Here is a 72,089-nt window from a genome sequence, read left to right as displayed (position 1 = left end):
TGACATTCTACTGTTTTTTAATAGTTTTTCTTTATGTGTAAGAATCCCCTCCATAAAGAATGATTGATTCATAATAGTTGAAGCTCTGATACATATTAACTGTTAAATTAGTGGAAGTTATCATTATTGAGGAAACATCTGCCTGATGAACTCAACATTCTCTAACATGGGATGCCGAGTAATTTTAATCTTTCCATTGTAATGAATTAATAGATTTTCCTCCACCTGAAGTCATACTGTTTTTCTTACCATTTCCTTCCAATCCTTTTTTCTTCCTTCTCTTTTATTTCTCTCTCTCATACCTTCCTGCTCAGTCTCTCTCACCTTCATCCCAACTCAAATGGCATTTGCACAATAACTGTTTCATAGGGAAAAGTATCACAGATCTGGTAGAAATTTTAACGAGTAATAAATGTTAAGCAGTAATGATGCCCTACTGAAATCGAAAGGGCTGATAATCAGCAATGCAGATTAGTAGAGACCTACAGCTTCCAGGTGTGAAAGAAATTGAGTTCAGTCTAAAATCAATCAGATGGTAAGTAAGCTGTCACTAATAATGACAGAAACACTAACTTCCAGGATTAAACCCATAACTTCTTCGACTGCTGATACTTTCTTCTGCCTAATGCTTTGGGTTTTTTTGGTGTATGTGGGCATTAATGGTGGAGTAGTTGGAGTAACTACAATTATGCAGCTTTCTCACTAGAGATATTTTTTTCATTGTTTTTAACCGTATTCTACAAATCTCAAAGTTTACCTAAGTAACATAGTAATCTGAATGCATTTTTGTAATATTTGATAATCATTCTTGTGTATCATAAATATACTAAATACCACCTTTCTTTTAGAGTCCATGCTAGAGATTCCAAATTGCTTAACTTTTTAAAATAACATCAGAAGATTATTGTCCCAATTACAAGTTTTAAAACTGTCAATTTTTTGAGACTAATTGAAATTCACATTGATAAATATCTTTGATGATAAATAGATTGCCTTCTTCTATGTATTAAAGAACAGCTTGTTTCCTTTGGATTAAATTTTTATGATAAAATGCAAATAATTTTCCATTTCTTATAATTTATGATATTATTATCATATCCTGTTACATAAAATGACAATGAGCAAAAATACTCCTGCTGTTGCAATCTGTGCTGAAAAGCTTCCCCAAAATATATTGTCTCCATTCCTATCTGTAGTTATAGCTGTAGGAAGTAGAAATTTTCTCACAGTATTTGCTGGATGATGCTAATACTTGGTTATAATGGGCACTAAAAATATAACATGTGTTTGCTCAGCTCAAATTATAAACAGCAAAAGCTCTCTGAATAAGAATCATATGCTTTTAAGATTCATTTTTGCCTGTCAGTGTTTTCTGTTTATTATTATTGGCACTTATTTCCCATTTACATACAAATAAATTCAATAGGAATTGCTATATTCTACAATCAATATGATACATAATCCAAGTCTAAGTATAAATGTATACAGCCTTCTAACAATCTCTTTATGATTTGGAGAACTATATCTAACTGGGAGAATATAAAGTTTTAAGGTACACAACCCACAAGCTCAGTGTTTCTTCAGGCTTGAGAACACTGTGACCTCTTGGTAATTTATATATAGTTTTTAGTAATTTCCATATGTTTTATAAAGCTGGGACCATAACTTGGGAATATTATAATAGAAATAATATAATGGGATAATTTCTTCTTCCTGAAAATCCATATTGTTAGACTGAGGGAGTATAACATGGTGCTTTATAATTCTAGCTCTGGCTAGATTATCTATGTTCAAGTTGGCTATTTCCAATTATATGACCACAGGTCTCAATTTCATCATGTAAAATCCGATATGGACTGTATCTTAAGACTAAGTAAGAAAATGTGATATAGTTAATACTCCTAATTTCTGATACTACATAAATGCTCAAAAACATTAGATATCACAATGTTTAATTGACTTTAAGGTGCATTTTTTCTTACATTCTAACATTACTGAAATAGAATGCATTTTAGTCTATAGTTTTCGTTTTTTGTTTTTTGTTTTTGTTTTTTTTTTACAATTTCAGTGCAGTCATAGAATAATTGAAAATACATCAACTATCAAAAGAACTAGAATTAAAACTTAAAGATTGAAGGCATATTAATGTTTAAGGTCTTTTTTAAAAGATTTATTTACCTTAGAGAAAGAGCACAAGCAGGAGGAACAGAAGGAAAGGGAGAGAGAATTCCAAGTAAATTCCACACTGAGTGCAGAATGTAACATGGAGCTCGATCTCACAATCCTGAGATTACGACTTCACCCAAAACCAAGAGTCAGACTCTTAACCAACTATACCATCCAGGCACTCTTAGCACTGCTTTTTAATGTAGAATCTTACAACAATTTTTAAATGATTATTTAAAATTATTTTGGTTTTGTATGCTATTATAAAATTTTATTTTCCAATTTTAATTGATTTATATAGTATAAAATTGATTTTCATATTGACCTTATACCTTGTAATATAATAAGATTAGCTTTAGTATTATTTTGTAGAATATGTAGGATTTTCCATGTACATATTCCTGTAGTTCACAAATAAGACAGTTTTACTTTTTCCTCTCTGATAATGTATTTTTTAACCTAATGTTACTACAATAGTAAGGACATCATATACAATGAAAACATATTATTTCTGTGTTCCTAATCTTAGAGGAAAATTCTTCAGTCTTTCACCATTGAATAAAACAGTAGTTGTAGATTTCTCATAATGTCCTTTATCATGCTGAGGGAATTTCTATTTTTAGTTAAATGAAAATTTTTCTCATGATAGGGGTTGAATTTTATCAAATTTAAGTACTTTTTTGATATCTACTGATATAATTAAAGGATTTTTCTTTTTAGTTTGTGAAATTATATCGAATGGTTATCAACTGTCAAACCAAAAGCATTATTGAGCTAAATCCCAGTCATGGTCATGGTAGTGGGTATGTGTGTGTGTGTACACACACACACACACACATATACACACATATACATATATACACACATATATACACAGACAACATATATTTATGTATGTATATAGCTATATTTAATTTGTTAATATTTGGCTATGAACTTTTTGCATTGATATTTATGAGGTATACTACTACTTATTTTACATTTTTTGTAATGTCTTTTTCTGGTTTTTGATTCATGCTAAGACAGGCTTCCTGTACTCATATGGGTAGTATCTCCATTTCCTCTTTCTGTTTTCTAAATCATTTATGTAAGATTGATGGAATATACCAATTTAGTCTCTTGGATCTAGAATTTTCTTAAACCATTTTTTTGTTTAAGAATTTAGGTTACAAACTCAATATCTTTAATAACTAGACTACTGTTCACATTTTAAAGGTCATTTTATAAGTTGTTTTCTTGTCTATTATTCATTGTTTTTCAAAGGCTTTGTCATTTTTTTCTAAGCTGTTCTAGTCAGTTTAAGCTGCAACAATGAAACACTAGACACTGGGAGACTTAAACAATAAACATTTGTCATAGTTCTAGAGGCTGAGAAGGTCAAGTTCCAGGTACCAGCCAATATGATTTCTGGTGAGATTTGCATATAGCCTCCTTCTTGCTGTATCCTCACATGGCATAGAGAAAGATTATCTCCTTTTGTTTATTCCTAAAAAGGTTCCAACTTCATGATCTTACTACCTCTTAAAGGCTCCACCAGAAACTTGCAAAATATTCCATCCCAAAGCAGCAAAATGTACATTCTTCTTAAGGACATATGAAATAAACCTAACCAAAGAGGTAAGATATCCGTACTCTAAAAACTATAGAACACTTATGAAAGAAATTGAGGAAGACGTAAAGAAGTGGAAAAATATTCCATTCTCATGGATTGGAAGAATAAATATTTCTAAAATGTCTATGCTACCTAGAGAAATCTATGAATTCAATGCAATCTTTATCAAAATACTATCAACTTTTCTCATAGAGATGGAATAAATAATTCTAAAATCTGTATAGAACTGGATAAGACCCCAAATAGCCAGAGGAATGTTGAAAAAGAAAACCAAAGCTGGTGGCATCCCAATGTCAGACTTCAAGCTCTATTACAAAGTTATAATCATCAAGAATGTATGGTACTAGCAAACAAAACAAAACAAAACAAAAACAAAAAAAAACCTGACACATAGCTCAATGGTATAAAATAGAGAACCCAGACATGGACCCTCAACTTTATGATTAATCTTTGGCAAAGCAGAAAAGAATATCCAATGTAAAAAAGACTGTCGTTTCCAGTCCACAATAAATTGTGCTGGGAAAATTGGACAGCCACATGTAGTAGAATGAAACCGGACCACTGTATTATACTATACACAAAAATAAACTCAAAATGGATGAAAGACCATGAGACAAGAATCCATCAAAATCCTAGAGGAGAACAGATGAAGCAATCTCTTTTACTTCAACTGCAGCAACTCCTTGCAAGATATGTCTCCAAAGGCAAAAGAAACAAAAGTAAAAATCTACTATTGGGACTTCATCAAGATAAAAGTCTTCTGCACAGGAAAGGAAACAGTCAACAAAACTAAAAGGCAACGTATGAAATGGTTGAAGATTTTTGCAAATGACATACCAGATAAAGGACTAGTATCAAATATCTATAAAAAAACTTCTCAGACTCAACACCCAAAAAACACAGAATCCAGTCAAGAAATAGGCAGAAGACATGAACAGACATTTCTCCAAAGAAGACATAAAAGTGGCCAACAGACACAGGAAAATATGCTCTACATCACCTGGCATCAGGGAAATAGAAATCAAAACCACAATGAAATACCACCTCACACCTGTCAGAATGGCGAAAATTAACAAGACAGGAAACAGCAAATGTTTGTGAGGATGCAGAGAAAGGGGAACCCGCTTCAACTATTGGTGGGAATGCAAGCTGGTACAGCTGCTTTGGAAAATGGTATGGAGTTTCCTCAAGAAATTAAAAATAGAGCTACCCTATGACCTGGCAATTGTACTACTAGGTATCTACCCCAATGATAAAAATGGATTGATCTGAAAGGTCATCTGCACTCCAAATTTTAAAGCAGCAATTTCCACAACAACCAAATTGTAGGAAAAGCCAAGACATCCATCAACAAGTGAATGAATAAAGATGTGAGGGGGGAAATATATATATATATGTATGTATGTGTGTGTGTGTGTGTGTGTGTATTAGCCATCAGAAAGGATGACCACTTAACATTCACAGAGATTCTTAACCTAACACTTCATTCATTTCTGTGAACTTCCCTTCAGATTAGAGGGTCAATTAACACTGTTACTCAGATATTATGGCACTGATTGAGGCACATGTGTAATCGTGTTCCAAAAAGATAGTTCATAACTATGCCTTCTGGATAACCACTGCACTGTATTCTTTTTTTTTTTTTTTCCTTTTTCATTCACTTGTACCAAATGACAGACCAAGTTATAAACCTATAGAAAAATTGGAAGAAAACAGGGAAGAAGAAGTTTTGCTTGAGCCTTGAGCTCAATTTACAAGTTGTCATGGTACATTATAAAAAGTCCTGCACTAGTATAAAAAGACAAGTCAGAGTAGTAATTTATTTATCATTTGCTTGTGTGCATAAATCCCCTAGCAACTCCACATGAGCAATGACCAGACCAAAATAAGATTATAAGCCTCTAATAGTATGATTCTCTCCACATGATAAAACTTGCCATGGTTTGTATTCTTGAATTCCTTCCATCTCCCACCTACATGAGGTCTCCATAAGATAATGCTAATTGTTGAAATATGAACCTCCTTACACAGAGTAAAAAAAAAAAATTTTTCCAGAGAAACAAGTAATAAAAATAATACAGAATCACACATAATAAGAGATGTAGAAATAGGAAAGTAAAAATCCAAGACTGGCAGAAAAACTCTGCAGTCCACACCAGACCCTAGAATGAGGCAGGAATTTCACAAAGAAAGAAGAGGGCTGTGAGGGCTAGTAAGGGAGGCACACAGTAAATGTCAAGTAGGGCTTATTCCCAGTGGGGAAATACTGAGAACATTTTCTAGTCTTGTGATTTGGAGCTCAAGTTAACAAGGATTTGAGAAAGAGAAAATTAGGAAGTGCCTGGGACCAGTGTCGGGGGAAGGTATAGTCCTTGGAGAATAACAAAACACGGTAGAAGAGAGTAGAGTAGAGTTGAGCTTTGGCAGTTAAGGGAAAAGGTATATATTGAAGGTAAGAATTCTATTGAAACAAGGCAATATCAAAGAATCATGAAGAAGTTTAAAGAAGGAATCTTTTACTCTTATTTCTAAAAGTGCTGAGATCATCAAAAGGTAAAAACATTCCTTTTTATTCTATTTTTAAAGTTTGCCTCTGTTTGTCATCTCAAGGGTTTCTGCTGTCAGCAGCAGTGGTAGTTATATGAAGGAACCTGAATACACACAGATATATTTTGAAACCTGTAAAATTTAACCTAAAGTACATTTTAGCTTTGGAGTGCCCTTGAGGTTGGAAATGATTTGCTCAGGAGATGAATAATGGGATTCATTACTAAAACCAGTTGAAATCTAACATAACCCAGGGTATTTCCTTGTTCAAGCAGTTTAGAGATTGTAGAGAGTAATACAGTCCCATTTCTAGTGATTTCTTATCTTACCCCTGAAGTCCTCAACAGATGGGTATTTTCTTCCTATAAATGAGTGTTGTATTTATGTTCATAAGTATGGGAAACATAGGCCAGCTCTTTGCATATTCATCCAACTTTCATTTATTCATTTTAGTTTTATGAAGGAAAAAAGTGTTCATTACACATGCTATAAAAAACAGACTTGATCAATATCTTATGGCTGTAAATAATTACCTATATATTTTGCTTTTGTTAATGTGTTCAAATAGTAACATGAGTGATAATGTTAGAACATCTATTAAGAGTTGATTTTCTATTTTTCATTCTGTTATATGTGCAATAAAATCTGTTTTATAAAATATAAATTCAATAAATTGAGTTCAGTGTTTTCTTTAGATTATTTAAGTGTCAGAGCCAGAATGTTTCTTCTGTAAGTTTTATCAAATAATAAATGGAAAAATTAATTATATTCATTCATAAAATTTTCCAGATAATAGGAAAAGAGAATTCAACTGTCTTTGTTTTGAGAGGTGAAAATTGATATAAACACCTAATCATTATGGTGTAAAAAAGTTGTAGGCCAATTTATCTATGAATACACGTAAAAGTGAATCTCAAGAATCTGTATTTAGGAAGCTCTAATAAGGGACAATTGCCACATTTAACCAAACCAAACCAAGCCAAACCAAGCACTACAACCTCAGAATATTAAAGTGACTTGTTCTAGTCCTACTTGTCAAAGTTTAGATCAAAACCCATGAATTGATGTCCAATAGTAGGCTTTTCAATTCTATGCGTGGATCAGTTAGGATAAGTATGTCACTTCTGCAAGTCAACTCACAAGCACTATGTTTTAACACATTTAACACTGGTTTGCAGCTTACCTAAACTGACAAATGCTGACAGACTTCCACCTGGGGGATTAAGGCCTACTGGCAGCTTCCATCATGTGTCTCTTTCATTCTCTAGGGCATTTTGTCCTATGCATCCAGTTAACAGAAAGAAATAAGAAACAGAAAAACTCATATTATTCTTAACTATCATAGCAAATGTGACATTAATCACTTAAGGTCTCATTTCATTTCTGAAAAGTAGTCAAATGATTTCAAGGGACCCAGAATGGGGTCTGGGAAGTGGAATCCCTAACAGCTCCACAAAGATTGTCATGAAATGCTATCTCTTTATGGTAACCATATAGTGTTCTATTTTATACTTGTCCTGTTTAAGTCTACTTATTATCATCCAATCCAGGGCACTTTAATAGTGTTTCTCAAAAGCATCCTAGTTTGAGTGATAGATTTTATGATCATCCTATGTTTATTACAATGCTTTTAGAAAACTGCAGATTTCTAAACTGTTGTTTGAATTTGGCTTGGTTTAATATATAAAAAGGAAGTGACTATGCCAACATTATAATTATATTATTAACATACTGTTAATACTGAAAATAGTTAACAACTCTGGTGATCCAGAATGTTGTGGCAATTTAAAAAAATACTTTCCAGACATATTTAAAAATAAAATTTTCAAAACAATTGTATCAAACTTGTATCATAAATTTATCAAAATAGCATGATGGGTTTTTTGGACGCTAGTTAATAAAGTTTTGAACAAATTCATGCATAGGTCAGTGAAACATAGCTCTTCCATGGTACAGTGAATATTTTAAGAACATGCTGGAAGAAATTTAAATCCACAATATAAGAATGCCTCAAAGAAGAAAGATTACTGAGGTAGTCTACCATCTGAGGGTGAAAGAATTGGAAGTATGTCCCTTTGTAGTTCCCTACAGTGCCATAGTACTATAATAAATTCTCCTGCAAAGCACGATTTGAATTTACAAGAATGTTTTAAAATGATATGGTAAAGCAAGTGAGGATGTAGTAATAGGACCCTCTAAGCAGTGAGATGTCTGATATCCTGAATACTAGTATTCTTTGATATCATGTAAAATCTGCTTATGAAATCTGAGAAATAGAACTTAACATGCCAAAGTGTTGAGATCTGAGGGTAAAGGCAATAATATTCTATCTTTTGAAATATAATAAAAACTATACTTCACTGAAGTCCAATTATCAACTTGGAGGAATAATACTACTTTTCTATGTTAAAATAACAAGTAAAATACAACATGAACTTTCAAAATTCCTTGGACAGGTGCATGTGTAATTTAATAATATGTCTTTATTATACATTTTTTGGAATAAAAAAGTATTCAATATGAACATGGTAGATATGATCCATTTAACTTATTTTCTTTGCAGTCTGCCCATCCTTACCCCAATGCCCCATTTGCCCTTCATCCTTATCCCAAAATAAAATAAACATAGCTGTCAGATGTCAATGTCATAATGAAGACATTAAAAATCTTTAATGTTTTGAACTCCAAAATAACAGGCTAACCAGCACATTCTTAGCTGAAACCCCTTAAATTCTTAAATGTACTCTTTAATAGCAAATGTTCCAAAAACTTCCTAATAATGACCCATACCACAGAAAAGGAAAACAAGTAGAAATGGATGTCTTCATTCTTTTAATGTCAAAAATTTTTCTTATTTTTAATATCATGGTAAGTTTTATAATCTATTACTTTTAATGCCCTAAGATTTGCACATTTCCAAAGCTTCATGACTGTCTTTTGGAATTACTGTCCATTATACCCACTCTTATTCACCAAGATATCATTAATTATCCTCTGAAATCTGAGACTCTTTAATTAGAAATAATTTTATGTGTTGCTTAGAAAAATGCTACTGGGACATATAAGGCAACATAAGCATAAAATAGAATTTTATATGTATAAGATGTTTTATGTAAGTTTCATGGTAACTACAGAGCGATGCCTATAATGGATTCACAAAATAGGAAGAGAAGAGAATCAGAGCAAACCACCATGGAAAAATACCAATTTACAAAGGAAGGTAATAGATAGGAAGAAGGGGGAAACGGCAGAGCCAAAAAAAAAAAAAAAAAAGTAATAAGATTAATAACAATTAGTAACATGGCTTTAGTAAGTCCCCTACCTATCAATAACGACTCTAAATATAAATGAATTGAATTCTTTAATAAAAAGGCCAAGAGAGGCTGGATGGTTAAAAGAAGATCCAACTATATGTTTCCTATGAGAGATTCATTTCAGCCAGCTTTAAGGACACATATTGCTCAAAGTAAAGGAATGCAAAAAAAAAAAAAAAAAAAAAAAGAAAGAAAAAGAAAAAGAAAAGATAATCCATCCAAGTGGAACCCAAAAGGATGGACACCTACATTTATAAGAGACAAGAGACTCTGAAGCAAAAATATGAACATGAGACAAAGATTTTATAATAGCAAAGGGGTTAAATTATCAGTTATAAATATTGTAAATATATGCACTCCAAGTTACAATACCTGAATATATTAAGCAAATACTAGCAGATCTAACCAATAATAATAGGAGACATCAAAACCTTATCTTCAACAATGGATATATCATCCAGGCAGAATATCAAAAGAAATAGAGACCAGAGAAACAACAAAAAAGATCAATAAAATTGAGGCTCTTTTTTAAAAAGATGACCAAAGTGACAAACTTTTTAACTAGATTAAGAAAATAAGAGAGAAGATTTGATCATAAAAGAATAATTATATAGATAATAGATTAAAAATCAGAAATGAAAAAGGAGATAGTCCAATAGATATTATAAAAGTAAACACAGAATCATAAATAATTTCCATGAACAATTATATGCCAACAAATTAGAAAACCTAGAAAAAATTGATAAATTCCTTGAAACATACATCTTATCAAGAGTTATCACAAAGATCTAGAAAATATGAACAGATCAATGTAAAGTAAACAGAAAAGACTGAGTCAGTAATAAAAACTGTCCAATAAAAAAGAGCAGATGACCAAATAGTATCATTGGTGAATTCTAGCAGAGATTGACAGAATTAGTGTCAATCCTTCCCAAACTCTTTTAAAAAATAGAAGAGAAGGTAACACACCCATACTTCTTTTGTAAGACCAGCATTACTCTGATACCAAAGCCAGATAAGGGCCCTGCAAGAAGAGAAAACTGCAGACCAATATCCTTGATGAATACAGAAATTCTCAGGAAAATATCAACAAACCAAATTCAATAATACCTTAAAGAAATAGACACTAAAACCAAGTCAGGTAATGCAAAGATAGTTCAATGCATGCAAATTACTAAATGAGCTATACCACATTAAAGCTAAAAATCATATGATCATCTCAATAAATGCAGAAAAAGCATTTGACAAAATACAGCATCCTTTTATGGTAAAAATTCTCAACAAATTGAGTATTAAAGGAACATAATTTTACTTAGTAGGGCCTGTATACACATAGCCCATAGCTAAAGCCATATTTAATGTTGAAAACTTTTCTTCTAAGATCAAGAACAAAACAAGGACAGCCAGTCCCACTACCTTTACTCAGAGTAATTCTAGAAATCTTAGCCAGAGTAATCAGGCAAGATAAAGAAATAAAAAGCAACCAAAGTAGAAAGAAAAAAGTAAAATTTTTATTGTTTGCAGATGTTATGATCTTATAGGTTAGAAAACCCTAGATTCCACCATTTTATTGTTTTATATTCCATTATTCAATGCAATTTTGTCTAAACATATACATATCTTGCTTAGAATTCTTAAATCCCTTTAATAAATCTGGCAGCAGCTACTTTAAAAAGGGGTCAACTCTATGGTCAACTAATCTTCGACAAAGCAGGAAAGAATGTCCAATGGAAAAAAGACAGCCTCTTCAATAAATGGTGTTGGGAAAATTGGACAGCCACATGCAGAAAAATGAAATTGGACCATTTCCTTACACCACACATGAAAATAGACTCAAAATGGATGAAGGACCTCAATGTGCGAAAGGAATCCATCAAAATCCTTGAGGAGAACACAGACAGCAACCTCTTTGACCTCAGCCGCAGCAACATCTTCCTAGGAACATCGCCAAAGGCAAGGGAAGCAAGGGCAAAAATGAACGATTGGGATTTCATCAAGATCAAAAGCTTTTGCACAGCAAAGGAAACAGTTAACAAAATCAAAAGACAACTGACAGAATGGGAGAAGATATTTGCAAACGACGTATCAGATAAAGGACTAGTGTCCAGAATCTATAAAGAACTTAGCAAACTCAACACCCAAAGAACAAATAATCCAATCAAGAAATGGGCAAAGGACATGAACAGACATTTCTGCAAAGAAGACATCCAGATGGCCAGCAGACACATGAAAAAGTGCTCCATATCACTCGGCATCAGGGAAATACAAATCAAAACCACAATGAGATATCACCTCACACCAGTCAGAATGGCTAAAATGAACAAATCAGGAAATGACAGATGCTGGCAAGGATGCGGAGAAAGGGGAACCCTCCTCCACTGTTGGTGGGAATGCAAGCTGGTGCAGCCACTCTGGAAAACAGCATGGAGGTTCCTCAAAATGTTGAAAATAGAACTGCCCTATGACCCAGCAATTGCACTACTGGGCATTTACCCTAAAGATACAAATGTAGTGATCCAAAGGGGCACGTGCACCCGAATATTTATAGCAGCAATGTCCACAATAGCCAAACTATGGAAAGAACCTAGATGTCCATCAACAGATAAATGGATCAAGAAGAGGTGGTATATATACACAATGGAATACTATGCAGCCATCAAAAGAAATGAAATCTTGCCATTTGCGACAACATGGATGGAACTAGAGCGTATCATGCTTAGCGAAATAAGTTAAGCAGAGAAAGACAACTATCATATGATCTCCCTGATATGAGGAAGTGGTGATGCAACATGGGGGCTTAAGTGGGTAGAAGAAGAATCAATGAAACAAGATGGAATTGGGAGGGAGACAAACCATAAGTGACTCTTAATCTCACAAAACAAACTGAGGGTTGCTGGGGGGAGGGGGGTTAGGAGAAGGGGGTGGGATTATGGACATTGGGGAGGGTATGTGCTTTGGTGAGTGCTGTGAAGTGTGTAAACCTGGTGATTCACAGACCTGTACCCCTGGGGATAAAAATATATGTTTATAAAAAATAAAAAACTAAAAAAAAAAAAAAGAAAATAACTTGGATACCAGTGCTTCACTGATGATGTCAATACAGAAGAAAGACTTTATACATGTAAATACAACTTGAATATAGTCTCCAAAGAAGGTACTGCAAGCAGAGAGATCCCTGTAATAAGATTTACATACTATAATTGAAATTGGTCACACTTAAACTTCATTCACAATTGTTCATGGGGTTGGCATTATAAAACATTATAAAAGTCCATTCCTAGAAAATGGGTATGCATCTATATCTACTTACAGTGTTTATATAATATATATTTTAGATTATATTTATATACTTATTAAATGCATTACATCTGTACACAAAATGTATATTATATTTACATTATAAAACATTTATATATTTATAAGTTCTATAATATATAGGTATATATTTTATATTATGAACTTATAAAATATATATGTATTATATACTTTATTTTATATATATTTATATATCTTATATAAGTAAGTATATAATATAGAGGATATAAGTTGTTTTGGCACAAGCTCCCCAACTATTTTTATCCTGCACCACACTGGTATTTTTATTATAATTCATGAGCCCGCATTTACACATCATTATCATCCAGATTTCATTCTCTCTCTCTCTCTCTCTCTCTCTCTGTATGTATGTGTGTGTGTGTGTGTGTGTGTGTGTATATGTGTATATATATATTTTAAAAATTTTATTTATCTATTTGACAGACAGAAATCACAAATAGGCAGAGAGGCAGGCAGAGAGAGAGGAGGAAGCAGGCTCCCTGCTAAGCAGAGAGAGACTTTAACCCACTGAGCCACACAGATGCCCCTTCACAATTTATAAAACACTACACTCTTGATGTACATTTGATAGGCTTTGATGAATGTATAATTTGATAAGCATATAATATATGGTGATATAATCATTGTGATATCATATAGAATAGTTTATCCTAAAAATCCTTTCTCCTCTGCCAGACCATCTCTCTCCAGCCCCAGTTTCTGGAAACACTGCTATTTTATTATCCCCACAGTTTTGTCTTTTCCAGAATGTTATATTGGTTGGACTCATACTACATGTAGACTTTTAGGTTGGTTTCTTTCATTTAGTAATATGTATTTACAGTTTCCCTATACCTTTCCATGGCATAAAACTAATTTCTTTTTAGTGGTGAGTAATACTCCATTTAGGAGAGTCTTCATTTCTTTATTTATATCCATATTTTTATCTAGCAGCTTTATCTTCTGCCTCAGTGATTTTATATTTATTATAATCCAGATATTCTGAAATTGTATGAACAATTTAAGAATTTATATGTATAAAATTATTTATTTTGATATAAATTTTCTTCACATATTTTACTGAAATGAATATTTTAAACTAATTCACAATAAAATAGATTTTTATTTTTACTTTTGGTGTATAGCCCTAGGAGTTTTAATAGAGGTGTGGATTTGTGTAAACATCACCACAATCCAGATACAAAATAGCTCCATCATTTCATAGCCATCATATTTTAAAAGAATTTATTTATTTATTTGACAGAGAAAGAGAGATCACAAGTAGGCAGAGAGGCAGGCAGAGAGGGAGAAGGAAACAGGCTCCCTGCTGAGCAGAGAACCCAGTGTGGGACTCAATCCCAGGACCGGAGATCATGACCTGAACCAAAGGCAGAGGCTTTAACCCACTGAGCCACCCAGGCACCTGCCATCATTTTTTAATAGTATCTTTATTGTGTATAGAATTCTAGATGGAGGACTTTTATTTTCTTTCAGCATTATCTGATAGTCTATGTGCTCTATTTTCAAATCTTCTAATCATTTTTTTTCTAATTTCTTCTTCCATATATAGGAATAGAAAGGAAATCAAACAACATATTTGCTTATAAAAGCAAATCCAGTGTTTGGGGATCAAAACCTTATAATTTATAGGAACACCTTTACAAAAGAATAATACAAAATTTTAATTACTAAATTAGGTTCAGAGCTTTCACAACATTGTCAATATACTTAATTCCACATAACTGTATACTTAATGAAGTTTAAGTGGTAAATTTTATATGTAATTCACACCTATGAAAACTGCAATGAAAAAATGGAAAAGATACTCATGTAGAAATGAATTTTACTATAATGAACATACACATTTTAAGTTGATTTCTAATATCTGAAATGCATAGTACTTTTTTCCCTATTACTGTTTATTATCACAACAACCTTCATTATTTTACCCTTCGAGTGAGTTAAGGGCATCTTTATCAGGCATGTCCCACTTTGAAATAAATGTGGGGAGGATCTCCTGTTAGACATTAAACCCTTATCATTTAAAAAAATTTTTTATTTAAATTCAATTTAGTTAATATATAGTGTATTATTAACTTTGGGGGGGTAGAATTTAGTGATTCATCAGTTGCATATAACCCCAGTCCTCATTCCGTCAAGTATCCTCCTTAATGCCCATGATGCAATTACCCCAACTCCCCACCTACTTCCCATCCAGGAATCCTCAGTTGGTTCTTATAGTTAAAAGTCTCTTATGGTTTCCATCCTTCTGTTTTTATCTTATTTTTCCTTCCTTTCCCCTATGTTAAGAGCTGTGGACCTTTGAATTCTATCCTTCTTTTCCTGATAGGTCTTCAAAATCGAATGTGAAGTTTTACACAATTAAAAATTCCCTATGGCAAAATACATACATACATGCATACATACATACATATTTTTGCTTTTTTTGTTATTTGTTATTACTTTTTAAAGATTTTATTTATTTGAGATAGAATGAGAGTGAGAGAGCACAAGAAGGGGGAGCAGCAAGCAGAGGGAGAAGTAGGCTTTCCACTGAGCAGGGAGCCCAATACCGGCTTAATCCCAGGTGTCCAGGATCATAACCTGAGCTGAAGGCAGCTGCTTAACAAACTGAGCCACTTATGTGCCCCAATATTTTTGCTTTTTTTGAATAATCCATTATTTTTCTACTTTTCATCAGATTTTTTGAAAGTATATTTAAAATTTTTTATGAGATAATTTTACAATGTGTACTAGAATTTTTTCTTATTTATTTATTTAATCTTATTTTTTTTCTTATTTAAAATAAGAAAATTTGGTCTGAATAGCCTCATTTTCTCTATTCCTCACATTGTATGTATCTTCACTTTAAAATAATACTTTTGGACAGTGATGTTTTCTAAAAAATTTCCAAAAATAAATGAAAATAAAGAAAAAATAAATCTTCTTTTCAAGTCCCCATTCCTCAAATATAGCATTATGTTGGCATTTTTCCCTCCCCGTTTCTTTTATTTATTTTTGAAAAATATTTTATTTATTTATTTGACAGAGAGAGAGACATCACAAGTTGGAAGACAGGCAGGCAGAGTGAAAGGGGAAAGCAGGCTCCCTGCTGAGCAGAGAGCGCAAAGTGGGGCTGGATCCCAAGACCTTGAGACCATGCTCTAAGCTGAAGGCAGATGGGTAACCCACTGAGCCACCCAGACGTCCCATCCCTCCCAGTTTTTTTTGTTTGTTTTTGTTTTTTGTTTTTGTTTTTGTTTTTAAAGATTTTATTTATTTATTTGAGAAAGAGACAGTGAGAGAGAACATGAGAGGTGAGAAGGTCAGAGGGAGAAGCAGACTCCCCATGGAGCTGGGAGCCCGATGCGGGACTCGATCCCGGGACTCCAGGACCGTGACCTGAGCTGAAGGCAGTTGCTCAACCAACTGAGCCACCCAGGTGCCCCTTCCCAGTGTTTTTTTTTTGAAGATATTTTTCACAGTTTTTATGTTCCATATACAATTTCTAAATTAATATTTTATTAAGGAATATTATATGTGTTACCTCCTTTTAATAAACATTTTAGATGGTTGCTTGAGGGCAGAGAGAGTATGCCCTTTGCATTTCCCCCGCTGTTAAATACAGATACCTACTCTCACTAGGCATTCAGTTATGTTTGTTAACTTGAATGAGAGCACAGATATTTTAAGTAGAAAGCTTCTGGGATAGTTGATTCTTTGGCTATATTACCTAATATAGAAATATAGTTCAAAAGCTGACATTCAATAAACAATTGCTGAATCAAATGCATGCTGGCAAGTGACTACACTACAGAAGGAGATGTGCTTTGTGTACATGTATCCGGTGACCATTCTACTTGCTTTTGTCTTAGTCTCCCTATATTCACTTTTCACTACAGCATCCAGGATTATTCTTTTCATTTTATCTATTTTTAATTTAAATTCAATTAGCCAACATATAGAACATCATTAGTTTCAGTTGTAGAATTCAGCAATTCAACAGTTGCATATCACACCCAGTGCTCTTCACATCATGTGCCCTTCTTAATGCTTGTCACCCAGTTACCCCATTCCCCCCACCTACCTTCTTTTTAATTTTTTACAGATTATATATAATTATATATTATTTTTTATACACACACACACACACACATATTTGGAAGAGTAGAGAGAATGAGCCGGGGAGGGGGGTGCTGAGAAAGAGGGAGAGGGGAGAGAAAGAATCTCAAGCAGAGGAGAGACTCTCAAGTAGACTCTATGCTAAGTGTGGAACTGAAAGCAGGGCTCAATCTCATGACTGAGATTATAATGTGAGCCAAAGCCAACAGTGAGATGCTCAACAGAATGTGCCACCTAGGCACACCAAGATTATTCTTTTCTTTTCTTTCTTTATTTTATTTTTTTAGGATTATTTTTTTAAAGTTCGAGCTGATAATTTCCCTCTTCCTATACCCTCCAATACTGTTTTATCTCAGAGTAAGAACCAAGTCTCTGAAAGTGGTTTAAAAGGCTTTATGTGGTCCAGTCATGTTGGTTCTCTGATCTCCTCTTTCACTGCATGGGCTTCCTGGTGTTCACCCCCAATGGACTCTCCACTGTTTCTTAAACACACCAGGTATGCCTGCTTTTCTCCCAAGGGTTTGGCATTTGCTATTCTGCCAGGAAACCTCCTTCACTCAAATTATCTCACTCCTTCAAATCCTTAATGTCTCTGTTGAAATATGCTGAGAAGTCTTCCCTCCCTTCAAACAGACACTCCTTGACCTCTTTGCTAAAGATATAAATTAATGAATGTTGAATGCTATATCATGCAGTCAATGCTTTTTTCTATATAGTTTTCTCTAAAATTAGAACATTGTGATATTATTATTATTAGCTCAATGTTAAAGAAAATTAAATTGAGAAGTTTAGAACTGAAGGACTGTGCTCAAGGCTCCTATATATATATATATATATATATATATATATATATATGATATAAGATATATAAGATATAAGAGAAGAGAGAAGCAACACATCATTCTCTCAATTGATGCAGAAAAAGCATTTGACAAGATACAGATTCTGTTACTGATTAAAAAGATTCAAAGTATAGGGACAGAGGGAACATTCCTCAATGTCATAAAATCTATCTATGAAAAACCCACAGCAAATATCATCCTCAATGGGAAAAAGCTAACAGCCTTCCCTTTGAGATCAGGAACATGACAAGGATGTCCACTCTTGCCACTATTGTTCAACATAGTACTAGAGGTCCTAGCAACAGTAATCAGACAACAAAAAGAAATAAAATGTATTCAAATTGACAATGAAGAAGTCAAACTCTCTTTCTTTACAGATGACATGATACTTTATATGGAAAACCCAAGAGACCCCACCCCCAAAATACTAAAACGCATACAGCAATTCAGTAATGTGGAAGGATACAAAATAAATGTACAGAAATCAGTTGCTTTCTTATACACTAACAATGAAAATACAGAAAGGGAAATTAGAGAATTGATACCATTTACTGTATCACCAAGAACCAGAAGATACCTGGGAATAAACCTAACCAAAAAGGTAAAATATCTGTACTTGAGGAACTACAGAAAACTCATGAAAGAAACCGAAGAAGACACAAAAAGATGGAAAAGCATCTCATGCTAAAGGATCAGAAGAATAAACATTGCCAAAATGTCTATATTGCCTAGAGCAATCTATATTTTCAATGCCATCCTGATCAAAATTCCACTGGCAGTTTTCAAAGAGCTGGAACATACAATCCTAAAATTTGTATGGAACAAGAAGAGATCCTGAATTGCTGTGGAAATATTGAAAAAGAAAAACAAAACTGGGGGCTTCACATTGCCTGATTTCAAGATTGACTACAAAGTTGTAATAACCAAGACAGCATGGTACTGTCACAACAGCAGACACATCGACCAGTGGAACAGAGTAGAGAGCCCAGATACGGACCCCTAACTCTATGGTTAAATAATATTCAACAAAGCAGGAAAGAACATACAGTGGAAAAAAGACAGTCTCTTCAATAAATGGTGCTGGGAAAATTTGACAGCCACGTGTATAAGAGTGAAACTCAAACATTCTCTTACACCATACACAAAGATAAACTCAAAATTGATAAAAGATCTCACTGTGAGGCAGGAATCTATCAAAATCCTAGAGGAGAACATAGGCAGTAGCCTCTTCGACATCAGCCACAGCAGCTTCTTTCAAAATATGTCTTCAAAGGCAAAGGAAACAAAAGCAAAAATGAACTTTTGGGACCTCATCAAGATCAGAAGCTTCTGCACAGTAAAGGAAACAGTCAACAAAACAAAGAGGCAAACCAAGGAATGGGAGAAGATATTCTCAAATGACACTACAGACAAAGGGCTGATATCCAAGATCTGTAAAGAACTCCTCAAACTCAACACACACAAAACTGATAATCACATCAAAAAATGGGCAGAAGACATGAACAGACATTTCTCCAGTGAAGACATACAAATGGCTAACAGACACATGAAAAAATGTTCATCATCACCAGTCATCAGGGAGATTCAAATCAAAACCACACTGAGATACCACCTTACACCAGTTAGAATGGCTAAAATCAACAAGACAGTAAACAACGTGTGGTGGAGAGGATGTGGAGAAAGGGGAACCCTCTTCCACTGTTGGTGGGAATGCAAGTTGGTGCAGCCGCTTTGGAAAACAGTGTGGAGATTCTTTAAGAAATTAAAAATAGAGCTACCTTATGACCCTGCAATTGCACTGCTGGGTATTTACCCCAAAGATACAGATGTAGTGAGAAGGGTCACCTGTACCCCAATGTTCATAGCAGCAATGGCCACAGTCATCAAACTGTGGAAAGAACCAAGGTGTCCTTCAATAGACAAATGAATAAAGAAGATATGGTCCATATATACAATAAAGTATTATGCTTCCATCAGAAAGGATGAATACCCAACTTTTATATCAATATGGAGGAAACTGGAAGAGGTTATGCTGAGTGAAATAAGTCAAGCAGAGAGAGTCAATTATCATATGGTTTCACTTACTTGTGGAGCATAAGGAATAACATGGAAGATATTGAGAGATGGAGAAGGGAAGTGAGTTGGGTGAATTTGGATGGGGAGACAAACCATGAAAGACTGCGGACTCTGAGAAACAAACTTGGGTTTTGGAGGGCATGGGGGTTAGTGGTTGGGTGAGCCTGGTGGTGGGTATTATGGAGGGCACGTATTGTATGGAGCACTGGATATGGTGCACAAACAATGGATTTTGGAGCACTGAAAAAAAAACTTGAAAAAGATATTTCAAATTTTATTATATATATAATATCTATATCTTATATATAGAGAGAGAGAGGGAGAGTCTCACTCTCACTCTCTTTCTAGAGAGGGAGCAAATGTGATGGAATGCTCATGTACCCATGTGAGAGAACCCAAGTTCGGGCTTCACACTAAAATCTTTTTTTGGTCAAACTCTAAACCCTTTTCTTTTTATCATGCTTAGATATGGATTGAATTCAAATAGTTTAATAATTTTCTGGTAATTTTACAGCATAATTTAATGTTAGCTTCAGGACTATATCATTGACATAAAAGGTAAATACTATGGTTGGATCTTAAAATTCTCATAATACACCAGAGTATAAGATAAAACTTTGAAATTTAAAGGAAAAGAACTCTGATTTCTTTGTAACATTGAGATAGTAAAACTTTGTGAATTTGAAAACATTGTTCTCTGGGTTTTCAGGTCTTAACCTCAACATCTGCTCTTATAGTAATACAGTAGATTCATATTCTGAGATGTGTGCCTTGAGCCTTATTTGTAAGGTCTTCCCTTCCATAAACATTCCCTTTGAATGGCTTAACACCTGTTATTGGATTTGTAGTAGGAAATATCTCATAAATAAAATTACTATAGGACCAGAATAATTCTAAAATGTATTCTAAATTTGTGTCACATGCTTAGTAGATTATCACTTTTTTCTCTATAGATTTATATTTCTCTCTATAGATTTATAAATATAAATAAGTTTATATTAAATATATTTATATTTATATTTCTCTCTGTGATTTATATTTTAGGTATATTGATTTTTTATAAGAAAATTAATAAACCTGAGCTTAAGGCTAGATCTAGTTTCCAAACTCTTTATTCTTATAATTGTGGTTGACTGAAAAATGGTTATAAAATTTTAAAAAATATACTTCCCTTTAGATGATGATATTATGTGTACCTTGGCCATATATATGACAAGGACTTTAAATTTATTTGATAGCACAACTATGTTTTTTATGATCCTGTTATAGAGTGGGTTGAATATATATAAGGTCACCAATTGGGTTAAACTTAATTTAAATATACTTATTATTTTTCTAATGTGTATCATATATTTTTCTAGATAATTTTAGGATCATGTAGTAATAGGATAAAACAGAGAAAAGTTGACTGATCCACCAAAGTCTCAGTCCCATTTACACCCATACTCTTTCTAATGAGGACTAAAAAGCATCATATTGTAAGAGTCTTGATAAATCTTAGATGCCCCCAATTCTGCCAACACCAAGACTATTTGACTCCAAACAATTACTGTAGAATTATTAACACACATCAATAGGCACATGAACTTATCACTAACCTATAAGAATATTTAAAGTTTGGGATAAATAGCAGAGAGTTTAGTTCATCTGCCCAAATAAAAATCTTAAAAATGTGAGTGTGAAGTACGAAATGTCTTGTTTTGAAATCCATTATTAAGACCATGATCCAAATTGTTTATGTATCTTTCCACTTAATTTGACTTCTTTTGATTTGGATTAGCTTCTTGACTGATTCTGCATCCTCTGGGAGAAACTCTGAGCACTTGACAAGCAGAATGAGAAATTCAATTATTGCTATGTTAAATCCATCTTCAATTTGACATTTACCCTCAATTGAATATTTTCATTGAGTCTGAGCTCCATTAACCATTCCCTTACTTTTTTTGTCACTACTCACATCTCTCAGATTTATCTCTTACACTTCACAAGAAATCCTTCCATTTTAACAAGCTTAAACAACCAGCATAGAAATTCTTTCTAGGAAATTAGCCTATCTGACTCTATCTTCATATATAATGGATACAATATTTAGCTTATAATATTTTAAAGGTTAAGTAAGATTATATAGAAGAAATTACTTTAGAAAAATATATATTACAAAGTTAAATGTATTCTTCCTTGGCAGATGATAATATATGAATATTCACACAACCTTAATTAGATGATGTGATTATATGATTTAGAAAGTAGTTTTGTTGATACGGGGTTAAAAGAATTAATTAATGGTTAAAATATAAAGTGTTAAAGAATGAACCACAAGTAAGAAAATGATTTACAGAAGTTAACAAATTACAATAAAATGAAAACACAAGTTGCTCAAGGTGATACGCTATTTGTTAATTCATTCATCTACCCATCAAGAATTTACTAAATACAAGCAATATGATGATGAACAAAATAAAATCCATGTTTTCATAGAGGTTATAGAGTCCAAGAAAGAGCTGTTCCCAGAAAATAGTAATGCCCCTTGAAATACAACTATCTAATGTTAAGAAAACAACTGAGATCCTGAAACACAGAGAAATGAAATAACACATATAAGAAGTCCTCAATCTCGTGAGAAGTATAGGTTAAATCTAGTCATTCTAGCTAGCTAATTTCAGTTTCCTCTACCATTAAGATAATATGATTACATAGTTTTCTGCATCCCTTAGGAAACCATTTTCTTTAATGAAAAGTATACCTTTCCTTCAAAGAATTAAGAAAACTTCAAGAGGCACCTGTTTATGAATCATTTTTCTTTTAACCTCCCTTTCTTGAAAGATGTTATACTTCTATACAAAGATTAAAAACACGTAATTCTTGTCCCAGATGATCTGAAATCTAATAAGGAAGATAAATTTAATACATAATTGTAAGCAAATGTGATATATGCAATCTCATAAACAGGAAGAATGAATTCTATTGAAAAATGCAAGAAAGACATTGCATAGCATAAGGCCTCCTCTAGAATAAGGTTTCAAATAAATAGACTTTTCTGTTCATTCTTTTATACTGCTAATTTGAAATTAATTTTACCAGGTAAGTTATGTTGTGGCATTTATTCAATAAAAATTAATTTAATATCCACCATTTCACAGATTCTGTGATAATGACTAGGGGTATAAGAAAGAAAAAGACAACCTATGGCTTGAAAAACCCAGCCTAACAAGGAGGTCAAACAAGAATCAAATTCATTTAGCAAGTACTAGATGGTCTCTTACTACATGTTCCAGGCTTGGAGTAGAGCAACATTTTAATACATGAGTTTCTTATAATAAGAAAGCTAATTTAGAGAGAATATGGGAGGAAAGAAGTAGGACTGTAAAGTGACTAAGTAGTTAGCAACAAAAAGAGACTGGATCATCTGAAATTTATTCCTACTAAGTGAAATAAAGCACTATTTTTATAATTTTTCAAAATTTTATTTAAATTCTAATTAGTTAACATATACTGTAATATTGGTTTCAGGACTAGAATTCAGTGATTCATCACTTACATATAACACCCAGTGCTCAATCACAACTGTCCTCCTTATCCTTCACCCACCTCCCTCCATCAACCCTCAATTTATTCTCAATCTAAAAGAGTCTCTTAGTTTGCTTCTCTCTCTTTGTCTTTTATTCCCTTCCCTTGTATCATCTGTTTTATTCCTTAAATTCGATATATGAGTGATATCATAAAGCATTTCTTTTTCTGACGTATTTTGCTTCACGTAATATACTCTAGCTCCATTCCATCCTTGCAAATGATAAGATTTCTCTTTTTTGATAGCTGAGTAATATTCCAGTTTTTGAGTGTGTGTGTGTGTGTGTGTGTGTGTGTGTACCATATTGTCTTTATCCATTAATAGTCCATCTACAATTGGGCTCTTTCCAGAGTATGGCTATTATTGAAAATAAAGCATACTTTTAAATAGAAGATATATGAGATAATAAACACATTAGAAATTTGAGATTTTTTTCTTTGTGTGATTATTAAATGTAAAGGTCTGGATAAAATGAATGTTGTTGTAAGAAAATGTATTAATGAAATCTGCAGAATAAAGAAACCATGTAAAAAATAAGAAATACTAACACACAACTAGCAGTAAACCTAGGCACTCTTACAGGTGAGCTATTTTAAAACTTTTAGTAAACAGGGCCTTCATAGACTACTAAACTACACTAAGGAAACTTCCAAAGTATTAAAAGGAAAATAAAACTTTAACATATGAGGTTAATTTCAGGAAAGTAAAGATATGAAATGGTCAGCATAGGATCATTTTTAACTTATAAAAACCATTTCCTATGTTGACATATTATATTAGAATATCAAAGAGAAAAAAATAATATAAACATTTTGTTAGGTGACAAAACATTTGAAAAACTCAGCATTTACTTAATCAGTGTTATAGTTAGTAGTTTACTTTTTTCTGATTAATAAATACACAGTTGTATAAATATGCCCCAATTTATCTACTCTTCTGTTAAAGACATTGCCTGTAATTTGTTTTTGTTCATTATTAATAACAGTGCTATAAGCAATAGAGTACAAGTCATTTTGCAGATTTTTTTTTTCTCTCTCTTCAGTAGACAACTATTCAAAGAATTGCTGAGTCATAGGTTAATCCATTTTTAAGGTCATAAGAAATTATCAGGCTTGTAAAGTACATTTACCATTTGACCTTTTTAACTAAGACCAGTGATGTATGCAAGCCTATTGCTCTACAACCTTGCCAACAATTGATATAATCAATCTTTATATTTATCCATTACTGTGAGTCTGTAGTGGTATTATTGTGATTTTAGTTAGTAGTTCCTTGATAGTTAAATGGACTTCATCACTTTTCCATGTGCTTATTTGTCATGCCTATCCTTTTTTAAACTGTCTTTAATCTTTTGCACATATTTATTTATTTATTTTAATGGAGTTATATATTCTAGATACAAGTTCTTAGCGAGATATATGCATTGTCAATATTTTCTCTTAATTTATGGTTTGCCTTTTTCATTTTCTGTGATAAATAAAACAATTTAATGTAAAAGTTACCATTAAGTTTAGCTCTTTCTTAGATGCCTTGAAAATAGGACTTTGTTTCTTTTTAATGATTGAACTTACATCTGAAACTAATGATGTGCTATATGTTGGCTATTTGACTTTAAATCATAAATAAATAAATAAATAAATAAATAGATAAAAATATTTACCATCTGATTTTTGCTTTAATATTGTTGTTACTGCTGCTCCTGCTATTTCCAATGTAAGCTTCTCTCAGCTACATCAAAATTTTGTCCTGTTTCCTTTGTTCTCTTTTCAGTTACAAAAGATACTGCTTTTAAAAAGTTCTTGGCTGCTCCACACCAGGACTTAAAATTCACCACTTAATAATGAAAAGCAAGCTTGTTCCTTAAATCAATGAGCAGTCTCTCTAACTACAAATGAAGTATCCTCTTGCTGTTTTTTTATTTATGTGTTTGACTTTTTCCGGTATTACCATCTGATTAAGAAGTATGTATGTTGCATTTGATCTGAATTTAAATCTTAAAGAGGAGATAGATGCCATAACCTAGGAGCAAGTAAATATTATTAAAATCATACAGTTCACATATTTATTTTTTGTAATAGAATTCACTGTAGAAACCCAAAGTCAAGTTTATGTGAAATCTTTGCCCATGCCACACATATTTTAAAACTAATTTCTGATCCAGGTCAATAGTTCTCTCATGTATCTTTGTTTTTCCTACAGCTTTTTTCTTATTAAAAAAAAATTATTCCATGAAGTTATTATAATGAACTATGCACAAAACAGAGTTCAGAACTGTTTTAATAGCATGAGATCTAATGAAGAAAATAAATTTGTCAGGGGTTGTATTATGCTACATGTTCACATAAGATAAAAGTAGCTGTGCACAAATTACATTACTGTCTAAATTAAATATTTATATCTCATATTCTCATAATTTTTTAACATCTTATGTGCAAGTATGAATATCAGTCCTCCAAATATCCATGTCATCCTCTTTGGTTTTTATTTTATACATACTACTCTCTATATTGAATGATATCACCGTTACCATATTGTATTTGAATGATGTGTTCGCTCTTAAGATTTGTATTTTCATTTCTTAGAGTAGTGGCTACAGAAAGATGATCAGCCTACAGCTGTGTGAGGTAGATATTACCCATTGCAGAAGAAGATAAGATTCAGAAAGATCAATTTCTTGTCCCAAGTCATACAACTAGTTCAGAATTTAAACCATCTGTCTATGAATTCCATGACATTTACACTATGTGAGTGTGTCATTAATATAATGCATTAATTGAAGTTATATTTCATTACCAATGGAATCTAAAAATTAGCTATTAAGCTTATTAAAGCATTATAATTAAATATATAGAGAAATCAGTTACAAATTTTGGAGTGCCATTTCAATTGGAGCATGGTCCTTCCATAGTCCATGATTTCCCCCCAGTCGAGGCTATAATCTATGGGGGGAAAAAACAAAACAAAACAAAACAAAAAACCCACTTTTCTCTTTTAAGTTGCAGAATTCTCTACTCTAGGGTAATATATTGTCATTTTTTTCCTTAAAATTATTTTGTATACATTAAGCAAATGCATTTTGACCTTGTTTATGCTTGGTTAAAAATGAAAGGTCAAGATAGTGAAGGTACTTCACTTTGTAGGTGAAGCATATTCAGTATATATTGTTTGTTATGAAAAGAAGGTTGGAGGAAGAACAAACAATGACAATTTCTGAGGCTCTCAGAGTTAACAACAGCACCTTTTCAAACATCCTCATGATAAATGAACGGAGTGTAAGAATCAAAGAGAAACAGTGAGTAAACAGGGGAGGACTACACTAAATGTTTTCCTTTGCCTCATCAGATGTACTGTCCACATTTCTCCTTTCTTTCCTCATCCTTGCTCTGTGCCCCAAGAGGCTCTCCATGCCTACCACTCTGTGGGCAGATTTATGCCACAGGACTGTATAAATGGGTTTTCTCAATCCCTGACCTCCATCTGAGTGTGTCCAAAGAGAGTCACTGTAGGAAACAGGGTGTCTGGATAAACACTATCCTTACTATTTCTGCTAGATCTCCATAGGTTGACTACAGAGATTCTCTTGATTTTCACCTTCCTTCTAGATCATTAGCTGCTTACTCCCCAATCACTAATATCATTACCAACCTACTTTGTAAGGGCCTGTGGAATTTTGTCACATGAATGTAACTGGTCAAAAGTCCCAGCTCTGAGTCCTTCACAACATCTGCTATCAGAAGAATCCCATACCAAGTACTTTAGGGTCTGACTTATGGAGCAGCTACTAATGGGACCAGGTGAGTAAACCTGCACTCACAGAAGTTAACTTGCCTAGGGGAAAATTGGAGAGACAGTTAAGGGAGGATAAACATCCTCTCCCTTTACAGCTTGGATAGACTGTTCCAAAGTATGGTTTCTAGTATCAGTAAGCACAGAGAATTCCTCCAAGACCAAGAAATTTTACTTCCTAAGCAAATGCTCTTATTTCTCTGATCATTGTAAAACAAAGTAGGAAGCAAAGTATTACATAACTTTCTGTTTTAGAACTCCACAGCCATTTTTCTCTATCTCTGCTGTTATGAGATTGCACACCCCACTAAAGAAATAGCACTTGGGCGCCTGGGTGGCTCAGTGGGTTAAGCCGCTGCCTTCGGCTCAGGTCATGATCTCAGGGTCCTGGGATCGAGTCCCACATCGGGCTCTCTGCTCAGCAGGGAGCCTGCTTCCCTCTCTCTCTCTCTCTGCCTGCCTCTCCATCTACTTGTGATTTCTCTCTGTCAAATAAATAAATAAAATCTTTAAAAAAAAAAAAAAGAAATAGCACTTAATCTTTATATGAGGTTCTACTTAATAAGGAATGTAAACAAATTATGTAGAAAGATATATCACCCCTAATCAAGTCTTTCAAATATCATTTCTGCTATTGCTAGTCTTTGTAGCTTTGTAAGAGGTAGAGAGACATTGGTTTTTTTTTTTAACTGTTTTAACAACCATAGTCAATATTTCTTACCTTTCCTACTTTGTAAGATGACCTTCCCTTCAGCTCACCTATCTAAACTCCCCTCCCAATCTCTGTTCAACCACACTTTCATTTTCTGCACTGTGAAGACTATTAAATTTTTCCTAAACCATAATTTTTAATTTAAATTTAATGTGTTTTCTGTATATCATCTATGAAATTTAATACAGTAAATATTGCTTTATATCATGATATGCAAACACCGTTCACTGTAGAGGTAGTAACGTTATTTTTTTTCTTTTACCACTTATTTACCTGGGTTTATAATTGCTATACACACACACACCCACACACACACACACACAATACACACATACATACACAGATATATGTATGTAACTTCTCCCATATAAAAATATTTTCCACATAACTCTATTTTAGGGTCTTTCATTCTCTTACACCATATTAATAGATTATTCCCTAGGTCTGTTGCCCAGTGCCATCCTAGGATTTTAATCCTAGGATTTCAATCCTAGGATTTCACTCCTTGTGCTGTTACTTCTCTTGTTTTTTGGAAACAAATTTCACTATTCATTCTTGGCATACACTTTCAGGAAAGTAGAACTAATTGATAATTTCATCAACCTAATATTTTGGGAAACAATCTGGCAATTTATTAAAAATTTAAACATGTACAATATGATCCAGCCATCTACTTCTAGGTATTTTCCCAAAAGAAATGAAAAGTAGGTCCTTACAAATACTTGAGTATCAATGTACGTACCAACTCTCCAATAATAGCCCCAAACTGAAATCAATCCAAAAGTCCATCAAAATAGAATATATTATTAATATGTGCTAAAACCTGGAGGAAACTCAAAATAGTTATGCCAAGTAAAAGAAGTCAGAAAAGCAAAGTATTCACTGTATGCTTCCATTTACATAAATTTCAGAAACTTATGCCAATTCATACCATTTAAAATACTCAGAAATAATAACTAATATAGAGTGACCAAAAAAAAAAAAAAACCTGTTTGTGTAACAATAGAAACAAGAATGGAGAAGTATGGGAAGGAGGGGCAAAAGAGGGTTTTCCAAGAGGTGAGAGGAAATTTTAGATTCTATTCTTCCTGGTATGAAGTATTCAACATGGAAAATGTAATATGTTCTGAGATACTGGAAGCCACATTTCATTCCCCCTGAAACAGCTTTAGGACAGAACTAGTCTGAGTATCCATTGACTGAAAAATGAATAAAGAAGATGTGACATAAACACATCTACACACACACACATGCACATATTCACACAATGGAATATTACTCAGCCATAAAAATAATGAACTGTTGTCATTTGCAATGATATGGTTGGAGCTAGATAGTATTTTGCTAAATAAGTCAGTCAGAAAAAGACAAATACCATATGATTTCACTCATATGTGTAATTTAAGAAACAAAACAAATGAGCAATGGGGAAAAAACAAAGAAAGATGAACCAAGAAACAGATTCTTACCTATAGAGAACTGATGGTTACAAGGGGAGGTGGGTGTGGGGAATGGGTAAAATAGTAGTTATGAGAATTAGGATTGCACTTTTGATGAGCACCAGGTGTTGTATGGAAGTGTTGAATCACTATTTTGTATACCTGAAACTAATATTGCATTGTGTGTTAACTGAAACTTAAATATAAACTTAAAAAAAAAAGAACTAAAGTATCAGGAGATGATATTTAGCTCAAAAATTGAGCTAATGCATCTAGTAATGTATAAAACCAATAATAATTCTATATTCCAGGTACTGTATTAACAACTCAGTATATACTATCTCATGCAATTATTCTATAAGATAGCCCTATGAAGTAGGTATTCATTTCTCTAATTTAATGAGGATGAAAGTAATGCAAAAGTAAATCATGTACCTTGTCTGATGATATTGGTGGAGTTTATTTTTAGCTGATAAATTATGATTCTAGAGTCTGGGATCTCATACTTTAAGTATTATGTAAACTTCAGCATTACAAAAGATACTCTTTTGTGTAATTCTAATAAATGTGAATAGCTATCATGAAGCCATATTACGAAATGCATTCATTATGGTTTTTTTTTTCAGGGTTATTTTAAGGGCTTTTAAAAAATTGGATAGATTTTTAGCTGGATGAATTTTATAAAGATTTACATGCAGTGAGAATCAGTGCCAATCTCCTTTTAAGTATCAATAGGTATGTATAGCTGATTGAACAATGAAGGCACCTTTATCCAGCTCCTCATTCTTTTGATTTGATGATACTCTTCCAGCAGAGTGCTGCATGAGTTTTCACTTAATTAAATTAGGTTTTTTTAAAAAATATATGTTTGTAGGTATCTTGATCATCTTCTATCACAGCTGGAAGAACTGGAGTCTCTCCTAGAGACACTTCATTTGTATGTTATGGAATTCTAATGTATTTAAACCTATCTGATATATTTCTTTTCAATTTTCTGAGTTAATACATTTCAACTGAATTCTAGCTCAAGTGAATAAAATGGTTATTGGCTTACAAGATCTATGTATAGATACAAATAGAATAAGATAAATGACAATGTGAAAAAGAAATAAAATAGTTCACTTGCAATGCCAAATCAATAGCTTGCTGTTTTATTACAGAATATGGTAACAGAACTGTTTTGACTGAATAATTCATCTCAAAAGGAATATTCAACTTGTTTTATAGAACACACATTGAAGAACAGTTAAAAGATAAAAGGTTAATAGAATCTAGCTGCCAAGAACTAGAACATTTCTCTCCTTTAAAAAAAAAAAAAAGAAAGAAAAAACCTCTTGCCCAATTCTTGTACATTTTTAATTAATGAAGCTGTGGAAATAAGTCAGGAAACTATTTCTAGAATTCAGGAAATTAAAAATATAATTAAGAGTACATATTATCATGCTGTAGAAAGATAGTGTATCTGTCATCAAAAAGTAATTTGATCTTTCAAATCTCTACTCATGTACATACAATCAAATAAACTTGAGGAACTGAGGCATAACTTAACTCAGAAGAGGAACACATTCTGAAATTTCTATAGCCCAAGACACGCACACACACACACACACACACACACACACACACACACACACTATACCCCTTTGTGAAGTCATGGGGAAAAAATACTCGACATTTCAATTCTAAGGAATTTTTGTGTTTAAAAAAATCTGGCTATAAATTAAGAGAAATATAGCCATAAAATCAGATTTAATAGGGGATATAATGAAAATACATATTCCCTAGCCTTGTGTCACAAAATGAAATGCGGACCATTTTTATAATTAATATTTTACTTTTAAATGTTTTATTTACCAAATACTGATCCCCTTTTTCTTTAAACTACTCATTTTATCTCTAATCTGTACTTTTTTACTTATGCACTCTTTCTGACTTTTCTCCTTATAAAATTATTCATTCCTTTGTGCCTTACTCTTCTTGACAACATTATTTCTGAATATAGTGGCAGGACACATTTTTATGGAATACAGAAACATTGTTGCCACCCCGGATTTACTGAATCAAAATATGTGTTTTAATGGAATTCTCCAATGAAATTAGACACACAGAAGTCTGAGAAGTATCATTCAGTTCTACACAGTTAAATCTCTATTTCTTTTCCTTTATTTATTTGCTTAAATGTTTTTCTTCCTTTTTATGGATAAATCCCTTTAGATGTGCCAAAAATACTGAAGTCCTTAATCACCACTTCTTAATGCATTGCTGGCACACTGTACTTAATAACTACTTGATGTATCAAATGCATTCTACCAAATTATCTTTATTAAACAAGCTTAGCCTTTCAATGCTTTCAACAAAAGAAAGAAATTTAGACTCTTACTTGTCTCTTAGGAATGTAAACTCATTCCTCTGAAATGCATTCACTGACCCTGTGACTAAGATCAGAAACCAAGGCAGACTATATACCTTATATATATAGATATATAAGACCTATAAGACCTAAGAAATAAGACCTATTTCTTAGATCAATAGTTGTTGCAGTTGAAGCACCAAGGCTTCAATGACAAGCACAGAGGTAATTTATGGCAAGCTTTTAACATTATGGGATAGTAACATATAATTTCAAATTCATGTCTAATCAATGTGTGTATACACACACACACACACACATAAACTTTGAAAACATGTATCATTTGAGAACATTGAGCTCTTTTTTCCTCATGTGTAAAACAGGTATACAAAATGTAATCTCATATAATAGTGTAAAAACCACATCAAGGATAGCAAGCAAAATAGAATGGTAGTCTCAGCTATAATTTCGAAAGACAAAAGAGTAGACTCTCATTCTTCAGAGGAACTCAGTCAGAACAGAATATCTCTCATCCCTCATACGTTATGCTCAGGGTATGCAAAATGCAGTTTGGTGGAAAGTGAACTTATGAAGAACAAGAATATAGCAAGAAACATACCTAGCAACTAGATGTTGGTTTCTAAAAACAAGTCTTCTTGAAGAAAAGGATAGTTCTAAGAAGTCACAGGAAATATAAGCCTAGAACATCTTGTAAGTGCCAGAAAATAAGGGTCTGTTCGAACAAAACAAAGTAAAAACAATAAAACAACACACTACATCGATAATAGTTTACTGAAAAGACTCCAGAACCAACTGAAATTACTCCCAATGGCTCAAGTTGGATCACTTTGAGCAACAAAATAAAGTAGAATTGGATTCTACCCTAAAGTATACAATACATATTCCTGAATCCATACTGATATAAACATGTGATTGAATAAACAAATAACCAGGGAGAAGAATTCTTCTTCTATGTAGAAGAATTCCAAAGAGTTTATATACTCTCCTTTCAAGAAGGTAGAGCATAACTCCCCCTCCTTAAGTGTGACCTGTGCATAGAGACTTTCTTTCAAATGGTACAATATGAAACAGAGGGATAAAGGGAAATTTACAATGGAGAAACTTGATAAAAAATACTTGAGTCTGATGACCAAGGTCAACATCAACAGTAATATGCTATAATTATAGTATGTATCTTCTATGTGGTATGATTAAATCATATTTTACCTCCTCGGTGTCTCCCACAAAACCCATAACCTTAATCTAATTATGAAGAACACTAGAAAAATCAGTGTACATATTATCTGAATAGTACTCCTTAGCTGTCAAGTCCATCAAAAACAAGGAAAGCCCAATGAGCTGCCACAGCCAAGAAGAGCCTAAAGACTCAAGAAAATGTAGTGGCATACCTGTAATGGGATTCCTAAACAAAAAGGGACATTTGGTAAAAACCAAAACCTGAATATAAACTTTGATTAGTAATGGTGTTTCTGTATTATTTATTTGTTGTCATAAATGTAACATATTAATATAGGATATTGATAATAAGGGAAATTAGATGTAGGGTATATGGGAACTCTCCATACTATCTTTACAATTTTTCTACAAATCTGAACTTGTCCAAAAATAACAATTTTTATTTTAAAATGTAAAAAATAAAGCCCAGTTTTCTTAGCCATTTCATAATTTCAGCATTTGTCCATCCACTATGCTTCATTTATTTCACATATATTTAAGAAAATAGCAAATGGTTTCATTAATGAAAAAGAAAAATGACCAAATGTTCAGCAGAATAAAGGGTCTTCGAGAAGTAAACCTAATACTTATTTTTGAGGAGTTTGGGGAAGATAGTAGGGAATAATGCATGTGAAGCCAATAGCTTAAAACTGTATCTAGAGTGTTCACTAGGGATACTTTTCCCTAGTATCACAGGATTCCATCTCTGTGATTAGGTTGCAGTTTCCTATAGAAGAACTGTATTTGTATTTGAATATGTTACATATATTCTCTGGAGGATTAAATATATTGCCTAGCATATGAACGGTTCTTAATAGTTATTTTTAGCATAAATAGTTATTTTAGCATGAATATAACTGACCCCCAAAGTCAGAGGGAACAAGTCTGTCAGAAAGCAGGTCTGACAAGGGCATCAACAAAGATGCTAAGGTTAATAAAAAATAGAAAGGGGCTAAACAGGTGGATAACAAGGCTTGAAATTGTTGATAATGGGATGATATTAACAGTTTTCTAAATGAATTAATTCTAAAAAGTATCATTTAAGAAAATGATACTAGATTTGCTTTGGAAGCAGATTTTCTCATATCATAGTTGGAAAAAAATAATATATTTATAATTGGAATGTATCTGGTTCCACATGGAGAAAAAAATGCTCTTGAAATATAACCATACATATAACCTATATGGAGTCACACTGAGCAAGAATTATTCCTACAATTGTCCCCTCCCTTGGGTCATTTAAATGGTTTAAATTCCATTTAGATATTAGTCCTACAGAAGCACCATAATTACCGAAGATAAATGCCTCATCTACTTTCAAATCTTCATTAAAATTAGCTTTGTTATTTTTGTGGTGCCCAATAGCACAGCTATTAGAGTTAAGAGTCTGTCAGCATTTCCATTTACAAACTCTGTTTTTTTAGGGTTCATTATCTTTTCTGTTTTGAATTGCATTAGCCTGAAAATTAGCTGTCAGCATGAATATGTATTATATTACTTAAACTCCATGTACACATCAGTTTGGCAATATAGAAAGCAGAGATCAGTAACCTCTTTCCTCCTCCTTCATAAAATTCTAAAGGTGTGTTGACTGCTTGATAGTTTCATGGTCAGGGACTGATTGAACCTTTTAATCATGAACTTTCTCAGGAAATTGGTCCTAAATCTGACCTAATCATTTTAATATTTAAAAATTTATGAAGAAGTCAAATTGAATATGGACTGTGCTTGCTTTTCAACATACAGTGCATGTTAAAGCTTCTGGACCAAATCACACTCTCACATAATTAGAGATCTAGGAGAGGTACATTTCTGAAGGGAAAGAAGGAGATGTGTGTTTTGTGTTATTTCAGCCAAAGAACAAAAGCAAAGTAAATCACAAGTGTCAGTTTGTTCATTTCCTTAGAGCCATTTCTTCACTTTCAAGTGGGCAATGACAGGAGGTGATACAATAATCACAACAGAAGTAGCAGCTGTAGGGTTTGTGAAATGGTGTAAAAAGATTCTGGAATATGGGCTGCATGATATACCCCTTTTGTCCAGAGTATAAGCTATAAAGGCAATTCTGTTTCTCAGTCTCTCAATCTTGCTTTTGCAAACATACTCCTTGCTTAATTTGTCACCACCTGTTTTAACACTGAACATTTTTCAATTATCATTAAATACTTATCAGAAAACAAATCTCATCCCCTATTTTGCCTTTTTTTTTTTAATGAGAGGGGAGGAGAAAAGGTTCAATGGAAGAACTAGCCTATGTGTTATATTTAAATAGAATATGGGACATACATGATCCTGCAGAGTACTGACACAAGAAAAATATTGTCTCAGATGAAATGTTTGAGTGATAAAGCTATCACCTGATGTATCTGTAATTAACTTGGAAATTAAAGTGAAAATCGAAAGGGAAGTCAAACATATTATAATTATTTTTGCTACAAAATGTACCCAAATGTCTCAACCAGGGCTAAAGAGAAATAGTGGCTATTGTTCACAAAAGGAAGAATATGAACAAGTCCTATTTAAGAGTCACATACAAAATAACCCACCAAGTGTGAACATTTTCCCACCACATAAAGTAATAGCTTGGTTGCAAAAAAGAAAATACTTTTGTTTTATGTATTAGATGGGGGTTGTCAAAATTTATAGCTGAAGAATCACCATATGCAAATGCTCACATCTTATTAAAATAGAGGATCATATTCTGTCACTTAAATTATTAACCTTCCCAATAGAACTCTAATTCTTGCATAATGGTTCTTTCCTAATGTTGGATATTAATGAGTGCTTATCATTAGGAATATCTGATCCATGATGAACTTTGAGATCTTCATTATTATAATCTTCCCTTCTACATTTGACAGTCACACTTATAAGATAATCCAAACAAGTTGTAATAGATCTTCCATCTTTCCTCCAATTTAATAGAACAAATTGCAGTTGCCTAATAGTTCAAGCTAATGCACGTGATTTTTGAGACATCAATTCAAATAATGATTCCTGTGGATCTTTGTTCCTAACACTATATCCTCAGGACTCTGCATATAATGAGGGAGATAAGACATCCACTGTCCTTAAACAACAGTAGACACAGAATAATACAAACAATTAGTTATAACATGCTCTTTCAAATAAAATTATATGAGTGCACAGAGGTCAAATGAAGCTTAGTGTATCCCTCATAAAACAGGTGATATTTTAGCTATAGTGTTAATTCTTTCTTTTTAGGGGCAAATGAGAACATCCCAAATATGTGATATGTACCTAATGGATAAGTAATCAGAAATCAACTAGGAGCAAATTAACAGCAAAGAAGTAAATATTATAGAATAAGAGGGGTCATATGTCATAGACATGTTGTGCTATCAAAAATATTTTCTAAGTTTATAGATGAACAAATGTTCAAAAATTATCAAAACTAACATTTATGTCACACTTTGAAACATGCTTTTTAATTAGTGCTGCTTACATAGTGGCTGTTATATTGCTATTCCCATTTAACAGATTAAAAAATTCAACACACAGAGTTGAAGCAAGCTACCCAACATCACACAGCAATTTAAACTACAGAGGAGACACATGATTTTTTAACCAGACTCCTCAATACATATTTATGAATTTTTCCTATATAAGAGTTACTAAGATTAAGTATTTATACAGATATTTCTCAGTCTGTTCTAAATTGGATGATAACTGGTTTTTTTTTTTTTTTAAGATTTTATTTATTTGACACAGAGAGAGAGAGCACAAGCAGGCAGAGCAGCAGGTAGAGGGAGAGGGAGAATCAAGTTCTCCTCTGAGCAGAGACCCAATTCAGGGCTCTATCCTAGGATCCTGGAATTGTGACCTGAGCCAAAGGCAGATGCTTAACTAAATGAGCCATCCAGGTGCCCCAATAACTATTTTTTTAAATAAAAGCTTTGTCAAATATGGAATTATTTCTTGGTTTTTATATTGCTACTTATGAAACATGATTATGCTATTATGACAATTTCAAGAGTCACGGGTCTTTTTAAAAATTATTTTATTTTACAGAGAGAGAGAGAGAGAGAGCGCACGCCAGAGAAAGAACAGGAGCTGGGGTAGTGGGAAAGGGAGAAGCAGGCTTCCCGCAGAACATGGAGTTGGACATGGGGCTTGATCCCAGGACCCTGGGATCATGCATGACCTGAGCTTAAGACAGACACTTAATGACTGAGCCACCCAAGTGCCCCTCACAGGTCTTATCTATACATTTCAGTAAAAATCACCTTTGTCTAAGGAATACATTTTAAGATCTTCTCAATGTTTGGAATGCAGAAGAGTATATCTCCAGTGCTAACTTCCAGGACATTTTTTAAACAAGCTATTAATTTGAGTTCAAAAACTGTGTCAAATTATTGTTAAAAGAAATAAAAATAATCATTTCATTTAGTGATAAAATAACAATTCTTCTCTTCACTTATACTATATCTTCCACTAACTTCTATATTAGAAATTTTTATGAGAATTTGTTGATGGTAATAAATAATAAAAATGAGAAAGCCCCATTAATCTGTTAAAGCAACCACGCCAAGAAGTAAATAGCACTGGAATGATGAATTGATATGTAATAAGATCATAATTGAGCACTTGCATTTTGATATAAAAATTTTAGTTCTATTCATGTTGTAGACATTACACTTAGTATCACTAATTATTTTGAGGTTTATATTGTGATGTTTCCACTTCTGAAATAAGATAATGAGTTACACATCTATGGCCAAGGGTTAGCGCTTTTCAGGAAAGTAACTAATTGGCTGTAGGGGGAAATTGGAGAAGTAGGTGGATCCTGAACAGATAGACACATAAAGGCAACAGCTAAATTTATTAGAACTAGCTCCGGAAACAACATAAAGAAGCGCAGAAAAGATCATCCACAGCTGGTCAAAGAGAGAAAGCCAAACTGAAAAGGGTACGAAGGACAGAAAAGCAATCAGAAACCAAACCCCAGTGCAACTAACTACAAATGGGAAACATTGTAAGTGCAGTGGAGCAAGGGTATCACATCCCATTCTGGGCATCTCAGGCTGAGGACCTGTACTAGTTAGATGAGTCCTCCTAAAATTTGGCTTTGAAAATCAGTAAGGAATAACTTTAGGAGCTTTAAATATTAGTAGGGCTTGACTCTGGGACTGATAACAAACAAAATTCCTGCCCTTAAAGATCCAGTGCACTAAAGAAGAGCCTGAGACACAGCAAGAAGTAGCAGTTTGAAAGTGCTTGTGATATATCTGAAAGAGATTTACTGACTAATTTTAGGACATTTGCCAGAGGGACAGGGATATGCAAGAGAAATCTGCCAGAACAAAAGTGTTAGTTTTTTCCTGCCTTCTTCCAGCATAGAGAGCCAGATGCTTCCAGGAGCCAGTTATAACACTCTTTACCTTGCAAGCATGAAGTGCCCACCCCAGCATTTCCTTGCAGACACACCCCACCCAACACTCACTTTTGCAGGCATCCCTCCAGAGTAGATCCTACCCTGCCATACTTGTCAGGCAGCCCTGACATTGATCAGCACCAATCCAAACTGACATTGTCCTGGGGAGAAGAGGGAGGAAAATCCAAATACCAGCACAACCTCAGGTTCCTACAGATGGACCTCTTAGATGGCTATTCGAGGAATAAGCCCTGTCTTTGGGTTCCTCTGCAGCTGTGGCAGAGACTACTTGCAGATAGCAAGGCTGAGTACTAGCCCCTGTGACAGGTGCAGAAAGGGTCTCAATAAAACAGAGAGAAAATCTTGCCCAGTGCACGCACAGCAGGCAAAGTGAATCACTATAGTCAGTTGGGCAGAAGGTCGGCCCCACAATGTGTTTCCTTAGCAATTACAGCTTGTCACAATAGGAAAGTACATGTAATACACACAGAGGAGAGCATGTAGTTATGATGGGGGGGGGGGGGGGTTGTGCTGTAGGGAAACATAGGACCTCTTCTACATGAAGCCAAATTTTCCATGACCAGTAGACATAGATGCCCTATCAAATACATAGAAACAAACACAGAGTTAAAAAAAAAAATAAGAGGTAAGAGAAACAAATCCAAATTAAAGAATAAAGCCATATGACACAAAAATGAAACAGACATAAGCAATATGTCTGATACAGAATTTGAAGTAATGGTCATAAAGATAATCATTATACTTGAGAAAAGAGTAGATGAACTCAGTAATAATGACAACAAACACATGTAAAACATGAAAAGAACTACTCAGACCTGAAGAATACAGTAACAAATGAAAAAGACACTAGTCCAGAAAGCACAGAAAGCACCTAACAAAATGAACTCAAGGATGTCTGCACCAAGTTGTATAATAATTAAAATGGCAATAAGTAATGACCAAAAGAGAATCTTAAAAGCAGCAAGGGAATTGAGAGAGAGAGAGAGAAAGAGAGAAAGAAAAAGAAAAGAGTTATATTAAGGGAAACCACATAAGGACTGACTTTTCAGCAGAAACTGTTCTATCCATAGAGTGTGGCAATGATAAATTCAAAGTGCTGAAAAGGAAAAACAAAAATAAAAACCTCTATAACCAAAAAGACTCAACAAAGCAAAATATTATTCAGAATTGAAGGTAGAGAATTTCCCAGATGAATGAAAGTTAAAGAAGTTCATCACCACTAAACCATCCTTATAAGAAATGTTGAAAGGAATTCTTTAAGTGGAAAGAGAAGACCATAAGTAAAAGAAAACTATGAAGAGAAAAAAAAGTCATGGTAAAAGCAAACATGTAATAAAGTTAGTAGATTAATCACTTATAAAACTAGTATGTATATTAAAATACAAAAGTAGTAAAACTAATTATATGCACAAAAATTAGTCAAAAGACACAAAAAAATTTTTTAAATATGCAAAATATGTTATATACATAAATGTGGAATGGCAAGTAAAAATTTAGTTCATTTAGAGTGTGTTCAAATTTAAGAGACCATCAATTTACTATAGATTGCTGTACGCATAGGATGTTATATATAAAGTATACAGTGATGATGCCTACCTGAAGAAACAAGAAAAATCTCAAATAAGCAAACTAATCTCACACATAAAGAAACTACAAAAAAAGATCAAAGCCTAAAGTTAGTAAAAGGACGTAAATAATAAAAATTAGAGCAGAAATAAAATAGAGAAAAACTCCTCAAATTCAACATTCAAAAAAACAGATAATCACATCAAAAAATGGACAGAAGACATAAACAGACACTTCTCCAATGAAGACATACAAATGGCTAATAGACACATGAAAAAATATTCATCATAATTAGGCATCAGGGAGATTCAAATCAAAACCACATTGAGATACCACCTTACACCAGTTAGAATGGCCAAAATCAACAGGACAGTCAAAAACAAGTGTTGGAAAGGCTGTGGAGAAAGGGGAACCCTCTTACACTGTTGGTGGGAATGAAAGTTGGTGCAACCACTTTGGAAAACAGTGTGGAGATTCTTTAAGAAATTAAAAATAAGAAATTAAAAATAGAAATTAAAAATATAAGAAATAAAAAATAGAACTACCCTATGACCCTGCAATTGCAATACTGGGTCTTTACCCCAAAGATACAGATGAAGTGAGAAGAAGGGTCATCTGTACCTCAATGTTCATTGCAGCAATGACCACCATCACCAAACTGTGGAAGGAGCCAAGATGCCCTTCAACAGACAAATGGATGAAGAAGATATGATCCATATGTACAATGGAGTATTATGCCTCTATCAGAAGGGTGAATACCCAACTTTTGTATCAACATGGAGGGGACTGGAGGAGATCATGCTGAGTGAAATATGTCAAACAGAGAGAATCAATTATCAGATGGCTTCAGTTACTTGTGGAGCATAATGAATAACAGAGAGGACATTAGGAGAAGGAAAGAAAAAATGAGTTGAGGGAAATCAGAGGGGAAGATGAACCATGAGAGACTGAACTCTGAGAAACAAACAGGGTTTTGGAGGGGAAGGAAGTGGAGGGTTAGGTGAGCCTACTGGTGGGTATTAAGGGCATATATTGCATGGAGCACTGGTTGTGGTGCATAAACAATGAATCTTGGAAAAATGAAAAAATAAAATTAAATAAAAAAATAAAATAGAGACAACAAAACAAAACAAAACAAAAAAACACTACCAAAAGAGATCAATGAAACAAAGAATTGGTTCTTTGAGAATAAACAAAATTGTTAAAACTTGACCCAGACTCTTACGAAAAAAAAAAAAAAGAGTGGACTCAAATAAATGAAGTCAGAAATGATGAAGGACAAATAAAAACTGATACTGTAGGAAAAAAAAACTATAAGAGAATACTATGAAAAATTATATACCTACAAGTTGGGCAACCTAAAAGAAATGGATGAATTCTTAGGAACACGATCTTCCAAAACTCAATCAGGAAGAAATGGAGAAACTGAATATCCCAATTACTAGTAGCAAAACTGAATTCTCAACAAACAAATTTTTAAGTGTTCCAAAAGATAGAAGAGGGAGAAAAACTTCTAAATTTATTTTAAGGAGCCAGCATTATCATGATACCAAAAAATAAAACCAAAGAACAAAAAAGATACTCCAAAAAGTATAGGTCAATATTTCTGATGAACAGATATGCAAAAATCCTCAGCAAAATATTAGCAATCCACATTCAGCAATACATTAAAATAATCATTCCCATGATTAAGTGGGACTTATTCCAAGGTTGCAAGGATGGTTAAGTATTCATAAATCAATCAGTGTGATACATATTAACAAAAGAAAAGATAAAATTCAGTATTTATCTCAATAGAGTCAGAAAAGGCACTTCACAAAATATAACATTTGTTCATGGAAAAACTCTCAATAAAGTGGATTTAGGGGGAATATACCTCAACATAATAAAAGCCATATATAAAATATCCATAGCTAACATAAAAATGATGAAAAGCTAAATACTTTTCCCCTAATATCAGGAACAAGAAAGGATGCCCTCTATTACCACTTTTATTCAAAAGAGTATTGGACATCCTAGCTGTAGCAATCACACACACATAACAAAGAAACAAAAGGCATCCAAATTTTTAAGGGAAAATTAAAAATTGTCACTATTGTCAGATGACACAACACTACAAACAAACAAACAAACAAACAAACCTATAGGCTCTAGCAAAACCTTTAAGAACAATTAAATAAATCCAGTAAAGTTGCAGGATACAAAATTAATATCCTGAATTATCTTGTGTTTCTATACCCAAATAAATATTAGAGAAATTAATACAACAATCCTATTTATATTTATAATATAAATATAATAGAAATATATATTTATGTTTATAATTGTACCAAAAAGAACAAAATATCTCAAAATAAATTTAACCAAGGAAGTGAGAGGCCTATATTAGAAAAAACTATAAGATATTGATGAAAGAAATTGAAGATCACACAAAGAAAAAGATATACTATGTTTATGGATTGGAATAATTAATATTGTTAAAGTGTCCATACTATCTAAGGCAATCTACAATTCCTATCAAAATATCAATAGCATTTTTCACAGAACTAGAACAGATAATCCTAAAATTTGTATGGAACTACAAAAGACCTCAAATAGTCAAAGCAATCTTGAGAAAGAAGAACAGAGCTGGTGGTATCACAATCCCAGATTTCAAGATATGCTACAAAGCTATATCAATCAAAACATTATGTTACTGTCCTCAGAATAGACATGTAGATCAATGGACAGAATAGGGACCCTAGAGATAAACCACACTTAACAATGTCAAGTAATCTGTGACAAAGGAGATGATATTATATAATGGGGAAAAGACAGTCTTTTCAATAAATGTTGCTGGGAAAACTAGATAGCTACATGAAAAAAGAATGAAACTGGACCACTTTCTTATACTATATACAAAAATAAATTCAAAATGGATTAAATACTAAATGTGAGACCTGAGACCATAAAACTCTGAGAAGAAAACCTAGTCAGTAATCTCTTGAATATTAACCTTAGAAACATATTTATGGGTATGTGTCCTCAGGCAAGAGAAACAAAAGCAAAAATAATCTACTGGGACCACATGAAAATAAAAAGGTTTTGGACAGCAAAGGAATCAACAAACCAAAAAAAATACCTATTAAATGAGAGATGATATTTGCAAATGGTATATCTGATAAGGGTTAATATCAAAAATATATAAAGAACTTATATAGCTGAACACCAAAAAGAACACAATCCAATTAAAATATTGGCAGATATCCTCAGGAGACATTTTCCCAAAGACATATATGTGGCTAATGGACACATGAAAGAATGCTGAACATTACTAACCATCAGGGAAATGTAAATCAAAGCCACATATCACTTCACACCAGTCAGGATAGCTAGTACCAAAATGATAAGAGATAATTGTTAGTGGGGATGTGAAGACAAGGGAATGCTCATGAACTGTAAGAATGTAAGTTGGTGCCACCACTGTGGGAAACAGTATGGAGGTTACTCAAAAAGTTAAAAACAGAGATACCATAGATCCAGTAATTCCACTGTTGGGTATTTTCCCAAAGAAAATTAAAACACTTTTTGAAAATGTTTATGTTCCCATGTTTATTGCAGCATTATTTACAATAGCCCAGGTAGGGAATCACCCAAATGTCTATCGATAGATGAATGGATAAAGAAAATGTAGTATATGTGTGTGTGTGTGTATATATATGTATACACATATAGGTATGTACACACATATATATACACAAAATATACACATACACAATAGAATATCAGCTACAAAAAGAATGAAATTTTATCATTTTCAACAATATGGATGAACCTAATCATTTATTTTTTTTAAGATTTTATTAATTTAACAGAGATCACAAGTAGGCAGAGAGGCAGGCAGAGAGAGAGAGAGAGAGGAGAAAGCAGGCTCCCTGCTGAGCAGAGAGCCCGACGTGGGGCTCGATCCCAGGACCCTGGAATCATGACCCGAGCCGAAGGTGAGGCTTTAACCCACTGAGCCACCCAGGCGCCCCAACAATATGGATGAACCTAAAGGGTATTATGTTAAGTGAAGTAAGTCAGAGAAAGGCATATACTCTAAAAAAACCGAAACAAAAAATTCAGACCCATAAATGCAGAGAACCAGTGGTTCAGAGAAGAAGGGAATGAGGGGAAGGGCAAAATAGATAATGGGATTAATAGGTGTAAAATTACAGTTATAAGATAATTAAGTCATAGAGATAAAATGTACTGCATAGGGAATATAGTACATAATATTGTAGTGATGTTGTATGGTGACATATGGTGTGCTTTGAGTAATGTAGAGAATTGTTATGTGAGCTTTGAGTAACATAGAGAATTGTTGAATCACTCCATTGCACACTGAAATTAATATAACATTGGATACATTATATAATAAGTATTATAAATACTGTATTTCAATAATAAATATTAAAAAGTAATTGTCAAATTCAAATCAGATAGTGAATATGACCTTGTTTGATTGAGCTCTTGTTTTGTATGTGTTTATTTAATTCTTACAATAACTTTGTGAGGTATTTTATCAGAGCCAGGATTAAGGTGTATATAATTGATATACATAAATGAGATGATATACATAATTCATATACATAAATGGTCTTATATTACTGTAAATTTCAATATTTTTCATCATTTATACTTTGTAATAATTTTGATTTTTAAAAATTATGTTAAAATATTTGTATCTAGATTAATGTATCTGGAGGTACCATCTTTGGCATACAAGTAAACTCTAGTTCCAACGCTGTATTTTATTACCTACATTTTACAAATTCAGTTGAGGATTAAACGTCTTGGATTTGCCCATGGTCACATGGGCAGCAAATGACAAAACTAGCTTTATCCTTAAGTATTAGGCTGCCATACACTCATCTTTGCATTTCTGAGTTTTTCCTCCACTGTCTACCTTATACATCTCATCAGAGAAATATCAATAACTTGTTTTTAGTAAAAAGAATACTGGAGACATAATATAAAGCAATTATATCCTGATTTTTTTGTCATACCATGGCTCCAGTCCTCTAGATCCAAATGCTTCTGCCTTGTATTGAGGAAGAATGAGGGTAAAAAATAATTTTAAGTTTAGTTATTTATTTATTCATTTAAATGTTTGTTTAAATTCCAGTTAGTTAACATACAGTGTTATATTAGTTTTTGGTGTACAATATAGTGATTCAATACTTCAAAAAATAGCAAGGACCCATCACAAGTGCACTCCTTAATCCTCATGACCTACTTAACATTTGTATTAGCAAATATATAGAATACAGGTAATTTTTTTTTTTTTTTAAGTAGTGAAAAGGGGAGAACAGAGCTGAGGTATTTGGGAATATATGTATGCTCACTTTTTCCTTGGAGATTATTTCTAAGGAAATGGGTATGGCCTGGATATGTAGGCCCTCCATCAGCTTCTGGAAATCAACCTTAAAAGGTTGAGGTATCCCCACAAGGAAGTGAGCATCGTGTGCTTCCTCCCCTCAAACATTTAGAGGTGAGAGCTGATGCATCCATCTCAGACTATGAAGTGACTTTGGGAATGAAGCCTATGTATTGAACTTTATATGAAACAAAAATTCATGTTATTTAATCCAATATAAATTTGAAGCATATCTACCCTAAATGAACATATAATCATTAAACCCAGAGAAACATATTACTGGGAATGTGTTTTTTAAGTTTATAAAAAAATGAAAATAAAAAGTGTTCCATGAAAATTGAAGAGTTACTCAATGAAATAATTCAAGGAGTTTTCAGCAAAAATACTTCCTTTTAGATCCAGGCAGAATCTTCCCTGTATGTGTGTAAAGTGACTTCCCATTCTTCTAAATTGCCCTGTAATTTATCAAAGATCCAGTCCATATTGTAGCTCCAACCACACTGCTCACTAGGTATCTATAACTCTGTCTGCCTCTACCACTATACTGTGAGATCCATGAAATAGACATGAATCATTCTTCTGAAACTCCAGAGCACAGTACTAGCTACCCAGAAGCTCTCAATAAAGATTAATTAATTAACTTATAAAATTATTTACCTCTTTTTCCAATGTTAGTACCATTCAGATGTAAAATAGAGAAGAGGGATAATTTTCCTAATACATTTTCTTCAAATTATCAAGTTAACTGAAACCAAACTGCTATATATGGAATGAAACAACAAAATAATTCATTTTGTTAAATGACTTTACTGTCTCAATGCCATTGTTATTCTTCCAATTAGCTAGTAATTCCACATTGTTGCCTTTAATAATGCCTGAGCCCAGAAATTCTTTTTAGGTTATATCCATCTTCCCACATACATATTTCTACTTAGAAATAAAAGTCATGATAATGCACTGAAATAACTACAATTCCTGGACAATGGGTATAGAAAGGGTGGGATGGAGAGACTAACATAGCATTAATATCCTTTAACTGAAATCAATTTAGTATATTTTAATGCTCAGAATTTTCATTCTTATTCAAATGAAAATTCCTCAAATGTGCTGTCTCCAAGTGTGAACAAATCATTATAGAGAAAAATGTATGATATCTATTCACATCTAGCATATATTTTGAATTTCAAGACATGTGTCAGTATGAATGTATTTTTCTTTTCTGTTATAAATTATTTTTAAATGTTAAATCAAGTTTGAACTATAAGCATCATACAAATGTCTTTGTACTGCCTAATAAATTATACTAGCTAAATTTTTTTCTTAAATTATTTTTAATAAGTAAGAAAAGTAAGAAATCTAAATGGAAATGAATCATATGCTTGTACTATTGCTGTCAAAATGAGTTTGCATAAAAAGAATATGTATTAATATTCCATGGAGAGACCTTTAAGAAATAAAGAATGTGGTTATAGTATTATGAAAAGACTACTTTTCTGAATTAAATTGTAGGAGCAGTTTTATGTTCTTTTATTCTGTTATATTAGATACTATCAGATTAAAAATGCCAAAATGGAAATGCTCATATTAAAATATTGTATATCATATTTTAAAGAATACAGATTTTTCACAGCCTTACTTTCAACCCTTCCTCATTCTCTTTGAATTCTCTTTGAACCCTTCCTCATTCTCTTTGAATGGATCAAATACATTTTAATTCTTCTTTGTAGTCTTCCTGGCACTTTTTCTAGCCTTTGGGTTCAAACCGCACTCCTAACATTAGCAAACTGTTTGTGGTACCATAAAGAAAGGATACCAAGATATCAAAACATGGGTTATTTTCCTTAATACACTCTTGGAGTAATTTTCCCAAACTTTGCAAATTTTAATCTTCTATAATGTAAAACTGCTTCCAGTGATATTATCCTATAAAAACTCTATTGATTAATGAATTTGAAAAGTACATATTTAAGAATTATTATTTTTTAAGGAAAGAGGCAATTCTGAGTGGGAAATTTGGGCAAGCTCACTTAGGCTTTCACTGGAAAATTCAGTGGTGAAAATGAACATTATTTTGGCTCAGGGTCAAAAACAGTATTCAAGTGATATCATGAAGATGATAGAACGTGATGCTTTAGAAATTGGTCCCTCCCCAAAAAAGCTGTTGGGCTGGAAAGAACTATTGGAAATATCTGGAACTTGGCATTTTACAAAAAAACACTTGTATCATCCAGGAGAACACTTGATGAAGAAAGAGGCTGGTAATAGTCAGTAAATTCTGGTGTTTTGAATGGCAGCTATTATTCCCCAGATTCAGAGAAGGCAGTCATGGGAAATAGCTGCTTTTCTCTTTCAACTTGCTTTTGCCGGGGTGGGCAGTTAAGACAGTGTCTTCCAAAAAAATGAGGTGCATGTTTTGGTCTTCCCAGTTGATCGCTGAGAGACTGGCATAGAGGCTAATAATTTTTTCAATGTCATTACACTGAAGCAGTTTTCAGGTGGCATCTATCAAAGGAATTTCAGGAGACAGAACATTTTCTTTCTTTTTTCTTTTTTATAAGATTTTATTTATATTTTTAGAGAGAGACCATGTGGGGAAAGGGGCAAAGGGGTAGAGGGAAAGGAAGAAAATCAAGAAGACTCCCTGCTGAGTGTGGTGCCTGACATGGGGCTCAATTTCACAACCCTAAGATCATGACCTGAACCAAAACCAAGAGTCTGATGTTTAACCTACTGAACCACCCAGGCAACCAGAACATTTCTTTTTTATTATTATTATTTTTTTTAAATTTGGATTCTGTTACTCAAGGAAAGATCTGTCAGGTCTCTGGCTATCATGGTGACAGCGGAACAGAGACTTCAGTGACCACACATGACAAGGAATATAGTCTTTGGGGTGGGGAACAAAACAAAAAATAAAACCGCCACCACCAACAACAAAAAAAAAAATCCATTTGGAAAAGTCACTAAACAAATGAATAACTGCAGCCCTTAACATGAAAAAACAATAATCCCTGGGAGCCTGTGAGAATTCTGCTCCCCAGAGTTCCACATTACCATATTTAAAATGTTCCATTATAAACTAAAATTACAGTGAATATAAAGAAACAGGAGAGTGTGACCATTTCATTAGAAGAAGAAAAAAAATCATAGGAACCATCCCTAAAGAAGCCCAGACATTGAACTTAGTAGAGAAAGATCTTAAATTAACTGACCTAAAAATTCTCCATGAGGTAAATACCAAATGTACTTTTTGGATGATAATATAGTTTTGAAACTAGAAAGAAGTGGTGGTTACAAAACGTTATGACTGAAATTCTACTGATTTATACCTTTTAAAAAGGTTAATTATTCATGTTAATTAAGGGCACATATTCCATGGAGTACTGGTTGTGGTGCATAAAAAATGAATCTTGGAACACTGAAAAAAATAAAATCAATTAATCAATAAAAATACAATTAAAATGTTAATTACATAATATGTGAATTTCACCTCAAAACAAAACAAACAAAATCTGTTATTATAGAATTCATTATAGTAGAATATTTAAATTCAATATCAAATTAAAACAACCCCACTGGAAAGTCTAAATTGTGAGTAATATAGATTAATAAGTGATCTCATACATATCAATAAAATGGATAAAAATATATAGACGGTATATAAATTTAGATAATAAAAGTGGTCAACACCATACACAAAAACATGCAAATTCTCCCACTTAGGTAAATACAAAGTCAACTATCAAGAAATACTGAATGGAAGTGTTGCAAAAGAGATGGCCTTACACACTGCTTATAGAAAATATTTTGGGAAAATATTTAGAAAAAATTTAGGAAATTATATCAGGAATCTTTAAAATGTTTATATTCTTTTTTTTTTTTTTTTTTTTTAGTAATAATTTCTAGCCAAAAGAAACTCCCCAAGAGAAATAATCAGAAATTTCAACATCTTGCATGGATACTTAACACTGTTATTTTTTTAAAAGATTTTTATTTATTTATTTGACAGAGAGAGAGCAATCACAAGTAGGTGGGGGGGCGGGGCAGAGCAGGCTCCCTGCTGAGCAGAAAGTCTGATATGGGGCTCGATCCCAGGACCCTGGGATCATGACCTGAGTGAAGGCAGAGGTTTAACCCACTGAGCCATCCAAGTACCCCTTAACATTGTTATTTATGAGAAACTTATAAATGAATTATTAGAACATTTAAATAAATTGTGGGTAATGTTATGATGCAATGTAAAGTTATTTTTTGGGACACCTGGGTGGCTCAATAATTAAACAATTGCTTTTGGCTCAGATCATGATCCCAGGGTCTTGGGATTGAGTTCCACATCAGGCTCTCTGCTTGGTGGGGAGCCTGTTTGTCCCTCCTCCAATCCCCCTGCTTATGTTCCCTCTCTTGCTGTCATTCTCTCTGTCAAATGAATAAATGAAAATCTTAAAAAATAAAACTATGTTTTAAAAGGTTTTTTATGAAAGTAGAAATTAATATCATTCAAAGTAAAACACATTCTTATCAAAATTTGATTTTAAGTGTATACCAATATATAAGCACTATTTCAGATTTTATCTATAAACTTGTGTTTGGGTACATAGCAAAAAATGGAAAATGCAAAAAAAATAGTAAGTGTTTTTAATTAGTGTAATGACAGAATTATTTTTATGTTCCTCTTATTTAGGTATTTCAAAAAATATTTTATAATGACTCTTCATTATTTCTCTGATCAGAAAATAATAAACTATTAAAAAAAAACCCTAAAAGCAGGTTTCTGGCATTCATTAATGGCAAAGTAGTTATATTAGACTAACCCTCTTGCTGATAAACATTAACATCTTTGGACAAAATATGAAAAGTAATTAACTGAATGCATTGTAGAATGAGCAAAAGTGTGCAGATTTTTGGATAGTCAGTCCTTGAAACAAGAAAATACAGAGGATGAAATACACAATTATACAATTTTACCCTGAAAACACTTTCTCTTCCATGTGGCCATCAGAAGGAACTCAAATGGGAAGATGAAGACTTACTTCTTAAGGGGTTATGAGATATTATTTGGGGCAGCTGGGTGGCTCAGTGAGTTAAGCCTCTCCCTTCATCATGATCTCAGGGTCCTGGAATAGAGCCCCACATCAGGCTCTCTGCTCATCAGAGACCTTGTTTCCCCCTTTCTCTCTGCCTGCTGATCTGCCTAATTGTGATCTCTGTCAAATAAATAAATAAAATCTTTTTTAAAAAAGAGATATATAATTTGTTCCTCTAACAAGAGTTGGAAATTGATACAGAAAATATCAGAATGATAGAAATAATAGATTAAGAGTGCCAAAATATCCATAAAAACTTCCCTAAATTCCGTCACAGAACACAAAACTGCTTATTTTAGGCAAAAGTCCAAGAAATCAATGAGGAGACCACAAATAGGAGGCTAAAAACCCAAGCACAGCTATCAGCAGGTGCATATTATTGAAGAGAGTTTGGAGTTTGAATCCCACCAAATTTAGAGAGGCTTATAACACCTTAGACCATCAATTGTAATTCCAGAAGATCACATGTAAGAAGAAAAAGTCATATCAATGAACTAAGGAGTTCACAGTATAAATAAAGGCATAACTAAAATTTGAACAAAGTAACCAACATACAGATCTAGAAAGCTAGCAAATACTGAGAATTGGTGATTACAGTGAAAATAGCAATTAAACAATTTTAAGTAGCTTGTGATAATTCAAAAATACATATTCTAATTGCTAGGTCAGCAAACAAAAAATCAATGACAACCAAAATATTGTGAGCAGTAAGTCTATAGTACAGAAAGAATGACATTAAAATAAAAAGATTGGAATGACACAAATGAAGACAGAAAAAGAGAAAAAAGAACAGAGACAAAAGGATTCTTAAACCATACATAACAAATTTATGCTATAAGTGTAAATGGGTTAAATACTCAAAGCTTAAAGGCAGGTATTTTCAATTTACTGGGAAGTGGAATATAGGTAATTGATGGAAAATCAAAGGATAGGAAAAGATTCAATCACTTAATGTAAGAAGGTGGTGGGGCTATAACAATGTTAAATAAAATAGGCTTCTAGGAAACAAGTATCATCAGTAACAGAGGGACATTTCCTAATAATGAAATAATATTTTGATAAAGGAAATTCAAAAAACTTAAATGTACAGCAGCTATAATTGAGATTTAAAACATATGGAACAAAAATTTTCAAAAATACAGAGAGAAAGACAATTCCACACTCACAGTTACAAACTTTTAATGTCTCTTTTAGTAGGTGATAGCCAACAAATTAGTAAGAATACAGAAGATATGAACCATATTATTATCCAATGTGATCTAGTAGACATTAAGAGAACACTGTATCTCTTACTATGACGGTGCACATGAAACCTTCATAGAAATCTCACTTTAGGTCATAGAAGTCTCAAAGTACTTTAACATTTGAAACTTTACTGAATATACTCTGTAACCACAATGGTATTAAAGTAGAAATAATTACTATTAGGATAGCAAGAAAAATCCTAAATACTTAAAAAGTAACCACTGTAATTCTAAAAAATAGAAAAATAATGCAAAAATAACAATATGTGTGTGTGTATGTGTGTGTGTGCATGTGTGATTTATAGGAATAAAACTTTAAAAAATCCATCACTATTTGTGGAACTCAGCCAAAATAGTGTTTAAGAGTAAATGTATATCTTTAAACGCTTATTTGAAATCAATAGTCTAAGAATACATATGATTATGGATTGGAAAATCATTATTAAGACAGCCATTATAACCAAATCAATCCCATAATTGAGATTATAAATTATAATTTTATATATATTTATAATAAATTATAATAAGTATAATATAAATTATAAAAAATATAATAAATTATTATTTAAATGTCTCTTTTAGTAGGTGATAGCCAACAAACTAGTAAGAATACAGAAGATATGAACCACATTATTATCCAATGTGATCTAGTAGACATTAAGAGAACACTGTATCTATTACTATGACAGTGCACATGAAATCTTCATAGACATCTCACTTTAGGTCACAGAATTTTATTCCAATCAAAATATGGTAAACTATTTTATAGAAGACAAACTGATCCTAAAATTTATATGGAATTTCAATGTATCTAGAATAACCACAGCAATCTTGAAAAAAAAATTGGAGGATTTAATTCTTTACTAAGTACTAAGTAATTACTAATTTACTAATTACTAAGTCTTACTAGTATAAAGCTACACTAATCAGGACAGTGTGATATATAGAGATGGTACAGAAATAGGTTCACAGTATATATCCAATAGATTTTACATAGGTGCAAAGGTAATGCAATGGGGATACTTCAAAAAGTGGATATATAAATGACCCATGACACAAGAGAATATGCACAAAATCTTCAAAATCATTAATGATAAAGGAAATTCATGTTAAAATTTTGAGCAATTTTAAATCCTACAATGTCAAGTGTTGAGAATGTGAAGCAACTGGCACTCTGATACAACCACTTTGAAAAGCACATTAGTCAAATCCTATAAAGTTAAATATAATCTACCCTATGGCACTACTATGATATTTATCAAAGATATATGGAAATTTATGCCCACAAATCACTCATACACAAATGTTCATATCAGCTTTTCTCATGGAAACCAAATAGAGTTTAACCTAACTTTTAGTTTAACCTAACCCATCCCTAAGTCAAAGAATCAGCATGTTGTGATTTATTTATTCAACAATAAAAAGGAACATACAGTAATATTGCTAAATGTAAAAACATACTGTATGTATACACTCTACCTCTTGTACCAACTGTATAATTTCATTTATATGAATTTCTAAAGTAAGCAAAATGAAACTTTAGTGATAGAAATTAGAAGTAGTTGCCACTTTGCAGGAGTCAGGGATTGACAATAAAAGAGACACAAAACACTTTCTAGGGTAAAGGGAATTCTTTGTCAAAACTAATATTACTGTACAGTTAAAATGTTTGCATTTTACTTATACAAAAGATACTTCAATAATAAAAAGACACAGAAAAACTAATAAAAAAAAGCTTATTGAAAAAATATAGAATCAAATTTCTCCATGAGTATTAGAATAGAGGTTGGCAATATTTCCACTTAAAAAAATAAGTGCTAATATGATTAAAGGTGTTGGGAACAAACAAATCCTTAGGCAAAGTAAAGAAATTATGAGCTCTATCAGTAGAGTTTCAGTGGTCAGTTTATCATCTGCTATTAATGGATTTCAGTATTCCCCAAATCAGTATTTTCACTGCCCATGCACTTCATTACAGTGTTGCTTGCATAGTTGCATGTATTTTTCAAAATCTGTACCCCCAGATACCCCGTCTCTCATTTCCATGAAGTAGATATTTTATGAAGGTATAACATATTAAAACATAATAAAAATATTCTCTAGCTTCAAAACATCCACATTTAGAAGAGTAGAAGAAGGCATAATAATCATTATTTTAAGTATTTTCCGGAGATAGCTAGGGTTTTCTGAAGCCTTATTCATACCACTGCCAGAGATTAGTTTATTTGAAATAGGCAAGGTTAATTTTATAATCCTCCAGGCCCTTTAAATTCACTTCACCAAAGCAATTCTGCTTTTGTCTGATTTATACAGGGGCTTTGCAAGAGATTTTGTTTTAATAATGCAGTCTGTTTTTAAAAACAAATGCTATCTGTCCCTATACATGAAACAGATCAGTGGTTGCCAGGGGCAGTGGTGGGAAGAGAGAACTGATTGCAAAGGAATCCAAGGGAACTTTTTTTTTTGGCTTACCAAAATGTTCTGTATCTTGATGTGGTGGTACTTGCATAACTGTGTGCATTTTTCAAAATTCTTGAAGCTTTATACCGAAAATTTGAGAAAATTATGTGCATTTAACCCTAGAAAATCAAAGCTTGATTAAAACAGATGCTCTCCATTCTGATAAGAGTCTTCTTGAGAAGTTACATGTGAAATGGTATATGTTTACTTTTTCCATCTCCTCAGCCTTGATAATTAGCATGCTATGTATACAGAGTTTAGTTGGGACGCAGGAGGACATGGCTAAATACCTTTCATTTTTAAAAGTAAGTAAACACACAGTAAGTAAATAAGGAAGGAAGGAAATACTTTCTCCTAATATCATGTTCTGAATGTTCCCTATCTCTTACACTTAGCAGAAAAATGCATTGAGAAAAAAATTCTAGGAAATTACTGTCTCCAAATTCTTCCCACTCACTGCATAATTCATCAAACATGGCTTTTTTAAAACGTGTTATTTTAATTCCATTATAATCAGATAAAATTCTCTTTTTTAATTATTTTAATCATCTTAAGTCTGTTAAGATGCATATTATTTTCTAGATTATGGGTTATCTTTAGTAGCGTGTTTCATATGCACTTGAAAAAATATGTATTTTATTATACAGTTGGTAGTCTCTAGCTATCAATTATATAAACTTGATTAATAGTGTTTTGGATATCTTCATGGATTTTCTGAAATTTGTTTTATTACTGAGAAAATTGTTGAAGTCTTCAACTATACTTGTGGATTTCTCTACTTCACCTTCAGTAAATTGTCAGTTTGGTATTATACACTTTGAAGCTCTGTTTGCTGTACAAACATTTAGAATTATTAATACCATCTTTATTTTTTTAAACTAATGCTATATTTCCTGATATTACCTGATAGCTTTATTTTTTATAGTTCTCTTTTTATTTTTAACCTTCTATTTTAGGTGGACATCACAGACATCAACATTATAGACATCATAGATGTCTATAGTTGGGTGTGTATACCTATAGTATAGACATCTACAGTATAGATGTCTATAGTTGGGTGTGGTGCTTTCTTTTGTTTTTAATTTTTTTTTTGTTTTTTTAATCACAACTAACCATCTCTCTTAATTGCCTTTTTAGACCATTTGGTTTAATTTAATTTTTGATATGGTGGGATTTAGTACTACCATTGTACTTTTTTTTTTTTTCAGCATAACAGTATTCATTATTTTTGCACCAAACCCATGTGCAACCCAGTGCTCCATGCAATCCGTGCCCTCTATAATACCCAGCACCTGGTACCCCAACCTCCCACCCCCTGCCCCTTCAAAACCCTCAGATTGTTTTTCAGAGTCCATAGTCTCCCATGGTTCACCTCCCCTTCCAATTTCCCTCAACTCCCTTCTAACTCCCCATGTCCTCCATGCTATTTGTTATGCTCCAAAAATAAGTGAAACCATATAATAATTAACTCTCTCTGCTTGATGTATTTCACTCAGCATAATCTCTTCCAGTCCCGTCCATGTTGCTACAAAAGTTGGGTATTCGTCCTTTCTGATGGAGGCATAATACTCCATAGTGTATATGCACCACATCTTCCTTGTCCATTCGTCCGTTGAAGGGAATCTTGGTTCTTTCCAGTTTGGTGACTGTGGCCATTGCTGCTATAAGCATTGGGGTACAGATGGCCCTTCTTTTCATGACATCTGTATCTTTGGGGTAAATACCCAGGAGTGCAATGGCAGGGTCATAGGGAAGTTCTATTTTTAATTTCTTGAGGAATCTCCACACTGTTCTCCAAAGAGGCTGCACCAACCTGCATTCCCACCAACAGTGTAAGAGGGTTCCCCTTTCTTCACATCCCCTACAACACATATTGTTTCCTGTCTTGTTAGTTTTGGCCATTCTAACTGGTGTAAGGTGATATCTCAATATGGTTTTAATTTGAATCTCCCTGAGGGCTAGTGATGATGAACATTTTTTCATGTGTCTGATAGCCATTTGTATGTCTTCATTGGAGAAGTTTCTGTTCATATCTTCTGCCCATTTTTTGATATGATTGTCTGTTTTGTGTGTGTTGAGTTTGAAGAGTTCTTTATAGATCCTGGATATCAACCTTTTGTCTGTACTGTCATTTGCAAGTATCTTCTCCCATTCCGTGGGTTGCCTCTTTGTTTTCTTGACTGTTTCCTTTGCTGTGCAGAAGCTTTTGATTTTGATGAAGTCCCAAAAGTTCATCTTTGCCTTTGTTTCCTTTGCCTTTGGAGATATATCTTGAAAGAAGTTGCTGTGGCTGATATCGAAGAGATTACTGCCTATGTTCTCCTCTAGGATTCTGATGGATTCCTGTCTCACATTGAGGTCTTTTATCCATTTTGAGTTTATCTTTGTGTATGGTGTAAGAGAATGGTCGAGTTTCATTCTTCTACATATAGCTGTCCAATTTTCCCAGCACCATTTATTGAAGAGACTGTCTTTTTTCCACTGTATATTTTTTCCTGTTTTGTCGAAGATTATTTGCCCATAGAGATGAGGGTCCATATCTGGGCTCTCTACTCTGTTCCACTGGTCTATGTGTCTGTTTTTATGCCAGTACCATGCTGTCTTGGTGATCACAGCTTTGTAGTAAAGCTTGAAATCAGGTAGCGTGATGCCCTCTGTTTTATATTTATTTTTCAAAATTTCCTTACCGATTCAGGGTCTCTTCTGATTCCATACAAATTTCTGGATTATTTGCTCCAGCTCTTTGAAGAATACTGGTGGAATTTTGATCGGAATGGCATTAAAAGTATAGATTGCTCTAGGCAGTATAGACATTTTAACAATGTTTATTTTTCCAATCCAAGAGCATGGAATGGTCTTCCATCTTTTTGTGTCTTCTTCAATTTCTTTCATGAGTGTTCTGTAGTTCCTCAAATACAGATCCTTTACCCCTTTGGTTAGGTTTATTCCCAGGTATCTTATGGTTCTTGGTGCTATAGTAAATGGAATCGATTCTCTAATTTCCCTTTCTGTACTTTCATTGTTAGTGTATAAGAAAGCCACTGATTTCTGTACATTGACTTTGTATCCTGCCACGTTGTTGAATTGCTGTATGAGTTCTAGTAGTTTGGGGGTGGAGTCTTGGGTTTTCCATATTTAGAATCATGTCATCTGTGAAGAGAGAGTTTGACTTCTTCATTGCCAATTTGGATACCTTTTATTTCTCTTTGTTGTCTGATTGCTGTTGCTAGGACTTCTAATACTATGTTTAACAAGGCTGGTGAGAGTGGGCATCCTTGTCGTGTTCCTGATCTCAACGGGAGGGCTGCAAGCATTTTCCCATTGAGGATGATATTTGCTGTGGTTCTTTCATAGATAGTTTTGATGAAGTTCAGGAATGTTCCCTCTATCCCTATACTTTGAAGTGTTTTAATCAGGAACGGATGCTGGATTTTGTCAAATGCTTTTTCTGCATCGATTGAGAGGACCATGTGGTTCTTCTCTCTTCTCATATTAATTTGTTCTATCACATTGATTGATTTGCGAATGGTGAACCATCCTTGTAGCCCAGGGATGAATCCCACCTGGTCATGGTGGATAATCTTTTTAATGTGCTGTTGGATCCTGTTTGCTAGGATCTTGTTGAGAATCTTAAAATCCATATTCGTCAATGATATTGGTCTGAAATTCTCCTTTTTGGTTGGGTCTTTGCCTGGTTTGGGGATCAGGGTAATGCTGGCTTCATAGAAAGAGTCTGGAAGTTTTCCTTCTGCTTCATTTTTTGAAACAGCTTCAGGAGAATCAGTGTTATTTCTTCTTTGAAAGTTTGGTAGAATTCCCCAGGGAATCCGCCAGGTCCTGGGCTCTTGTTTTTTGGGAGGTTTTTGATCACTGCTTCAATCTCGTTACTAGATATCGGTCTGAATAGGTTGTCAATTTCTTCCTGGTTCAATTTTGGGAGTTTATAGTTTTCCAGGAATGCATCCATTTCATCTAGGTTGCTTAGCTTATTGGCATATAACTGTTGATAATAACTTCTGATGATTGTTTCTACTTCCTTGGTGTTAGTTGTGATCTCTCCCTTTTCATTCATAATTTTATGAATTTGGGCTTTCTCTCTTTTCTTTTGGATTAGTATGACCAATGATTTATTGATTTTATTGTTTCTTTCAAAAAACCAGCTTCTAGTTTCATTGATACGTTCTACTGTATCTCTGGTTTCTACCTCATTGATCTCTGCTCTAATCTTGATGATTTCCCTTCTTGTGTGTGGAGTTGGTTTGACTTGTTGTTGATTCTCCAGTTCTTTAAGGTGTAGAGACAGCTGCTGTGTTCTGGATTTTTCAAGTTTTGTGAGAGAGGCTTGGATGGCTATATATTTCCCCCTTAGGACGGCTTTTGCTGTATTCCATAGGTTTTGGACCGAAGTGTCTTCTCATTGGTTTCCCTGAATTGTTTCAGTTCTTCTTTGATCTCCTGGTTGATCCAAGCATTCTTAAGCAAGGTGGTCTTTAGCTTCCAGGTGTTTGAGTTCCTTCAGAACTTTTCCTTGTGATTGAGCTTCAGTTTCTAGGCATTGTGATCTGAGAATATGCAGGGAAAAATTTCAGTCTTTTGGTATTGGTTGAGTCCTGATTTGTGACCCAGTATGTGGTCTATTTTTGAGAAGGTTCCATGTGCATTTGAGAAGAATGAGTATTCTGTTGTTTTAGGTGGAATGTTCTGTATATATCTATGAGGTCCATCTGGTTCAATGTGTCATTGAATGCTCTTGTTTCTTTATTGATTTTCTGCTTTGATGATCTGTCTATTTCTGAGAGAGGTGTGTTAAGATTTCCTACTATTAATGTATTCATATCAATATGATTCTTTATCTTGATTAATAGTTTTCTTATGTAATTGGCTGCTCCCATATTGGGGGCATAGATATTTACAATTGTTAGATCATCTTGGTGGATAGTCCTTTTAAGAATGATGTAGTGTCCTTCTGTATCTCTGACTACGGTCTTTAGTTTAAAATATAATTTATCTGATATGAGAATCGCTACCCCAGCCTTCTTTTGAGGCCCATTGGCATGAACGATGCTTCTCCATCCCTTCACTTTCAGTCTGGGTGTATCTTTAGGTTCAAAATGGGTCTCTTGTAGACAACATATGGATGGGTCCTGTCGTTTTATCCAATCTGCAACCCTGTGCTGTTTTATGGGTGCATTTAGGCCATTCACATTGAGAGTGATTATTGATAGATATATTTTTATTGACATCGTGTTACCTTTGAAGACTTTCTTTCTGTAGATTGTCTCAATATTTCTGTTCAATGCTATTCTTAGGATTTTTCCTCTTTTATAGAACCCCCCCTTAATATTTCCTGCAGTGTCGCTTGATGGTTGCATAGTCTTTTAAGCCTTGCCTGTCTTGGAAACTCTTTATCTCTCCATCAATTTTGAATGTAAGTCTTGCTGGATAAAGTATTCTTGGCTGCATGTTCTTCTCATTTAGTGCCCTGAATATATCTTGCCAGCCCTTTTTGGCTTGCCAGGTCTCTGTGGACAGGTCTGATGTTATTCTGATGGGCTTTCCTCTGTAAGTAAGGAGCCTCTTTGTCCTAGCAGCTTTCAAGATATTATACCCATAATTATGATTCCTCAATTTGACTATCAGGTGTCATGATTTTTTTTTTTTGGAATGTATAATCTTGGGTGGAGACCATTCAGCCTCTAGTACATGAACGCTGGTTCCATTCACGAGATTGGGAAAATTTTCATGAAGAACTTGTTCTACTATATCTTCTAGACTTCTTTCTTTCTCCTCCCCTTCAGGGATACCAATAATTCTGATGTTGGAAAGTTTCATGGCATCATTTATTTCCCTGATTCTGTTTTCGTGGTTTCTAAGCTGTTTGTTCTAGGCTTCCTTCTGATCCTTTCTCTCTGTTTGTCCTCCAGATCACTAATTCTATCTTCTGCCTCAGTTACCCTAGCTTTGAGAGAATGTAGATTAGATTGTAACTCATTGAGAGCATTGTGAAGCTCATCCCTGGTAGCTTTCAGCTCAGCCCTAACATTGTGAACATCCTGTCTGGTCGCTTTCAGTTCGGCCCTAATCAATTCCATTTGGTCATCCATGGCTTTCTCCAACCTAGCTATTGCCTGGATAATTGTTAGCCTGAATTCTCTTTCCGACATATTGTCTATGTTAGCCATTAGCTCTGTTGCTGAAGGTCCATCCTCTGTATTTTTCTTCTGTTGGGCTTTTCTCCTCCTAGTCATTTTTGTGAAAGATGACTGAACAGATGTAGCTGGATATATCGACCGTGGTGCACTCAAGGTGCACCCTGGAACACTTCTGAGCAATCAGGATTCCCCACCCATATGAGAGACAAAAGAAAAGAAAAAAAAAGAGAGAGAGAGAGAGACAGGAAAGAAAGGGAAGATGAAAGATAAGATTCAGCCCAAATCGACCACAAGGTAAGATTTATGAAGTATACAAACAAAGACAGACAAACACAAAGACTGATAAAAGTATATGACAAGAGGAAAAAATATGTATATAAATACATATATTAATATATATATTTATATATATATGTATATACATATATTTTCCTCTTGTCATATATATATATATATATGCAAATAAAGGAAGAACCTCGTCAAAAAGAACCCCAAGTATAAGATTTATATACTATCAGGACAAACACAAAAACACAGAAACAATGGTGGAAGAAAAAGATGGGAGAGTGGTTATAAGTTCTCAGTGTGGGCGAGGAAGGTTGTTTTGATTCCTCCTGGATGTATCTTGATATCTTTGTCAAATGACTCAACTTTCCTAAGATAAAGGGGGATTAAAAATTGGTTTACCTAGAGGGGTAGTATTGATTGGGGAAAAGGGATTACTTTGAAGTTTAACTCTATATGAATATTAGAAAAATAAAAATAAAAAGGAATAAAGTAGACTAAACTAAACTAAAATTTTTAAAAAAATTCAAAAAATAGAAATCCAAAAGAAAAACACAGGTGTATGGATCAAAACGTTCAGGTTAGAAGGTTATTATGGAATTTGATGTACTGGACATCTCACTGTGATGGCAAATAGGTTAAAAAATTATCTATATAAAATAAAAAGTACCAGAATAGTGGGAACGAGTAAAAACATAGAACTTTTCCTATGGAGTAGTGGTGGTTGTTCTCTTGTAGTCTTTTTTTTTTTTTTTTCCTCCTTTCTTGGTTGGTTTTCTGGGGGAGGGGCCTGCCACGTGGGTTTTCAGTCAATGATGTTCCCTGAGTTAAGTCCCCCTGCCCCCCTTAAGGGGGTGGGCTCTGAGGAAACTGGTTTTTTTCAGGCTTTTGTTCTCTGGTGGTTTTTATGTTTGTTCGCTTTTTTTTTTTTTCCCTCTCACCTTGACTGCTTTTGATGGTTTTTGTAGTTTTAGAGGAAAACAACCTGCATCCTTCCAGAGAGAAGCCTCAGTCTGGCTGCAGAGTCCAAATAAGTTCCCCTTTGGCTGCTGGCAGAGCAGGTTCCAAGTCTCGGTCCCTGGGGATGCAGGATCTTTTGCTTGTACTCAAAACCATGGCAGTGGCAGCTGTCTGGGCAGCTCCAGACTGCCAGAGAGGTTCCTAGCAGCAATGGCACACTGAGATTTTCCTGCTGACCCGGGCTGGGAGTGCCTGGTCTTTCTGGGTCTAAAAGCGCCCGGCTTGCACGCACCTCTTTCAGGGGAGGCTGTGGGTTGCGCGTGCTTTTTAGGCTCTGAGAAGGGGGCACAGGTCCAAAAGCACCAGGCTGGGCCTTTGCGCACCTCTTTCAGGGGAGAATTTGGGGCGCACGTCTTAGGCTCTGAAACAATGGCACAGGTCAAAGAGCGCCGGCCGGGCCTTTGTGTACCTGTTTCAGGGGAGAACGAGGGGCACGCACATCTCTGGCTGTATAGCAGGGCTTGCGTGTTCTGTCCTCTGGTGAGGCACCCAGCCCCTCACAGGAGCCAGACCCCACGTGTTCTCGGGCGCGCTGGCGGCTTAGGGACAAAGACCTGGTTTCTCCACCACACTCTCTGGCTCAGCACCAGGGGAGGCTGTCCTGGGATGAGGAACTTAAGCCCCTGTCCCTAGCTGCCCCAATTCCCACAATTCCACCCCCCCCCGCGATCTTTTGCTCTTTTGAAGTGCTTTCAACCAGCCTCCAAGTTAATGCTGGTCCCCAGACACAGGGCACTCTCACTCCTATGAGGGATATTACTTTCCAACCGGTCACCTCTGGTGGTTTCCTCCCCCTTTTGTTTATCTTCTGCTATCAGTTCACCGTTTCCACTCAGCTTTACCTGCCCACTGGTATCTTCTGCCCCTGTAGAGATCCAGACGTGTATAATTCTGATCTCAGTCTGATTTCATGGGTGATTGGAGTTCTTTGGTTGGTAATCAGCTCACTTTAGGGTACAGGTTTAAAAGGCGCCTCCTCCTACTTCCCCGCCATCTTATCCTCCCACCATTGTACTTTTTTTCCTTGTCTACTCTGTTTTGTTTTTCTTTTGGTTCTGCATTTGTGCCATATTTTCAATTACATATATATTTATATAGAGTATTGCATTTTGTATATCCACTAGATTTTTAGCTATGTCTTCTCATTATTTTTTACAGAGCTTCCCTAGAGATTACTATCTGCCAATCCAACATTTCATAGTCAACTTAGAGTAAATATTGTAATACTCTAAGTAAACTTATTGTAGCCTTGTAATCACATTGGTAGATGCCCTTATCCTTTCTCACAAAAATGTATGATGCTGCTATCTTATAATGTGCCTTCAAAACTTCATTACAATTTAAATTTCAAGAATCATATGTAAACATTTTAAATATTTTATGGTTACTGAAAAATTTACTATTTCTGTTGCTCTTTGATCATCCATATTTCCTTATGATATTTTGATTCTTCATCATAAATGACTTTATTTTTTCATGTAGAAAGATGGTACTAGAAGATAGTTTTCATAGTTTCTTTTATTTGAGCCTTGATTAAGCCTTCATTCCTGGCCTTCATTTTTGATAAGAAATAGCTGGTCACTGAATTTTTTTGTTAGCTACTATGTAATATAATAATTTTTCTAGCAATTTTCAAGAATTTTATTATTATTACATTATTATTATTTGGCTTTTAAATATTAAGATGTGCTTAGCTGTAATTGTCTTTAAATTTACAGTACTGGGGGTTTCCTGAATTTCTTAAATTTTTGGTTATGATGTTTGTTAAACTTGGAATGTTTTCAGTTATAATTCAAGCAATTTTCTTCACTCCTCTCTTTCTTTTCCTCTTGAGACTCAAATGATAATGTGTGAAAAATCACTGAAGCTTCATTCATATTTTTAAAATGTTTTTCAAATAAGAAAATTTCCATCAATCTATCCTCAGGTTCACTGATTTATTCTTCTGTCATATCCATTCTAATATTGAAACCAACAGAAATTAAAAGAACTTTTGCACTGAATTTTTTACTGTTAACAATTAATGTTATTTTAACACTTTTTATTTTATTACTGAAAAATTGTATTGTTCCATTTATTTCAAGTATTTAACTTTTACCTAATGAGTAGTAGTTATAATAAATGCTTTGAGGTATTTGTGTGATAATTCTTACATCTGAATCATTTCAGGGTTAACAGCTGCTGTTATTTTACCTGAAAATTGATCACATTTTCCCAGGTATTTTTGTGTGATATATACTTGGATTGTATTCTAGACATATTAAATAGCATTTTTTTAGATTCTCAGTATTATTATACTCTTCTGAACTATGATGATGATTTTGGTTTATTTTAGCAGTAAAACAGCATGATTAGGTTCATTTTGCAAGTTTTCTCTCACCTTCTATGAGGACTAGTTTTAATCTCAGTTCAATCTTGGAAGGCTTGATACACTGCTTTGGTTACATTCAATTCATGCACTGTTTAAGTGTTAGTCTGAGACTCAGACAGAAACATAAATCTTAGTTCATTTCTTCATGTCTTTCCTAGGATATTTTGGGTCACACAGGTGTATTTCAGATGTAAGTCCAAGAAGGGACATGCTTAGATTTATATACACAATTAAAAGATCTCCTTTAAAGCATTCTCCCTTGGAATTCCGCCACACTCGCTTCTCTGCAGAGGCCATTTTTTTTTTTCTTATCTTTCTGTTTGGATTAGAGTTTCTCCCCACACAAAGCTGCTTCACCAAGAAGCAACATGACAAGGGGCTGGCCTTGGGACAAAGCCAAAAGAAAGAAAAAAAAAAAAGGAGGAGTATGGGCAACAAAAAGAAATTGAATTTTGTGAAAATTGCTTCTTCAAGTTTTGAAAACTCTTCACATTTTGCATGTTTTTGGTTAATTTTAAGAGTCCTCAGGTAATTGCTCCTTTTTAAAAATTGTGGTAAAATACATACACCATAAAATTTAGCATCTTAACAATTTTAAGAACACATTTTTTTAAAAGATTTATTTATTTATTTATTTGACAGGCAGAGTTCACAAGTAGGCAGAGAGGCAGGCAGAGAGAGAGAGAGAGGTGGAAGCAGGCTCCCTGCTGAGCAGTGAGCCCGATGCGGGGCTCGATCCCAGGACCCTGGGATCATGACCTGAGCCGAAGGCAGAGGCTTTAACCCACTGAGCCAACCAGGCACCCAAGAACACATTTTTAAGTAATAAATATATTTAATATATTGTGCACTCATCATCATATATCTCCAAACGTTTTCAACTTGCAAAACTAAAGTTCTATACCCATAAAATAATATTCTATTCTCCCCAATCCCCGTCACATGGCAACCACCATTCCTCTTTGTCTCTACGATTTTGACTAAGTACCTCAGAAAACTGGAATCACACAGTACTTGCATTTTTGTGACTAGATATTTTCACTTGACATAATATTCTCAATATTCCACATTATAAGCTATTGGACCAAAGTGGTGAAAGTAGGTATCCCTGCCTTATTCCCAATATTAAGGAAAAAGCTTTCAGTCTTTCACCATTTACTATGATGTTTATGGTGGATGTTCCCTGTATGGTTTTCATTATGTTGAGGTAGTTTCCTTCTCCTCCTAGTTTATTGGAATGGTTTATCATGAAAGCCTGCTGAATTTTGTCAAATGCTTTTTCTTCATCAATTGAGATACTGGTGTTTTCCCGCCCCCCCCCCCCACACACACACCTTCATTTGGTTATGTAGTATATTACACTGATCAATATTTGTATATTGAAACACCACTTATGCTTCCCAGAAATAAATCCAACTTGGTTTTGGTGTCTAATTTTTTTAATATGCTACTGAATTTTGTTTGTTGGTATTTTATTGAGTAATTTCAGAGCAATGTCCATAAGAGATATTGGTCTGTTGTATTCTTTTCTTATAGTGTCTTAGTCCAGCTTTGTTATCAGAATACTGCTGGCCTCCTGGAATGAATTTAGAAGTGTTTCCCCTTCTTAAATATTTTGGAAAAGTTTGAAAAGGACTGGTGTTACATCTTTTAAATGTTTAGTAGAATTTACCAATGAAGGCATCATGTCCAGGTTGTTTTTTGTTGGGAGATTTTTGATTACTAATTCAAACTCCTTACTAGTTATAGATCAACTAGTCCTAGACCCAGATTTTTTTCTAGTTCTTTATGTTTTAGTCTTGGTGGGTTTGTGTTGTCACAACCTTGTTCAGTTTCTGTAAGTCATCCAACATGTTGGTATATAATTATTCACATATTCTATTGTAATCCTTTTTATTTCTACATAATCAATAGTAATGATACCACTTCCATTTCTTATTTTATACGTTGAATCTTAGTCCATGTAACTAAAAATTTGTTACCATGTAATCTTTCCCAAGAATCAAATTTTAGCTTTATTATTTTTTAGGATTCTTTTTGTCAGAGGGAGAGGGAGAGAGAGAGAGAGAGAGCACGCAAGCACAAGCACAGGGAGTGGCAGACAGAAGGAGGTGGAGGCTCCCTGCTGTGCAAGGAACTTGTTGCAGGACTTGTTTCCAGGACCCTAGAATCATGACCTGAGCCAAAGACAGATGCTTAACTGACTGTGCCACCCAGGCATCCCTGATTTTTGTTTGATTGTTCTTTATTCTCTATCTCTGCTCTAATATTTATTACTCCTTTCTTCTATTATCTTTGGATTTAGTGTCTACTTCTTTTCTTAATTCCTTAATTTGTACATTTAGGTGCAGTTTGAGATCTTTCTTCTTGTTTAATATAAGCATTTCTAGCTATAATTTCCCCCTTAGCATTCTTTCACTATGCTTCAAAAAGTTTTGTTGTGTTGTTTTCATTTTCATTCACCTCCTTGTATTTTCTAATTCCTCTTGAGATTTTTCTTTTTTACTCACTGATTATTTAAGAATATGTGTAGTTTTCTCAAATTTTTGGAATTTTCCGGTTTTCTATTATTGATTTCTTACTTTATTCCATTACAATTGGGAAGATATTTTGTATGATATATTTTTAGATCTCCAGACTTAATTTGTAGCCCAACATATGGTCTATCCTGGAAAATGTCTCATGTGCACTTGAGAATAATGTGTACATTTGTTACTATGTAGAGTGTTCTGTAGATGTTTACTAGCTCTAATTGATTTATTGTATTATTTAATTCTGCTATTTCTTTAATTTACCTCCTGTCTGGTTCTATAGATTATTGAGAGTGGGTTATTAAAGTCTTAAAGTATTTTTTGTAGCATTGTCTACTTCTCCCTTAAGTTCTGTCAGTTTCCACTAGATATATTTTGATGGCCTGATATTAGGTATATAAATGTTCATAACTGTTAAATTTTCTGGCTGTGTTAAACCTTTTATTATTATTTGTTATCCTTGACTCTTTTATTATTTAAGATCTATTTTGTCTGAAATTAGTGTAGCCCCTCCAGATCTCTCTTGTTACATTAGCATAGAAAAACACTTCTATCCTTTTGCTTTCAGTCTATTTGTGATGGATCTAAATTAAGTCTACTGTATATAGTAGACAATTGAATCGTTTTTATCCATTTTGATAATCTCTGTCTTTTGACTGGGGAGTTTAATCCATTTGCATTTAAAGTAATCTCCAATAAGTGGTAGCTCACTGATGCCATTTTGCTATGTATTTTCTGTATACCTTACATTTTAAAAAAAATTTTTTAAATTTCTTTTCACCATAACAGTATTCATTGTTTTTGCACCACACCCAGTGCTCCATGCAATACGTGCCCTCCTTAATACCCACCACCCGGCTCCCCAACCTCCCACCCCCTGCCCCCTCAAAACCCTCAGGTTGGTTTTCAGAGTCCATAGTCTCTCATGGTTCACCTCCCCTCCAATTTCCCTCAACTCCCTTCTTCTCTCCATCTCCCCATGTCCTCCATGTTATTTTTTATGCTCCACAAATAAGTGAAATAAGTGATAACTGACTCTCTCTTCTTAACTTATTTCACTCAGCATAATCTCTTCCAGTCCCATGCATGTTGCTACAAAAGTTAGGTATTCATCTTTTCTGATGAAGGCATAATACTCCATAGTGTATATGGACCACATCTTCCTTATCCATTCATCCGTTGAAGGGCATCTTTGTTCTTTCCACAGTTTGGCGACCATGGCCATTGTTGCTATAAACATTGGGGTAGAGATGGCCCTTCTTTTCACTACATCTGTATCTTTGGGGTAAATACCCAGTAGTACAATTGCAGGGTCATAGGGAAGCTCTATTTTTAATTTCTTGAGGAATCTCCACACTGTTCTCCAAAGTGGCTGCACCAACTTGCATTCCCACGAACAGTATAAGAGGGTTCCCCTTTCTCCACATCTCTCCAACACACGTTGTTTCCTGTCTTGCTAATTTTGGCCGTTCTAACTGGTGTAAGGTGATATCTCAATGTGGATTTAATTTGAATTTCTCTGATGGCTAGTGATAAACATTTTTCATGTGTTTGATAGTCATTTTTATGTCTTCATTGGAGAAGACATAAAAATATCTTATGTCCATTTTTTGATATGATTATCTGTTTTGTGTGTGTTGAGTTTGAGAAGTTCTTTATAGATCCTGCATATCAACCTTTTGTTGTCTTACATATTTTTTTTAACCTTACAGTCTTTTGCCTTTGGTTTTTTAAAAGCGAATACCTTTTTTGTTTCCTTTTGTGTATATTCTACAGCTATTTTAGGAGATTTCCATGAAGATTACATTTAACATTGTAAAGTTAAAATACACTAATATGAATTATTACCATCTTATCTTCAATAACATACAAAAACACTACTCATTTAAAGCTGTGTCCACACCTTTTTTTGGTTTGTTGAATCACAAAATCATGTCTTTAGACATTGTGTGCCCTAAAATAAAGTAATATTTTTTAAAAACATTATTTTAAATTAAATAATAAAGAAAATAAAATATCATTATAAAACAAACCTGTAACACTATTGTATTCTATATAGAGATAGATATTATCTATCTAGACTAATTATCTGAATTAGTCCCTGAAATCATGTACAGATAGTTAAAAAAAAAGTATTCTTATAAGATTACTAGCGTTAGGTGTTTTATGAATTTCAGGTCTTGTCCATGTACTTAAATTTTTGAGATCTTTACTTCTTTAAATAACTTCAAGTTATAGTCTGGTGTCCTCTCATATTATCCTGCAGGAATTTTTTGAGCATTTTTATATAGCATATCTACTGGTAACAAGCTCTCAGCTTCTGTTTTTCTGGGAATCTTACGTTCTCCCTCACTCTAAATGGACATTTTTGCTGGAAACGGGATTTTTGGTCAACATTTTCTTTTCTCTCTTTAACATTTTAAATATATTAGTTCATTGCTCTGTGACCTCCAATATTTTTGCTGAGACAGATGCTGTCCATGTTTGAAGATTTCCTTACATGTGATGAGTCACTTCTCCCTTGCTGATTTCAAGATTCTGAGTTTTTAAAGTTTGACTAAAATATGTCTAGGTGTGGGTCTCTGAGTTTATCCTATTTAGAATTGAATTTCTTTGATATTTATTTATTTATTTACTTAGATTTTATGTATTTATTTGACAGACAGAGATTACAAGTAGTCAGAGAGGCAGGCAGGGAGAAAGGAGGAAGCAGGCTCCTCACTGAAAAGAAAGCTCAATGTGGGGCTCTATCCCAGGACCCTGAGACCATGACCTGAGCTGAAAGCAGAGGCTTTAACCCACTGAGTCACCCAGGTGCCCCTTCTTTGGTATTTATATTCATGTCTTCCATCAAATCTGGGATGTTTTCAGCCACTATTTCTTCAAATATTTTGTTGGCACCTTTTGTTCTCTTTCCTTTTGGGATTCCTACAATGCTTATTTATCCATTTGATGTTGTCCCACAAGCTTCTTAGGCTCTAATTACTTTCAATATTTTTTTTTCCTTTGTGTTTCTTATACTAAATAATTTTCATTGTCCTATATTCAAATGTCATAATTATTTCTTTTACATGGACAATCTGCTTTTGAACTCTGCATATTTTTTTTTTTTATTTCACTGATTGTACTTTTCAGGCCCAGAATTTTTGTTTTTAGGTTCTCTAGCTTTTATTGATATTTACTTTTAAAATAGATCACTTTCTTGACTTTTTGTACATCTTCATTTAATTCTTTGAGCATCCTTAGGGTGGTTGCTTTAAAGTCTTCATATCGTAGGTCTTCCATTAAGTCTTTTTCAAGGACAATATTTTTTGTTTTTCCTTTGAATGGTTCATATTTTCCTATTTCTTTGGATACCTTAAAATTTATTGAAAACTAGAATTTCTATCTAAAATGTGTTACTTCTGAAAATCATTGTCTTTCCCTTCAAAAAGTTTTGCTATATTTTATTGTTATTTTTATGTTTTTATTTTTGTAGGCTATCTCGAGACTAAACACCAGCTGAGGTGTAAATGTAAGGTATTCTTAGATCTTCTCTAAGCCTGCACCTTTCCCTGGACATGCCTGATGACTTTTTAATTTTGTCTTTATACAATTACTTTTGAATATCCTACCTCATTTTTTAATATTAACATATAATGTAAAATTTATTTCAGATGTACAGGACTATGATTCATCAGTCTTGCATAATTCACAGCACTCACCATAACACATGCCCTCCCCAATGTCCACCACCCAGTCAACCCATCCCTCTCACACCCCTCCACTCCAGCAACACTCAGTTTGTTTTGTGAGATTAAGGGTCTCTTATGGTTTGTCTCCCTCTCTGGTTTCATCTTGTTTCATTTTTTCCTCTCTTCCCCTATGATCCTTTGCCATGTTTATTGAATTCCATATATCAATGAAATCATATGATAATTGTCTTTCTCTGATTGACTTATTTTGTTTAGCATATTACCCTCTACTTCCATCCACATCATTGCAAATGGTAAGGTTTCATTTTTTGATTGCTGCATAATATTTCACTGTATATATATGTACCACATCTTCTTTATCCATTCATCTCCTGATGGATGTCTAGGCTCTTTCCATAGTTTGGGTATTGTGGACATTGCTGCTATAAACTTTTGAGTGTGCATCCCCTTCAGATCACTACATTTGTAGTGATCTTTGGGGTAAAGATCCAGTAGTGCAATTGCTGGGTCATAGGGTAACTCTATTTTCAACTTTTTGAGGAACCTCCATACTATTTTTCAGAGTGGCTCTATCAGCTTATATTCCCACCAACAGTGTAGGAGGGTTCCCCTTTCTCTACATCCTCACCAACATTTCTCATTTCTAGATTTGTTAAGTTCAGCCATTCTGACTGGTGTGAGGTAGTATCTCACTGTGCTTTGATTTGTAACTCCCTGATGCTGAGTAATGTTGAGCACTTCTTCATGTGTCTGTTGGCCATTGGAGGTCTTCTTTGTAGAAATGTCTGTTCATGTCTTCTGCCCATTTCTTAGTTGGATTATTTATTCTTTGAGTGTTGAGTTTGAGAAGTTCTTTATTGATACTAGTCCTTTATCTGATACATCATTTACAAATATCTTCTCCCATTCTGTCAGTTGTCTTTTGGTTTTGTTGACTGTTTCCTTTGCTGTGAAGACGACTTTTATCTTGATGCAGTCCTAAGAGTTGATTTTTGCTTTTGTTTCCCTTGCCTGTAGAGAAGTATCTAGCAAGAAGTTGCTGCAGCTGAGGTTAAAACGGTTGCTGCCTGTGCTCTCCTCAAGGATTTTGATGGATTCATCTCTCACATTTAGATCTTTCATCCATTTTTGAGTATATTTTTGTGTGTGATGTAAGAAAATGGTCCAGTTTTATTCTGCATGTGGCTGTCCAATTTTCCCAATACCATTTGGTGAAGAGACTATCTTTTTTCCATTGGACATTCTTTCTTGCTTTGTCAAAGATTAGTTGACCATAGAGTCAAGGGTCCATTTCTCGGCTCTCTATTCTGTTCCATTGATCTATGTGTCTGTTTTTGTGCCAGTACCGTACTGTCTTGATGATTATAGCTTTGTAACAGAGCTTAAAGTCTGGACTTGTGATGCCACCAGCTTTGGTCTTCTTTCTCAACATTCCTATGGCTATTTTGGGTCTTTTCTTGTTCTATACAAATTTTAGGATTATTTGTTTCATTTCTTTGAAAAAAAGAAGTTGATGGCATTTTGATAGGGATAGCATTAAATGTGTAGATAGCTCCAGGTAGCATGGACATTTTTACAATATTTTTTCTTCCAATCCATGAGCATGCAATGTTTTTCCATTTCTTTGTGTCTTTCTCCATTTCTTTCATGGAATATTCTATAGTTTTCTGAGTACAGATTCTCTGTTAGAACTCATACCAGAATTCAGTAATGTGGCAGGATATAAAATCCATGCATATAAATTAGTTGTATTTTTATATACCAATAAGACAGAAGAAA

The 72,089-nt window shown here is 33.7% G+C and overlaps 1 long non-coding RNA gene across 1 annotated transcript; it reads left to right on the top strand.

Annotated features, from left to right (window-relative positions):
- Positions 1-18,951: 18,951 nt before the first annotated feature.
- On the top strand, positions 18,952-41,821 carry LOC116567908. Its single transcript, XR_004276421.1, has 4 exons — positions 18,952-18,965; positions 19,016-19,019; positions 19,817-19,823; positions 41,761-41,821. It is a non-coding gene; the product is annotated as an uncharacterized LOC116567908 (long non-coding RNA).
- Positions 41,822-72,089: the final 30,268 nt, after the last annotated feature.

The sequence above is a fragment of the Mustela erminea genome, chromosome 10 (genome assembly GCF_009829155.1).
Source record: "Mustela erminea isolate mMusErm1 chromosome 10, mMusErm1.Pri, whole genome shotgun sequence".
NCBI classification, from domain to species: Eukaryota; Metazoa; Chordata; class Mammalia; order Carnivora; family Mustelidae; genus Mustela; species Mustela erminea.
The sequence above is the reverse complement of the archived record's forward strand: the minus strand, read 5'-3'. Positions and strand labels throughout refer to the sequence as shown.